Here is a 72089-nt window from a genome sequence, read left to right as displayed (position 1 = left end):
AAGAAAAGATGAGAATTTGTCTGCTGCCCCATGTTGAGCAAAACAATTTTTGTCATAAGAGGAAATGAACGTACTGTTGTATTTTACTTCCATATATGTAATAGTAGCCATTGCCTTGTAAGGACAAGAAAATATTTGTTACAGTTTAAGAGTATGAATGAAGTCACAGAAGAAAAGATTAACTTAAAGAAGTTAGACCTGGTTTATAAATGTGATGTAGTCTCTTTGGTAATGTTTACTTCTAGATTTTGAAACAGTTTATATTTGTTTTTATCTGTTTATATAAATATCTTGCAAATCAAGTATTTGATTTACAATGTTGTATTAGTTTCACATGTACAGCAAAGTATACAGCAAAGTGATTTAGTTATACACATACAAAGATCAGCTGGATGGAATTCCAACTGAGCTATTTAAAATCCTAAAAGATGATGCTGATAAAATGCTTCACTGAATATGTCAGCAAACTTGGAAAATTTAGCAATAACCACAGGACTGGAAAAGGTCAGTTTTCATTCCAGTCCTAAGAAAGACAATTACAAACAATGTTCAAACTACTGTACAGTTGTATTAATTTCACATGCTAGCAAGGTAATACTCAAAATCCTTCAAGCTACCCTTAAGCAGCATGAGAACTGAGAAATTCCAGATGTAAAAGCTGGAATTAGAAAAGGCAGAATGATTAGAGATAAAATTGCCAACATCCATTGGATCATAGAAAAAGCAAGGGAGTTCCAGAAAAACATCTATTTCTGCTTCATTGAGCATGCTAAGAATTTTGACTGGGTGGAAAAAAACAAAATGTGGAAACATTTTAAAGATATGGGAACACCAGACCACTTGACCAAACACTTGACCTGTTTGCAGGTCAAGAAACAACAGTTAGAACTAGACATGTAACAACAGACTGATTCCAAATTGGGAAAGGAGTACATCAAGGTTGTATATTGTCACCCTGATTATTTAACTTATATGCAGAGTACATCATGAGAAGCCAGCCTGGATGAATCCCAAGCTGGAATCAAGATTGCCTGGAGGAATATCAGCAAGATATGCAGATGATATCACCTCAATGACTGAAAGTAAAGAGGAACTAAAGATCATTTTGGTCATCTCTGGTGGCTCAGGCTGTAAAGAATCCGCCTGCAATGTAAGAGACCTGGGTTCGATCCCTGGGCTGGGAAGATCCCTTGCAGATCATCATAGAAACCCACTCCAGTATTCCTGAGTGGAGAATCCCCATGGACAGAGAGCCTGGTGGGCTACAGTCCATGGTGTTTCAAAGGGTCAAACATAAATGGGTGACTAAGCACAGCACACAAAGAACCTCTTGATGAAGGTGAAAGAGGAGAGAGAAAATTCTAGCATAGAACTCAACATTCAAAAAAATGAAAATCATGACATCGAATCCCATCACTTCATAGCAAATAGATGGGAAAAAAATGAAAGCAGTGGCAGATTTTATTTTCTTGGGGTCCAAAATCATTGCAGGCAGTGACTGCAGCCATGAAATTAATAGACACTTGCTCTTTGAAAGAAAAGCTATGACAAACGTAGACAGATTATTAAAAAAAGCAGAGACATTACTTTGCCCACAAAGGTCCATATAATCAAAGTTATAGTTTTTCCAGGAGTCATGTACAGATGTGAGATTTGTACCGTAAAGAAGGCTAAGTGCAAAGAATTGATGCTTTTGAATTGTGGTGCTGGAGAATATTCTTGAGAGCCCTTGGACTGCTAGGAAATCAAACCAATGCATTCTGAATGAAATCAACACTGAATATTCATTGGAACAACTGATGCTGAAGTTGAAGCTCTGATACCTTGGCCACCTGATGTTAAGAGCCACCTCATTGGAAAAGGCCCTGATAGTGGGAAAGATTGAAGGCAGCAGGAGAAGGGGATGACAGAGCATGAGATGGTTGGATGGCATCACCAACTCAATGGACATGACTTTGAGCAAACTCTAGGAGATATTGAAGGACAAGGAAGCCTGGCACACTATAGTCCATGGGGTCACAAAGAGTGAGACAAAACTTAGCAACTGAACAATAAGAATACATATATCTACTCTTTTTTAGATTCTTTCACCATAGAGGTCATTACAGTATATTGAGCAGAGTTCATTTTTACTATACAATAGGTCCCTATTAGTTATCTATTTGATATATGAGGGCTTCCCTGTTGGCTCAGCAGTAAAGTATCCACCTTCAGTGTGGGAAATGTGAGTAGGAGACAAGGGTCCAATCCCTGTGCTGGGAAGATCCTCTGGAGAAGGAAATGGCAACCCACTCCTGTATTTTTGCCTGGGAATTCTCATGAACCAAGGAGCCCTGTGGGTTACAGTTCATAGGGTCACAAAATAGTTGGACATGACTAGGTGACTAAATAGCAACAACAATTTTATATATAGTAGTGTGTATATGTCAGTAAAATGTGTGCAATATAGATTTTATAAAAGTGTAAGAATTCATTGTGCAAAAAGTTAGGATCTATAAATAATTTCAATCTGCCCAATACAAAACATTTAGATATAGCAATATTAATATTATATTTTCATGCTTACTTAAATGATATTTTAGATTTCTAGATATAAGGCATCTGTACTTTAACAAAATACACACTGTTAATTGTTTTGTTTCTGTACAGACAACAGAGTATTGGCAACCCAAATCATAAAACCAAGCCACAGAAATAATTATACATCATGATCAGGTAGAATTTATTCCAAGTATACAAGGCTGGTTCAATATTCAAAAATTAATTAACATAGTCCATCATACCAACAGACAAGAGAATCATATAGTCCTACAGAGAGATGCAGGGAATGCCCTTGACCTATTGACTTTAAGCACTCTCAGAAAAATAGGACTAGAATGGAATTTCCTGAACTGGATAAATGACATCTCAAAAATCTACAAATAACATCATACTTAGGGTGAGAATCTATGTACTTTCCCATTAAGATCAGGAAGAACACAAACAGTTCTCTCTCACCACTGCTATACAACACAGCAGGAAAGACAATTCAACAGAGAAAGGACAGTGTTTTCAACAAATAAATGGTGCTGAAACAACTGGTCATCTATATACAAAATAATTAATCTAGACATATACTTTACATGCTTCACAAATTAACTCAAATGGATAACAGATATAAAAATAAAATGTAAGCCTGAGCAATTTGTAGGTGATAATATAAATAAAATATTTCTATTTCTTCTCTAACTCGTGTCCTTTTTTTGTGTAGAAAATGTGACTATAGTTCTATTGCTGGCCCTCTATATGCAAGGCTGCATCCTCAGGACCATGTGGTGCTATGGTAAGTGTTTATCCTGCAGTTCTCCAGCTGTGTTCACCTTTATCACATAGAAGCCTGTTGATGTGGTGGTAAAACATGGAGATGAGCGTATACTACAGAGTCTTATGATTAGATCTCAGTTTGATCTGCAACTCTCATCATTGCTTCTCAGAGTGGAGTCCCAGGTCTCCTGCTCTTAAAAAGCACTTGCCAACGGCTGAACAATACAACGACAGGGCCTTAGCCATCTGCCTCTGTGGAGAATGGGCCCTGTACTGCTGCAGCCCTTGACCTTCAACATCACCTGAGGGAGTTCAGGGTGGAGTGAGGCACTCTGCTCCAGGGAATCTGGTAGTACAGGTCTTTGGATATGATTTTCAGGAACTGATTTCATGATCCCAATCCTTGCATCTCTTCATATCTAGAAAAGCACTATATTGCTTCATAATGACATCATCTCCTCATAACTAGCAGAAAACCTCTTGTAAAGTAAGCGCTTGTATGCACTGAACTCTCCCTTCATCAAAATCTTATGTATTACCTTCTCCCACCACCTCTTTGGAGCAGTCTCTCAGATATCTAAGGTATTTTCTCCCAGGCTACAGTCCTCATTTTGCCCCAGATAAAATTTAACTTGCAACTCTTATGTGGTGCATCATTTTTTTTAAAATTTATTTTAATTGGAGGTTAATTACTTTACAATATTGTATTGGTTTTGCCATTTTTTAGTCAACAAAGACTAAAAGGAACTGGAGTTGTGGATTTCCCTTACTCTGAGGTCTGTAAGGCTCTGGTAAAACTCCAGCATGTAAGGCTCTGGAAATATAATTTCCCCTGAGACCTTTATTGTTAAGAAGACAAGATGCTCTAGTGTATTTTAGAATGAAGAATGTCTTCTCCCTGACAGAAGTGGGAACATGAAACATGAAGAAAGTTTTCTGAGATCTTTACTGTGAGAACCTGGTAGGGCTTCTGGGAGTAAAAAATTCACAAATGTGTGTGTGGAGTGGGGGGAGGGAGGGGGAGCATTTTGACGGACTTCTCCTTGCAGGGTTTCACTCTCAAATCTGTCCACACTCAGGCTCACACAGTTTCATCAGATACAGTTTAAGTGTTCCCATCCTGGAGCTACTTCCTGCAGAGGATTTTCCTTCTAGGCTTCTGCTCTGATAAACTGTGACTTCCATATCCAACTGTCTATCTATCCAATTTGAGGGCAGCAGTTTTCTCTGCTGCCTAAATTTTCTGCTAAAAAAGAAAAAATATATATATTTTTACTTTGTTCTTTTGAAAATGAGAGTGATGGCTTCCAAACTTCTTACATTCTGGTTTGGAAACTTCAAATGCTTTCCCTTTACTTTTAAACCAAATCAAAACAAAACCAAACAAACAGTAAATTTCTTTGGCTCCATATTCACTCCTGATGGATCTGACAGACTTTTGTCAACAAAATTTGCATTCTTTCTTTCTTAAAAAAAAAAAAAAAGTGTGATAATATTTTCCAAGAGGTTATCTTTGAATCCCTCCTAGCTTGAAATAATCTGACAGAGAGACTAACAACAGAAACAAAGTCCCTAGTAAAATATAATATTTCATCTTGAATATATTTGTTGAAAATATAAATTATAAAATTAATCATGTAATTACCTTTGTTTATCCTTCCAGCAAGCCTGATGATTTAATCTTCCCTTGTATCATTATGTCTACCTGAATGTTTTTTTTTTTTCCCTCATCTTCATTTTAACTCAATAAGAATAAAATTTGCAGATTTATGATCGACTTTTTTTCCTTAAAGAGTTTATCAACACTACAGATCCCATGAGTCAAATCCTCCATATGATGATGCCATATTTTTTCAGGAAGCACACAAACTCTTTTAAACTTATTACAGTATTTAATATTACCTTGAAGACATTTTGAGTAGAACAGTTAGGTTTTCATGGTGAATGGGGATAGAGAACATTGAAATCTTTCCTGCAGCAAATGAAGAATCCAATTTTAGAAGTCCACTGTCAGTGGTAGGGAAAATAGATTCAGGAAGAAGTTATTGAAATCAGGATGTTAGGAAGAGACTATTGAAATCACAGCAGTTTAATTGGGAAACATTTAGAAATATTCTTAAAGGTCAAGAGGGAGGGGACATATGTACACCATGACTGATTCATGTTGATGTTTGACAGAAAACAACAAAATTCTGTAGAGAAATTATCCTACAGTTAAAAAAAATGACACGTGAAAAATTTTTTTAAAAAGAAATATTCATAAAGGATAGTAATGTGGAGACTTTACAAAGTAGAATTTGGAGGTGCAAGAAGTAAAGCAATCAAGAATAATTCATGGCCTCTTTTCTAGCTGGAAACAAAGAGTGAGTTAAAAAGACCTAAAGGAAGATTCTAGCTGTGCCAGTTTCAGTGAAGTTAAAAACAATTTAATTTTACAAATAACTTATATGGCTTAATATTAAAAAAAATTAAAAACAGAATATCTAAAAACACATTTCTCCAAAGAAGACCTACAGATGGCCAAGAGGCACATGAAAAGATGCTCAATATTACTAGTTGTTAGAAGAAAGCAAGGCAAAACTACAATGAGGTATCATCTCACAGCAATAAGGGTAGCTATCATAAAAAAGCTACAAACAGTCAATAATGAAGAAGGTGTAGAGAAAAGGAAACTGTCCTACATGGTTGGTGGAAATATAAATTGGTACTGCCACTATAGAGAACAGCATGGAGATTCCTTAAAAAACTAAACATAGAACTACCATATGATTCAGCAGCCCCCCTCCTTTGCATATATCTGGAGAAAAGCAGTTTTAAAGGATACATGTACCCCAAAAATCACTGTAGCAATATTTACAACAGCCAAGACATGGGAACAACCTAATGTCCATCAGCCGATGACTGGATAAAGAAAATATGTTATATACATACAATGGAACATTACTTAGCCATTAAAAACAATAAAATAATGCATTTTCAGCAACATGAATGTATCTGGAGATCATCATATTAAATGAAGTAAGTCAGACAGCGAAAGACAAATATCATATATCACTTACATGTAGAATCTAAAAAATGATGCAAATAAATTTGTTTACAAAACATAAACAGACTCACAGACTTAGAGAACAAACTTATCATTGCCAGGAGGGATAGATTGGGAGTTTGGATTTAACAAGTACACAGTGTGTGTTAGTCACTTAGTTGTGGCCAACTCTGCTTCCCCATGGACTGTAGCCTGCCAGGTTCCTCCGTCTATGAAATTCTCCAGGCAAGAATACTGGAATGGTTGCCACTTCCTTCTCCAGGGTATCTTCCTGACCCCGGTTTGAACCCAGGTCTCCTGCATTGCAAACAGTTTCCTTACGATCTGAACTATAGGGAAATCCCATATACACAATGCTACACTTAAAATAGATAACCAACAAGAACCTATTGTATAGCACATGGAACTCTGCTCGATAGTCTGTCATAACCTTAAAGAATTTAAAAAGGAATAGACACATATACATGTATAAATGAATCACTTTGCTATATACCTAAACCTAACACATTATTCATCAACTGCCCTTCAATATAAAATAAAAATTCTAAAAAAAACCCTTAATTTTGTGCAACTGAAAGCTGACCTAGTAGAAAATTTCTAGTAGAAGATAGTTAAAAAACCAAGCAAACAAAAAAATAAAGATGAATTCATGTGACAAAGAAAATACCTATTTTGAGGAATATAGGTAAATGTTATGAAATGGATCAGATGGCTAGAATGGCAACTTATGAAACCTAGCAACTTTGGTGGACTTATGGAATACACTCCAGTATTTATCACAAGGATGTAGGCATGTGTAGTGTGACCTGAGAGGTCTAAAAGTTGCTGTAATAGCTTGGTTTTGCCAAATATTCAGTGGCATGCTTTTAAGTTCAACAAAGCTTCATCTGGGCATTGTGAAACTGTAAATTTCATGGAGCTACCCCAAGTCAGCAAATTAACTGACTCCTAAGTGTGATTATGGTAAAATCATTTAAAAGAAAATTACCCTGAAATTTATTTTGAGTAGGCCCAACCAAGGCTTTCTCAGTAGACCAATAGAAAACTCTAATTTATTTATATATATATATATAAAATGAGAAGTTTTTATTAGATATAATTATATGCTAATTAATATAATTATTGTATTTTATACTTCATTGATAGCCTAAGAAAATTAACTATTGTGTAACCATGGTTTCAATGAATTAAACATTTTATTTCAAATGTACATTGTAAAAATATTCATTAGCATTTTCAAAAGATGTTATATTTCCAAAGCATTTGGCCGCTAACATTTGAGTACTATCAAAATGGCATCCATAAATTCTTTTATTTTTAATTAGATTTTTATATTTATTGGCCTTCCCTTGTGGCTCAGCAACTAAAGAATCTGCCTGCCATGCAGGAGACCTGGGTTCAATCCCTGGGTTGGGAAGATCACCTGGAGAAGGGAAATGCTCCCCATATCAGTATTCTGGCCTGAACTGTATAGTCCATGGGGTCACAAAGAGTTGGACACGACTGTGTGTTTTTTAATTTTAATTAGATTTTTACATTTATTACTTAAGCTTTATAATGAAATTATTTGTATCTTCTTTCTCTATGAATTAGTCTCTTTACAAAGAGATAGTTCTCTTCCATAGATTGTTTTAATAGATTTTTAAATCTGTGTCTTACCTTTAAAAAAAAAGTGGTTATTAAAGAAAGATGTGAGACAGTATGTTTAACCACACAAATATAAAGTCCAAATCACTGAACATCAGCAAGCTGTCATTCCAGAGAATAATAAAATAAACAAGTGAAACTCCTAAAGTAATAAAAATGTCACATGTCATTAAGTTTGATGGAAGTGTAGATAAGAAGTACACACAATCAATTTCTAGTCTAGTCTTAAACCTCATTATTGTTTATTAACACATCAAATTAACATGTTTGTTTGCATGCAACTTAGGAGGTACTGACAATTTGAATCTACTGCTGTGGGCAGGAATCCCTCAGAAGAAATGGAGTAGCCATCATGGTCAACAAAAGAGTCAGAAATGAGGTACTTGGATGCAATCTCAAAAATGACAGAATGATCTCTGTTCATTTTCAAGGCAAACCATTCAATATCACAGTAATCCAAGTCTATGCCCCAACCACTAACACTGAAGAAACTGAAGTTGAACGGTTTTATGAAGACCTATAAGACCTTTTAGAACTAACCCCCCAAAAAGATGTCCTTTTCATTATAGGGGACTGGAATGCAAAAGTAGGAAGTCAGGAAACACCTGGAGTAACAGGTAAATTTGGCTTTGGAATGCGGGATGAAGCAGGGCAAAGACTAATAGAGTTTTGCCAAGATAATGCACTGGTCATAACAAACACCCTCTTCCAACAACACAAGAGAAGACTCTACACATGGACATCACTAGATGGTCAACACCGAAATCACGTTGATTATATTCACTGCAGCAAAAGATGGAGAAGTTCTATACAGTCAACAAAAACAAGACCAGGAGCTGACTGTGGCTCAGATCATGGACTCCTTATTACCAAATTCAGACTCAAATTGAAGAAAGCAGGGAAAACCGCTAGACCATTCAGGTATGACCTCAATCAAATCCCTTATGATTATACAGTGGAAGTGAGAAATAGATTTAAGGGCCTAGATCTGATAAATAGAGTGCGTGATGAACTATTGTACAGGAGACAGGGATCAAGACCATTCCCATGGAAAAGAAATGCAAAAAAGCAAAATGGCTGTCTGTGAAAGCCTTGCAAATAGCTGTGAAAAGAAGAGAAGCAAAAAGCCAAAGAGAAAAGGAAAGAGATAAGTATCTGAATACAGAGTTCCAAAGAATAGCAAAAAGAGATAAGAAAGCCTTCCTCAGCGATCAATGCAAAGAAATAGAGGAAAACAACAGAATGGGAAAGACTAGAGATCTCTTTAAGAAAATTAGAGATATCAAGCGAACATTTTATGCAAAGATGGGCTCAATAAAAGACAGAAATGGTATGGACCTAACAGAAGCAGAAGATATTAAGAAGAGATGGCAAGAATACACAGAAGAACTGTACAAAAAGGATCTTCATGACCCACATAATCACAATGGTGTGATCACTCATCTAGAACCAGACATCTTGGAATGTGAAGTCAAGTGGGCCTTAGAAAACATCACTATGAACAAAGCTAGTGGAGGTGATGGAATTCCAGTTGAGCTCTTTCAAATCCTGAAAGATGATGCTGTGAAAGTGCTGCACTCAATATGCCAGCAAATTTGGAAAACTCAGCTGTGGTCACAGGACTGGAAAAAGTCAGTTTTTGTTCCAATCCCACAGAAAGGCAATGCCAAAGAATGGTCAAACTATTGCACAATTGCACTCATCACACATGCTAGTAAAGTAATGCTTAAAATTCTCCAAGCCAGGCTTCAGCAATACGAGAACCGTGAACTCCCTGATGTTCAAGCTGGTTTTAGAAAAGGCAGAGGAACCAGAGCTCAAATTGCCAACATCCGCTGGATCATGGAAAAAGCAAGAGTTCCAGAAAAACATCTATTTCTGCTTTATTGACACCGCCAAAGCCTTTGACTGTGAGGATCACAATAAACTGTGGAAAATTCTGAAAGAGATGGGAATACCAGACCACCTAACCTGCCTCTTGAGAAATCTATATACAGGTCAGGAAGCAACAGTTAGAACTGGACATGGAACAACAGACTGGTTCCAAATAGGAAAAGCAGTACATCAAGGCTGTATATTGTCACCCTGCGTATTTAACTTCTATGCAGAGTACATCATGAGAAATGCTGGACTAGAAGAAACCCAAGCTGGAATCAAGATTGCCGAGAGAAATATCAATAACCTCAGATATGCAGATGACACCACCCTTATGGCAGAAAGTGAAGAGGAACTAAAAAGCCTCTTGATGAAAGTGAAAGAGGAGAGTGAAAAAGTTGGCTTAAAGCTCAACATTCAGAAAACAAAGATCATGTCATCTGGTTCCATCACTCCATGGGAAATATATGGAGAAACAGTGGAAACAGTGTCAGACTTTTTTTTTTTTGCTCCAAAATCACTGCAGATGGTGACTGCAGCCATGAAATTAAAAGATGCTTACTCCTTGGAAGAAAAGTTATGATCAACCTAGATAACATATGCAAAAGCAGAGGCATTACTTTGCCGACTAAGGTCTGTCTAGTCAAGGCTATGGTTTTTCCAGTAATCATGTATGGACGTGAGAGTTGGACTGTGAAGAAGGCTGAGCACTGAGGAATTGATGCTTTTGAACTGTGGTGTTTGAGTAGACTCTTGAGAGTCCCTTCGACTGTAAGGAGATCCAACCAGTCCATTCTGAAGGAGATCAGCCCTGGGATTTCTTTGGAAGGAATGATGCTAAAGCTGAAACTCCAGTACTTTGGCCACCTCATGAGAAGAGTTGACTCATTGGAAAAGACTTTGATACTGGGAGTGATTGGGGGCAGGAGGAGAAGGGGACGACAGAGGATGAGATGGCTGGAGGGCATCATGGACTCGATGGACGTGAGTCTGAGTGAACTCCGGGAGTTGTTGATGGACAGGGAGGCCTGGCGTGCTGTGAATCATGGGGTCGCAAAGAGTCGGACATGACTGAGTGACTGACTGAACTGAACTGAACTGACAATTTGAAAATACCTTAAAGGACTGGGCCTGTAGGTCTGGGGCTGTTATTGAAATAATTTTCTTACTATATATTAGCATAACTGATAAAATATTCAGAGGATTTTTGATGATATGACTCTATTGATATTTCAGCCTCCTAAATTTGAAGATGTGGCTTTCATAGGACCAGGCCTGTGCTCAGTAATTTACCTGCAGCAATCCAAATAGGATTTCACAAATCACTGGAAAGCCAGAAGGTTATTCCAGCCTTATACTGTGAATGGCTTAAGAATTTCACCTTTTCAAATAAGTAAGAAAAGCAAGGCTTGCCAACCCTTGAAAATGTTTAATGATCCAGAGTGAATAATATATAAGAATGGTATTTCACACTTTTTTTTTTAGTAGACATTGAAGTTGTTGAAGGGGAAAGAAAGAGGGACACAAATTTCTAGAACATGCTGCTGCTGATGCTGCTAAGTCATTTCAGTCGTGTCGGACTCTGTATGACCCCATAGATGGCAGCCCACCAGGCTCCCCTGTCTCTGGGATTCTCCAGGCAAGAATACTGGAGTGGGTTGCTATTTCTTTCTCCAATGCATGCATGCATGCCTAAGTCACTTCAGTTGTCTCTGATACTGTGTGACCCCATAGATGGCAGCCCACCAGGCTCGCCCATTTCTGGGATTCTCCAGGCAAGAAAACTGGAGTGGGTTGCCATTTCCTTCTCTGCTAGGAGAACATAAGAGATCTCTTTTCCAAGAAAATAACATTTATCCTGGATACTAAAATACAGCTGAACAGTTTATTTTAATTATAATTCAATATTTTCTCCTAGTTGATTAATTTATGTGTTTTTCAAAGTATAAATGAGTTTATGAATTTCCATTTTTGCTTACTCAGGAGATGGTCATTCATGGATCATGAATGCAGATTCTGGGAGTGGATTAAATGTTTCTAAAACCTGGGATTCACAGTGGTGACACCCTGTCAGGTGCAAGTACTTCTGGAAAATAGTAAGAGAACAAAGGGGTTCTGCATAGGAGGAAAGACCATATGTCAAAAAGGTGACAAGAGTCACCTGTGGGTCATATTGAACAAATCCCTTCAATAAAAACTATAGCATACATCTTCAGGAAATTCATATCTAAAGTGGGGTTATATTTTCTAGCCAACCGAGGACAGTTTTATATCTGGATCTGTTGAGATGTAGACTCAAAAAGAGCCATGTGATAAGCACATTTTTTTTGCAACTTTGGAAAGAGTAAAAGCCTCTTTATACTGAGAAATCATTGGCTTGGCACAAGTTTACCTAATTTTGAGGGAGCATGAGTCTTCTAAATCACATGTTACAAATTGATTTACCTTCTTTGACATATGGGCTTCCTGGTGGCTCAGACAGTAGAAAAAAATATCTGCCTGCAATGCAAAAGACCTAGAATCAATGCCTGTGTCAGGAAGATCCCCTGGAGAAGGGAGCAGCAACCCACTCCAGTATTCTTGGTTGGAGAATTTCATGAACAGAGCAGACTGGCAGGCTATAGGCCATGAGGTTGTAAAGAGTTGGACATGACTGAGAGACTAACACCTTCTTTCCTTTTCTTATCATATAAAGTTGTTATCACCGAAGTAATATCAACAGTGAATGAACAGTGCATTTCTTGAACTTCCAAACCCCTAGACTCAATCTAACCACAGCCTAAGAACTTGGGAGCAGATGATCAGATAGAAAGTCAATTTTAAACAGTGTAATGTGTCTTAATGAGAGAGAGCAAGTCTTTATAAAGTAAATTTTCTCTTGGAATTGCATTGTAGACAAAATTACTGAATCTGGAGCTTTAAGAAATTGTAGTTCTTTCTGGAAGGGAAAAGAGGTAATAATATAATGAGTTAGTTAATTCAAAATACATTATTGAGCACTTGGTATGTGCCAGCTACTCTTCCAGGTGCTAGGAATACATTGCTGAATTAAACTGGCAAAAATCCCTATCTGTCTAATGGACCTTATATTAACATGGGAGGAAACAAATAAAAAGTGACACCCTCGAAGTTGAGTGAGCTAGGTTTCTAATAAGAGAATCTTACATCTAACATGTTTCTAAGAAGAGCATCTAACATCTACCATGTTAAATGATGATGTGGCTCAAGTAAGATTAAAAGAGTAATATCACCATTCTTAGCTTCACAGTGGTCATGGTGACCACAAAAAGACTATTTTCAGAGGAGTTTTTAAAAAATTCTCAAGACTTAAGAAAGAAGAAAAAAGTTGGGTGATGGATAGACTAGGCAACTCTTTAGAAGCATTGCTGCAAAAGAGAGCAGATAAATAAATCAAAAGCTTGAGGTCAATGGGGGTTAAAAAAAAAAGTATTGTTCTTGCAATAAGAGAGAAAATACATTATTTGTATTCTGATTCATTTGGTCAAATAGAGAAAGGAAAATGGTAAAGGAAAAGGGGAGACCTACTTTAGAAATATCCTTGACTTGGTATCACAGGATAATATTCATTTATAAGTAAAAGGGATTGTCATGCACATGAGCAGGAAGAGTTCAACTATAGTAGTAAGAGGAAAGATAGGTGGGTAGTTTGGAAAGATGGCTGAAGGAAATGCTCTTTTAGTTGTGTCTGTCATCTCCTTGAAGTAGAAATTCAGGTCATCTATTGAGAGAGATGATTGAGGAGTGATGTCACAAATTTTAGAAGAGAAGAGAACACTATGATAATCAATTAGAAGAGTGGCAGAGGCAATGGATTAGAGGAATAAACCCTGGTTGCCTTGTCATACCAGTGATCTTGTGATGTTCCCTTCAGTTCAGTTGCTCAGTCATTTCAGACTTTTTGAGAACCCATGGACTGCGCCATGCCAGGTTTCTCTGTCCATCCCCAACACCCAGAACTTACTCTGACTCATGTCCATTGAGTCAGTGATGACATCCAACCATCTCGCCCTCTGTCATCCCCTTCTCCTCCCACCTTCAATCTTACCCAGCATCAGGGTCTTTTCAAATGAGTCAGTTCTTCCCATCAGGTAGCCAAGTATTGGAGTTTCAGCATCAGGCCTTCAGATGAATATTTACAACTGATTTCCTTTTGGGTGGACTAGTTGACTCTCCTTGCAATCCATGGGACTGTCAAGAGTCTTTTACAACACTACAGTTCAAAAGCATCAATTCTTTGGGGCTCAGCTTTCTTTCTAGTCCAACTCTCACATCCATACATGACTACTGGAAAAACCATAAAGTAATGTCTCTGCTTTTTAATATGCTGTCTAGGTTGGCCATAGCTTTTCTTGCAAGGAGAAAGTGTCTTTTAATTTCATGGCTACAGTCACAATCTGCAGTGATTTTGGAGCCCTCCAAAATAAAGTCTCTCACTATTTCCATTGTTTCCCCATCTATTTGCCATGAAGAGATGGGGCCAGATGCCATGATCTTAGCTTTCTGAATGTTGAGTTCTCAGCCAACTTTTTCACTTTCCTCTTTCACTTTCATCAAGAGGCTCTTTAGTTCTTTGTTTTCTGCCATAAGGGTGGTGCTGTCTGCATATCTGAGGTTATTGATATTTGTCCAGGCAATCTTGATTCTAGCTTGTGCTGCATTCAGTGCAGCATTTTGTATGATGTACTTGGCTATAAGTTAAACAAGCAGGATGACAATATACATCCTTGATGTACTCCTTTCCCGATTTGGAACCAGTCTGTTGTTCTATGTCAAGTTCTAACTGTTGTTTCTTGACCTGGATACAGATTTCTCAGGAGGCAGATCAGGTGGTCTGTTATTCCCATCTCTTGAAGAATTTTCCACAATTTGTCGTGATCCACATAGTCAAAGGCTTTGGCAGAATCAATAAAGCAGAAGTTGATGCTTTTCAGGAACACTGTTGCTTTTTTGATGACCAAATGGATGTTTGCAATTTGATCTCTGGCTTACAAGATGGCAGAGTAGAAGGACGTGAGCTCATCTCCTCCTGTGAGAACTCCAAAATTACAACTTGGTGCTGAATAACCATCAACAGGAGAATGTTGGATCCCACCAAAAAAATATACCCTATGTCCACAGGCAAAGGGGAAGCCCCAGCAAGATGGTAGGAAGGGTGAAATTGCATTTAGAACCATAGCCCATATCTGCCAGTGGTGTTTAGAAGGCTCAAACAAACCTTGTGTCCACCAGGACCCAGAGACTCCACAGAAACTGAGCCAGAAATGTGCTTCAGTGCCCTCTGGAGGTACAAGTTGGCAGTGACCTGCTGCAGGAGCAGGGGCTCTGGGTGCAGCATACCTGGGTATGGCATAAGGCCTCTAGAGTCACCAGAACCTACACAGGACTGGGAAACAGACTCTTGGAGGGCACACACACACACACACAAAAAAAAAACAACTTTGTGTGCACTAGGATGCAGAAGAAAAGACCAGTGATCCCACAAGAGACTGACCCAAAGTTGCCTGTGAGTGTCCAGGAGTCTCCGATGAAGGTGTTGATCGGTTGTGGCCTGCTGCAGGGTCATGGGCACTGAGTACAGCACTGCATGTATGGGACCTTTTGAAGAAGGTCACCATTATCTTCATTACCTCCACCATACTTTGGCCTTAGGTCAAACAACAGGGAGGGAACACAGCTCTGCCCATCAGAACAAGATCCAGTTTCCCCCTCAGTCAGTCTCTCCCATCAGGAAGATTCCATAAGCCTCTTATCCTTATATATCAGAGGGCAGACAGAATGAAAACCACAATCACAGAAAACTAACCAAACTGATCACATGGACCACACCCTTGTCTAACGCAATGGAACTATGAGCCATGCTGTGTAGGGCCACCCAAGACAGATGGGTCATGGTGGAGAGTTCTGACAAAACGTGGTCTATTGGAGAATGGAATGGCAAACCACTTCAGTAGTCTTGCCTTGAGAACCCCATGAACAATATGTTAATGGTGACTTATTTAAATAGAAAGAACTCTGATTGTTTTTTTTTTTTTTTAATTATTCTTTAGCCACACAGCTACATGGACACAGTTGTGGGCTAGGCAGAATACTGGATTTATCCAAATTTGTTATTTGGTTAAGGGTGTGCACATTTGAATGGATTTGACTTAATATGTGGCAGTCTGTCAAGCAAGAGTTGAATTTCTGTTGAGAGCAAAGAAACCAGAGACATTTGTGGGAACTAGAGAAAGTATTTTGAGTAGTGGTTACTATACAATGCTGAAATGTTGCCAACTAACCAGGAACTGGAGGAAGAGAAGTGAATGAGCTTAATGGTATGGTAGGAATTATATATGATCTCAAATCAGTAAATTAGGGAAGAATTTGTGACAGCATCTAAGTGGGTATATGGTAATTTAGATAGAAACCAATGTATTATTAATCTTAGGATCTTTTGTTAACAGGAATATAAAAACATACTTATTCCATGGATCATAGAGGCAATATGTCAGTCATCCAAGCAATTTTCAAAACTGGCCTAGCTACAACTAGTCAATTCAGGAGTGGCTAATTAGAAATATTTCTGTAACACAAAAGACATGATTCTGCCATCTAGCCCTCATCTCTCCTTTCTCACAATGGTTGCCCTTAGTGAAGAAGAAATTTAGAGTAGAAGAAGAATTAATTTTCTCTACCCTTAGTGAGGGGAGCACATGCTTAAGGGGCTATGTATGCTGGAAAGACAAGCTTAACATGATGATTAAAGGTGATGCAGGTGCCAGTGAGTCACATGAGGAAAGAAATAGTCCAGATTCTCCTTTAAAGAAATGTCATCCAAACAAAATTTGGAATTCAGATTAAATAAGCTTTTCAATACATTGTTTTGTATAAGAATGTGAGTTACCATCAAAATAACTCAGTGTTATTACTTGTCCATGTCAAGAAGATCATATATTTACAGGGTAGATTCCAGAAAGATCAAGGGAATAATTGCAATTTACTGAGGATAGTATCTGGTTTTGCTGCAGCAAAAACAACAGTAATGCTTTTACAGGTGATGGCACTGAGATCAAGAAAGAAAACAAATTTATAGGGTCACATAGTAAGTGGATGAGTCTGAATTAAATCTCACCTTGTAAAGTTTGCCCTCTTGAGTTACTAAGGAAGGAAATATTAACCTGGTCCCTCAGAATGTACTGTCTACATAAGGAAGGATTGAAGTGCAGAATAAATCTGACTTCTCTAGTATAAAGGTGCACGAGTACTGACTTCCCTCCTTCAGAAGTCACGGGTTCTCAGGAGGGATGATAACAAGGTCAGGCTCCCACCTGAAGATGCTTCTGCGCAGCCAGATAGGAGTCTCAGACACTTTACAGGGCCATCTAGGAAGATGAAAGAATTACAGCAGACATCTTAAACTCAGAACTCATTCTGACTGCCAAGCAACCTTTAATAATGATACTGCTTTGTGTATTTGACCCTGCACATTTCATAACTACTCAAATATTTCTAAATGCTTCTTGTGATGCAGAACAAGTACTTAGTGGTTGTGCTAATATATGAGATCAAATGATAGGAATCAGTGCTCCAGAAAAAGGACTAGAGCATTTCAATTTATGAAAGATTCAAGGTCAAGACAAGACATGATTTTGAAGAAGAAAATGAAGGAAGAGAAAGTTTCTCCTAATTCTTAGGGGAAAATTATCTAATTTTTAGGAGGATAAAAGATAAGCAGGATGAATGAACTTTAACATTGAAGTGTCTAGATTGTATTAATTAAAAAAAATAGTGTAGATATTTTTCTTACTTCCTGCTCCTCGCAGTATTCAGTAGAGCGCAATTCCTACTAAAATCCTAACAGTATTCTTTGTAGATGTATCTAATTTAGTTACTTATTTAAAAGAAAAATCAAGGAAACCAAAACAATTATGAAAAAGAAAAAATTGAAAGAATTATGCTATCTGATTTTCAGACTTAACATATAGCTAAGTAAAAAAAAAAAAGAAAGAAAATGTACTATTGGCATGATTAAGGACACAGGGATTAAAGGAACAGAATCGAGAAGCCAGAAACTGACCCACCCAGAAACAGTCAGCTAATTTTAGACAAGTCTGTCAAAGCAAATAAATGGAATAGAAATGATCTTATCAACAAATGATATTGGATAATTACAAACTCAATCTAAATTCCACATTTTATTCAAAGCTTACTCAACAAAGACTGCAAGACTACAAAATGTTAGAATGATAGTCTCTTCAACAAATGGCTCTGGGAAAACTGTATAGCTATCTGTAAATGAGATTATTGTTTAACATGATACACAAAAATAAGCTCAAAATTGATTGAAGACCTAAATGTGAGACCAGACATTGTAAACCTCCTAGAAGAAAATATAGGCAGATCACTCTCTGACATAAATCATACCAAGATTTTTTTTATATCCCAGAAAAATGGAAATAAAAACAAGAATAAACAAATGGGACCTCAGTTTAGTTCAGTCCAGTCACTCAGTCGTGTCTGACTCTTTGCGACCCCAAGAATTGCAGCATGCCAGGCCTCCCTGTCAATCACCAACTCCCGGAGTTCACTCAAACTCATGTTCATCGAGTCGATGATGCCATCCAGCCATCTCATCCTCTGTCACCCCCTTCTCCTCCTGCCCCTAATCCCTCCCAGCATCAGGGTCTTTTCCAATGAGTCAACTCTTCACATGAGGTGGCCAAAGTACTAGAGTTTCAGCTTTAGCATCAGTCCTTCCAATGAATACCCAGGGCTGATCTCCTTTAGAATGGACTGGTTGGATCTCCTTGCAGTCCAAGGGACTCTCAAGAGTCTTCTCTAACACCACAGTTCAAAAGCATCAATTCTTCGGCACTCAGCTTTCTTCACAGTCCAACTCTCGCATCCATACGTGGCTACTGGATAAAACATAGCCTTGACTAGATGGACCTTTATTGGCAAAGTAATGTCTCTGCTTTTGAATATGCTATCTAGGATGGTCATAACTTTCCTTCCAAGGAGTAAGCATCTTTTAATTTCATGGCTGACAGAATGTGGTCCACTGGAGAAGGGAATGGTAAACCACTTCAGTATTCTTGCCTTAACCCCATAAACAGTATGAAAAAGGCAAAATGACAGGAGGAACTCCTCAGGTCAGTAAGTGCCCAATATGCTACTGGAGATCAGTGGAGAAATAACTCCAGAAAGAATGAAGGGATGGAACCAAAGCAAAACAACACCCAGTTGTGGATTGGACTGGTGACAGAAGCAAGGTCCGATGGTGTAAAGAGCAATATTGCATAGGAACCTGGAATGTTAGGTCCATGAATCAAGACAAATTTTAAGTAGTCAGACAGGAGATGGCAAGAGTGAATGTCGACATTCTAGGAATCAGCGAACTAAAATGGACTGGGATGGGTGAATTTAACTCAGATGGCCATTATATCTACTACTGCAGGTAGGAATCCCTTAGAATTCCCTTAGAATTTGTAGTCAACATGGTCAACGAAAGCTTCTGAAATGCAGTACTTGGATGCAATCTCAAAAACGACAGAATGATCTCTGTTCGTTTCCAAGGCAAACCATTCAATATCACAGTAATCCAAGTGTATGCCCCAACTAGTAATGCTGAAGAAGCTGAAGTTAAACGGTTCTATGAAGACTTACAAGACCTTTTTAGAGCTAACACCCAAATGGGACCTACTTAAAATCTTGTGCATAGCAAAAGAAACAATAAACAAAACAAAAGACAGCTCCATATTGGGAGAAAATATTTGCAAATGATGTGACCAACAAGGGATTAGTCTCCAAAATATACCAACAGCTCATGAAGCTCAACATCATCAAAACAAAAAGTCCTATCCAAAAATGAGCAGAAGACCTAAACAGACATTTCTCCAAAGACATACAGATGGCCAAAAGGCACATGAAAAAAAGGTGTTCAACATCACTAATCACTAATTATAAGAGAAATGCAAATCAAAACTACAGTGAGATATCACCTCATAGCTGTCAAAATGGCTATCATCAAAAAATCCACAAACAATAAATGCTAGAGAGGGTGGGAAGAGAACAGAACCTTCCTACATTGTTAATAGGAATGGGAATTGGTACAGCCACTCTGGAGAACAGTATGGAGGTTCTTTAAAAAACTAAAAATAGAACTACCATATTACCAATCAGTCCTGCTCCTGGGCATACAACCAAAAGAAAACATGGCCCAAAAGTAAGCATGCACCCCAATATTCATTGCAGCACTGTTTACAATAGCCAAGACATGGAGGAAACCTAAATTGATCAACAGAGGAATAGATTAAAAAGATGTGGTACATATATTCAATGGAACATTACACAGTCATCAAAAAAGAATGAAATAATGTAATTTGCAGCAACATAGATGGAACTAGAGACTGTCATAGTGAGTGAAGTAAGTCAGAGAAGGAGAAATATCTTATGACATCTCTTATATATAGAATCTAAAAAGACATGATACAAATGAGCTTATTTACAAAAGAGAAACAGACTCACAAACTTAGAGAAAAGACTTCTGATTGTCAGGGGGTAAAAAAAAGGGGGAAGAAGATATAGTTAGGGAGTTTGGGATGGACAGGTACACAGTGTTATGTTTAAAATGGATACCTACAAGGAACTATATATAGTGCTCATTGTCATGTGGTAGCCTGGACGGGAGGGGAGTTTGGGGGAGAATGCATACATGTATGTATATGACTGAGCTAATTTGCTTTCTACCTAAAACTATCACAACATTGCTAATCAACTATTTGTTGTTGTTGTTGTTGTTTAGTTGCTACATCATATCCAGGTTTTTGTGACAGTCTGCAGCCCACCAGGCTCCTCTGTACGTGGGGTTTCCCAGACAAGAGTGTACTGAAGTGGGTTGCCATTTCCTTCTCTAGGGAATCTTCCTGAACCAGGGATCAAACCCATGTCTCCTGCTTTGGCAGGTGATTCTTTACCACTGAGTCATCCAGAAAGCCCATGCAAAATAAAAAGTCTAATAAAAAATAAGTTAAAAGAAAAGCAAAACAACAACAACAACAACAAAAACAAAGGAAAACAAACCTTAACCAAATGCATAGCAGACTTAAATGTAAAACAAAACGAAAAATTAGAAGTGTAAGAAAAAAACATTGGTACCTAAGGTAAAGTGAAAAAACAAAAACAAACAAACAAAAAACCCTCTTACTCAAGACCCCAAAAGCATGACCAATAAAAATTTTAAAATATTTAAAATTTTAAAACTAAAAGGTTTTGTTCTTCATAAAGAAGATGTTAAGTAGATTAAAGACAATGCAAACTGTGGCAAATTATTTGCAAATCACATATGACAAATGATTTAGTTTCATAGTATGCAAGTAATTTTGTATTAATAGGAATTGCTTAAAAATATAGATCAATCGATATAGATCAAATTGAGGAGAGTTGACAGTTACTAGTTTAATCCAATTCACAAACATGTTCTATCTCTCCATTTACTTAGATTTTCCTGGATTTTTTTCATTAGATATTAATATTTTTTGACATTCAGCTACTATACATGTTTGAATATACTTATCCCTGCATACTTCATTATTTAGGGTGAGTGATAACTAAAGTTGCTGTGTTTTCAAATTTGGTTTTCCCTTGTATTTTTCAGTATATAGAAAAAAAAAAAAAAAAAAACACCTGCTTTTAGTTATTGACTATGTGTCCTGAAACCTTGCCTAACTTAATTTGTCAAGGATTCTAGAATTATTTTTGTTATATTCCTTGGTATTTTCTATGTAAATAACTATGTCTTCTGCAACTAGTGGAGTCTCTGGATAAGGGTGAAAGAGGAGAGTGAAAAAGTTTGTTTGAAACTCAGCATTCAAAACAGTAAAATGTTGACAATGGGTCATATCAATGCATGTTAAATAGAAGGGGAAAAAGTAGAACCAGTGACAGATTTTCTCTTCTTGGGCTCTAAAATCACTGCAGATGGTGACTGAAGCCATGAAATTAAAAGATGTTTGCTTCTTGGAAGGAAAGTTATGGGAAACCTAGATAGTGTATTAAAAAGCAGAGACATCACTTTACTGACAAAAGTCCATATAGTCAAAGCAATGGTTTTTCCAGTAGTTATGTACAGATGTGAGGAATGGATCATAAAAAAGGCTGAGCACTGAAGAATTTGTTTTTGAACTGTGCTGTTGGAGAAGACGATTCAGAGTCCCTTGGACTGCAAGCAGATCAAACCAGTCAGTCTTAAAGGAAATCAATATGGAATATTCTTTGGAGGGACTGATACTGAAGCTGAAACTCCAATACTTTGGCCAACTGATGCAAAGAGCTGACTCATTAGAAAAGACCCTTATGCTAGGAAAGATTGAAGGCAGGAGGAGAAGGGGATGACAGAGGATGAGATGATTATATGGCATCACTGATTCAATGGATGTGAGTTTGAACAAGCTCTGGAAGATGGTGAAAGGCAAGGAAGTCCGGAATGCTGCAGTCAATGGGGTCCCAGGGTCAAATATGACTGAGTTACTGAACAACAATGCATACTTAGGAAGAGGAATCAAACTAAAGAGACTATATTAAATATTATCTTCATGATTACTCAAAATAGTACCATAATAGCTACATTATCAAATTTTGGTTTTTAAATGAAGTTTTGCACAATCCTCCTAAAATTCTTAATTCTCATTTTAACATAGTATGTTGTCTTCCTGCTCTCTTTCAGTTCTTTTTTCTCTATATATCCAGAATGTTCAAGCTGATCCCTCAACTCCTAGCACCATCATCCACCTGATAAAACAGGCTGAAACAGCACAATTCCCTAATGATAAATAAAGACCAGGTAAGGAAGAGTCTTCAATTTGTATATAATCATTAAGATAACCATAGAGGAACTAGGCTCTAAAGAAATGCATATTTAAGTAAGAACATCAAATCATTTGGCTTTTTGTTTTTGCTGTTCATTCGTGCTGCTTGCTCAGTCGCCAAGTCATGTCTGACTCTTTGAGATCCCATGTACTGTAGCCCTCCAGACTCCTCTCTCTATGGAATTTTCCAGGTAATAACCCTGGAGTGGGTAGCCATTTCCTTCTCTACGGGTCTGCTTTATTTTTAGCCAAGAAGTAGTCTGAATTTAATTCTATCATTTTTCCAGAAAAGCAGTTTTCCTTCCAAATTCAGTTTCTATAGTGCTTTAGGCAAAGGTCAGCAATTACATCTCTTCCAATCTATTGTAATATACAGTCTACTGTAATAATGTATTTCTAATGTAAATATCATCACCATTTAAATAATTACATATTTTTAATTTTCACAAAAAATTTTGGTCATTGATATTATGTTGAATTGGCAAAACTCAGCAGTTTTATCTGGGCAATATATACTGTTTCTCAAAGATTAGGAAACATTAAGTTAGAAGAAAGTTCAACATATCACCTTAACCAGCTCTGGCATTTGAAGCAGTCAAAGAGAACACTGTAGATGATTACATAAATTTGCACGATCCTGTTGTTGTTGTCACTAAACATATCTAACTCTTTGTGACCACATGGAGTGCAGCAAGCCAGGCTTCCCTGTCCTTCATTATTTCCCAGAGTTTGCTGAAATTCACATCCATTGAGTTGGTAATGCCATCCAACCATCTCATCCTCTGTTATTCCCTTCTACTCCTGCCTTCAATCTTTGCCTTTTTCAATGTCTTTTTCAATTAGTTGGCTCTTCACATCAAGTGTCTGAAGTATCTGTTTGGTCTTTGATGCTTAGGGACATTTATCCCTTGATAGGTCTTTCTTTTTATTTTCTTGTTTTCTGTTCTATTTTGTATTTTGTGAAGAATGTGTGCCTAATATTATTTTTCAATAATATTCTTCAGTCAGCAGAGATTGGTCCATGAATAGATATAGTCCAACACAGTAAATGAGATATAAGAAACTTTCCTCCATATTAAAATAATTAATAGTGGTAGGGTCTGAATATTTATGTACCCCCAAAGTTCACAGGCTAAAATCTTACCCTTTAAGTTCATATAATTAGGATGTAAAGTCTTTGGAAAATGATTAACTCATTTGGATGATGTCGTTAACCTAATTCTAACAAATACAGAAGGCAACAAATTTAGAAAAGTTACAGCATGGAACAACTTGAGAACACATTCCAGTACATAAAAATGTGACAGATTAGAACTACCAAATTTATAGTATTGTTATTTGTGAAATGCTCTCTAGGATAAAAATAAAATAAAAAAAGGAAGCTACACATGCTGAGGAATACCTGGAAATTTGAACATGACAGGATTTGGTGAAAAGCAGAAGACAAGATTTGTATAAGAAATTAAGGACTATGAGATTTTAGGAGTGGATGAAGAACATATCAAGCATTGAAAGAACAGTAGAACAAAATGTAAAAACAGAAAATAATCATGAGGTATTTCTCCTCACACTAAGATTATAGATACTGATAGAATGTACTATATACTTTAGAGTACACTGCATATTTTACCCTAATCATAAATAATGTGGATATAATCCAAATATTACAATCATATTTTATTTGTATTCCATGTTTATATGCAATATATTAATAGAATTGTCCTCGGTTCTTACATTGTGATATATAAACTATTTCTCCATTTTGTGCTCTCTGATTCAAACAAAAAATGTTGAGGTTGTTAAAATTTAATTCTGACAGATGGAAAATCACAATCACAGAAAACTAATCAAACTGATCACAAGGCTGGATCTCAACTATGTCTAACACAATGAAACTATGAGACATGCTCTGTAGGGTGACCCAAGACAGACAGGTCATTTTAGGGAGTTCTGAAAAAAAACGTGATCCACTGGAGAAGGGAATGGCAAACCACTTCACTATTCTTTCCTTGAGAACCCCATGAAGAGTATGAAATGGCAAAAAGACAGGATACTGAAAGATGAACTCCCTAGGTCAGTAGGTACCCAATATGCTACTAGAGATCAGTGGAGAAATAACTCCAGAAAGAATGAAGAGATAGAGGCAAAGCAAAACAATACCCAATTGTGAATGTGACTGGTGATGGAAGTAAACTCCAGTGCTGTAAAAGACAATATTGCATAGAAACCTGGAGTGTTAGGTCCATGAGTCAAGGTATGTTGAAAGGGATCAAACAGGAGATGGCAAGAGTAAAACATTGAATTAACATTTAAGGAACCAGTGAACTAAAATGGACTGGGACGGGTAAATTTAACTCAGATACCATTAGATCTACTACTGTGGGCAAAAACCTCTTAGAAGAAATGGAGTAGCCCTCGTAGTCAACAAAAAAGTCTGAAATACAGTATTTGGATACACTCTCAGAAATGACAGAATGATCACTGTTTCCAAGGCAAACCATTCATATAACAGTAATCCAAGTCTATGCTCCAACCAGTAATGCTGAAAGAGCTGAAGTTGAATGGTTCTATGAAGACCTACAAGACCTTCTAGAACTAACACACACACACGCACACACATGCACACACACACGTCTTGTTCATTATAAGGGACTCGAATGCAAAAGTAGGAAGTCAAGAGATACCTGGAGTAACAGACAAATTTGGCCTTGGAGGACAAAATGAAACAGGGAAAATACTAAGAGAGTATTGCCAAGAGAATGATCTAGTCATAGTAAACATGCTCTTCCAACATCACGGGAGATGACTACACATGGACATCACCAGAGGGTCAAACTGAAATCAGATTGATTATATTCTTTGCAGCCAAAGGTGGAGAAGCTCTATACAGTCAGGAAAAAAAAAAAAAAACCAGGGGCTGACTGTGGCTCAGATCATGAACTCCTTATTGCAAAATACAGACTGAAATTGAAGAAAGTAGGGAAAACCACTAGACCATTAAGATACAACCTACATCAAATCCCTTATGATTATACAGTGGAAATGACAGATTCAAAGGATTAGATCTCATAGACAGAGTGCCTGAAGAACTATGGATGGAATTTCATGATATTGTACCAGATGCAGTGATCAAGACCATCTCCAACGGAGGGAAAAATGTAAAAAGGCAAAATGGTTGTCTGAGGAGGCCTTACAAATAGCTGAGAAAAGAAGAGAAGTGAAGGCAAAGGAGAAAAGGAAAGACATACCCATTTGAGAGCAGAGTTCCAAAAAATAGCAAGGAGAGATTAAAAAAAAAAAAAAAGCCTTCCTCAGTGATCAATGCAAATAAATAAAGAAAAAATAGAATGGGAAAGAATAAAGATCTCTTCAACAAAATCAGAGATAGCAAGGGAACATTTCATGCAAAGATGGGCACTATAAAGGACAGAAAGAGTATGGACATAACAGAAGCAGAAGATATTGAGCAATGGTGGCAAGAATAGAGAAGAACTATACAAAAAAGACCTTAATGACCCAGACAACAATGATGGAGTGATCACTCATTTACAGTCAGATATCCTGGAATGCAAAGTCAAGTGGGCCTTAGGAAGCATCAGTACAAACAATGCTAGTGGAGGTGATGGAATTCCAGTTGAGCTATTTCAAATCCTAAAAGATGATGCTGTGAAAGTGCTTTACTCAATATGTCAGCAAATTTGGAAAACTCAGCAGTGGCCATAGAGCTGGAAAAGGTCAGTTTTCATTTCAGTCCCGAAGAAAGGAAATGCCAAAGAATGCTCAAACTACAGCACGATTGCACTCATCTCACATGCTATCAAAGTAATGCTCAAAATTCTCCAAGCCAGGCTTCAACAGTATGTGAACTGTGCACTTCCAGATGTTCAGATGGATTTAGAAAAGGCAGAGGAAACAGATGTCAAATTGCCAACAGCTGCTGGATCATAGACAAAGCAAGAGAGTTCCAGAAAATAATCTATTTCTGCTTTATTGACTATACCAAAGCCTTTGACTGGGTGGATCACAACAAACTGGAAAATTCTCTAAGAAATGGGAATATCAGATCACCTTACCTGCCTCCTGAGAAATCTGTATGCAGATCAAGAAGCAACAGATAGAACTGATCATGGAACAACAGACTGGTTCCTAATCGGGAAAGGAGTATATCAAGGCTGTATACTGTCACCCTGCTTATTTAACTTATATGCAGATTACATCATGTGAAATGCTGGGCTGGAGGAAGTACAAGCTGGAATCAAGATTTTCAGGAGAAATATCAATAACCTCATATATGCAGATGCTGCTGCTGCTAAGTCGCTTCAGTTGTGTCCGTATCTGTGTGACCCCATAGATGGCAGCCAACCAGGCTCCCCTGTCCCTGGGATTCTCCAGGCAAGAACACTGGAGTGGGTTGCCATTTCTTTCTCCAATATGCAGATGACACCACCCTTATGACAGAAAGTGAAGAAGAACTAAAGAGCCTCTTGATGAAAGCAAAAGAGGAGAGTGAAAAAGTTAGCTTAAAACTCAATATTCAGAAAACTAAATCATGGCATCTAGTCCCATCACTTCATGGCAAGTAGATTGGGAAACTGCCAGAAGCCAGCATGGGGAATCCCGCCCATGGCAAAGGTCATGAGGAAAGAGGCCTGACAAAATGCAAAGGCGGGATCAGGCCTCAGGGGTCCCCCTGGATTTTCTCGAGCATCTACCCGCAAAACCAGAGTCTGCCAGCTTTACTGTGTTATGCTTTCCACCTACTCTTCTGACATTAACAGGGGGCTGTCCCCCCACCACCTTTCTCTGGAAAAAGTTAATTTAGAGCTTTTAGATAATAAGTCTCCTGGGCATAATAATAAGAGTGTGGGGCCCTAAATAGGAAACCTTAAAAAAGAAGGGCTAGCTTTGAGGTTTAGAGCTAAGATGGTGCCTGGTGGAAGAGATGAGGGTGCGGCCTAAGTTGTCTGTCAAAACTTTTGATTGGCTCTCTTGATTTCTGTGCACGTAGACAGTGCGTGATCACCATAGACTCCTGTTATAATGAAGGCACATGATGATTTGACCTTTAATGTGATTGGTGCAACTATGGAAAGTCCCTCGCAAACCCCTCCCTGCTTGCCTTTAAAAACCAAGAGCTTACAACAATAAAGCGGAACTGCTTAGACGGAACCCCTGTCGCGTCTGATTGTCTCTCGCTTGCCGAGGGGCTGGGTTGGCAGACAGCAGGCTCATCTCTCCTCGGGACCCCTCGGCTTTGCTGAGGGAAGTTCCACTGCCTCTCTCTTCCTGCGGAGCGCCCCCCGCATAAGAGTATTTCAATCCAAAAACCCCTCTGATGGCTTGCTAGCCACCCAACCTGACAGGTTTGTCCAGACTCTAACAGCTGCGCATGTGATTGTTGGAAGCTTAAAACATCCTAGGAACGTAGGGGCTTCTGAGGAGTCAAAATCATTAGAATAGGACTGATTAAGGGTTTCATTGTTGAGCCAATACTTGCTGCCAAGTTTTCATTTCTTTTATTTGTTGATATAGTTGGTATGTAGAAAAAACAGGTAGTAGCCCTGGTATTAGCAACATTAGACCTTTGAGTTAAGTACTTTCTTTGTTATAACTCACTGCACCTTTGTTCTACAGGAATGTAACTTTATTTAGTACTTTGAGGGTGATGCAGATTAAAGAAAAATCACTTCAAGGGAAAATGAGTTTTCTGGTTGATAGACATTTATCTAGGAAAAGAGCCATAAAAATGTTAACAGGCCTCCTGGCCAGAAGATGATGTAAAACCACCTGAGACCTTTTATATACGGGAAGGTATGCAAAAAGAAAGCCTGGTCTCAATAAGGGTCAGGACTGCTGCCCCTGCATAACTCTGCATATTCCATTATTTCTTTATGTACAACTTGGGGTATATAAGCTGCTTTTGAAAATAAAGTTGTGGGTCTTGCACTGATGCTTGGCTCCCCCATGTCGTTCTTTTCTCTGCTTTCAGGCTGAATTCCCATCTGAAGCACAGAGGCTCTCCATGTCTACTTATTTGCCCTGGCTTCTAAGACCCACACGAGAGGGATCCCAAGGCAGGGCACCCTCCGCTATTCAAGCGGGCGCTGGTAGCCTACGTAGACGGTGCAAGTTCCTTATCTTGAAACTTTATTGGTCTCCTGTGTAAATCAAGTTTTTCAGCATCTTTTCTCCACTAATTTTCCTACTACACCATTCTTTCCTAATCTCTCTTTGTATCTCTAACTAAATAAATCTCTCCTCGCTGACTCAGTCCCCACTTCGAATTACCCTGGATCCACCAGGGCTGGACCCCGGCAGGAAACAATTGAAACAGTGAGAGACTTTATTTATTTATTTAATTTTTGGCTCCAAAGTCACTGCAAATGGTGACTGCAGCCATCAAATTAAAGGCGCTTGCTCCTTGAAGGAAAAGTTACGACCAGCCTCAACACCTTATTAAAAAGCAGAGACATTATTTTGCCAATAAATGTCTGTCTAGTCAATGCTACGGTTTTTACCATAGTCATGTATGGATGTGAGAGTTGGACCATAAAGAAAGCCAAAAAATTGATTCTTTTGAACTGTGTTGTTGAAGACTTTTGGGAGTCCCTTGGACTGCAAGGACATCCAACCAGTCCATCCTAAAGGAAATCAGTCCTGAAGATTCACTGGAAGGACTGATGCTGAAGCTGAAGCTACAATGCTTTGGCCACTTGATGCAAATAACTGACTCTTTGGAAAAGACACTGATGCTGGGGAAGATTGAAGGCAGGAGGAGAAGCGGACAACAGAGAATGAGATGGTTGGATGGCATTACCAACTTGATGGACATGAGTCTGAGAAAGCTCCAGGTGTTGGTGATGGACAAGGAAGCCTGTGTGCTGCCATCCATTATGATGCAAATAGTCAGACATGGCTGAGTGACTGAACTGAACTAAAATTTAATTATTTCTAATGAAAAGGACTGACATGTATGTTTTTAAATAATTTCAACAGTTTTTAATGAAAGCTGTTGACAATATGACTTTATTCCTGCATCTTCTCAATTGGTTCTTCCTTATATTTGCCCTTTTATTTTCCTACTTGTCCAGATTTGGCTTTCCCTTCCAGGATCTTTATGCAGTCTTTGTCTGGTTTTAGTCTAGTGTTAACCACCTTGCTGGAGTGAATGCCCACATAGAGAGTTGTACCATTAACCTTCTCCTACTGCATTTCTTCAGTGTAGTTGACACATTTCTTCCTGTAAACCTGGACTGCTTTGCCAATTTGCTGCCTTTTGTAGTGCCCTCCTACAACTTGTACTTTCTGAACTTCATTATCCTTTTAGAAAGGCAAGGATTGAACATTTTACTTCTGTCTAAGCTCTTTAGAAAGAGGAGAAGACATAATTTTCCTGTGAATGGGGGAAGGTGCATTGAAATGTGGTTTTTTGTTCTTGCTTAGGTCAGAAGTCACAAAGAGATTTAACTCTTCTGACCATTTGAATCTATGAAATGGAGCATGAACAGACTAAACCCCCTCCAAAATGAATGAAATCAGGTCTTATATCTAGAGCCCAGAAAATGCACAGGACTTGGGTTCAAAAAATCTTCCAATGGCCAGTGAGGCCTGAAAGTTTTACCAAGAAAATACCCCAAGACCATTTTTAAAGAAACTACCCTGCCCAGATTAGACTCCATCGCCACAGACTCCCTTCCCTTCAGCTCAGCTCAGATTTCCAAGTGTCAAAACCCTCTTTCCTCTGGCTGGTGGTGCTAGGAGAAAGGCCAAGACTGTCCTGGCCCCTCCGTGGCTATCAAAACTGGGCAACACTCCCTGAATGGATGGCTGCAGATTGCATACCTTGTCTCAGCAAATACTTACCCAATGGCCAGTCATGTACTTTTTATGGTTCAAATATATATGGTTCAAAATATAGAATATCCACAAGAAATAGAATGAAAATCACCAGGAATAATTATAAGATAAAGGTATTATTCTTAATTTTATTATAAGAAATGTAGTTGATAACATGTTTTATTTTTCATTATATGTCTTTTTGTCCTCTTATACACATTCAATATTGTATTTTACTCCTGTGTTATCTTCAGTAATTAAAGGGGAAATTTAAATGAAATTATACCAAAGATCTTAAAATAAAAATCCAAAAGTAAAAATGAGTATTTTTTTTCTTAAATTGAAAGGAAGAGAGAATCACACATATGATAACACACAGTAATGAGCTCTCAAGCTCTCACTCTGTTTGTGTCATTGACCAAAGCTCCCACTCAGTTGTGCCTCCTCAGACACATAATTGCAGTCATTCTCTAGCAAATCCTCATGAGGAAGTTATCTTTATCCAGAGCTCTAGTGAGCATGTCGTGTTAAAATTAAAGTAGACAATGACCTTTATGTCTCAGTTCTCATTTCTCCAATAATTACGATTCTGTATCTGCACTACAAGTAACAGATAAACAAGGTTAATTTAGGAAGATATAAAGAATCTTTCTGAAGTATTCTTTTTCCTCTGATAATAACTACCTGGAGGACAAACACGCATGCTTAGTCACTCAATTGTGTCTGACTCTTTGCAAATGCAGGAACTGTAGTCTGCCTCCTTCCATGGGATCACCCAGGCAAGAATACCGGAGGGGGTTGCCTTTCCTCCTCCAGGGGCTCTTCCCCACCCAGGGATCAAACCTGAGTCTCCTGTGTCTCCTGCACTGGCAGGCAGATTCTTTACCACTGCACTACCTGGGAAGCTCTGCTATGTTTACAATTCTAGTTCTTTTTATAACCACTATCAATGGTCCACTTTCGATTCTCTCCCTAATAATAGTTTCTTTTTATATAAACTTAATTTTATTTGTATCTCTGTGGCTTTTCTTATGCCATTTCCTATAAGGATGTTTCAATAATCCAAGTTATCACCTTTCAAGTACTCTATTAATCAGTATTGCTTTAAATATCAGGTTATGTAAAGTGTTGATCTGTGGTTCCATAGAATCCTGTACATATATCTATCTGTATTGCTCACAACATTATATGGAAATAAATCCCTTTATGTGTTTGAGTTTGAATTTCATAATAATAGACATTGCAAATTATTACATTCTATATTTTTCATATTTTGTTCTCAACAGTCTGGCTACCTTAGGAAAACGGCAAGCAATAAATTGGTATATTTGAAAATAATCCTGGAAAGATAAACAAGAAAATAAAACTGAAAATTAGAATTTCAAATTATGGAATTCCTCAGATGTTAAATAACATCATCTTTTCTTATACCTATTTCTTTATTTTAATTATCTAGACTTTGGCATAAAATGTGAAGCAAAGTAAACTTTATGAAAATTCAGTTCTATGTTGAACAGACCTATGCACAAGTGAAAATGTGAGATTATAAATATATTGTCCCAGAAACAATTTAAATGTACCCTAATTGTTCACTGAAGCACTATTTATAATAACCAGAACATGAAAGCAGCAAAAATGGCTATTGACAGATGAATGGATAAAGATGTACATGTTATATATGATGGCATATTACTAAGCCATAAAAAAGAACAAAATAGTGTCATTTGCAGTGATATGGAGGGATCTAGAGATTGTCATACTGAGTGAAATAAGTCAGACAAAGAAAAGTAAATGTCATATGATCACATATATGTAGAATCTAAAAATATGATACAAATGAACTTATTTGTAAAACAAAAAGAGATTCACAGGTGTAGAAAGCAAATATGGTTACCAAGGGAGAAAGGAAGAAGGAGGGATAAATTGGGAGATTGGGATTGATTTGCACACACTACTATATATAAAATTGACACCAATAAGAACCTACTCTATAGTACAGGGAACTCTGTTTAATACTCTGTAATGACCTATAAGGGAAAAGTTATCTTTAAAAAGTGGATATATGTGTGTATATATATATATATATATATATGTATATAATTGATTCACTTTGCTGTACAGCAGAAACTTACACAACATTGTAAATCAATTACACTCCAATAAAAATTAATAAGGAAAGTTATACAATCTGACCTTCTATTTATTCTTTGAATGATATAGTTGCCTTCAGGAAATATGTGTAAGTAAAATAATTCTCTAGGAATACATTAGAAAATGAAGACTGAAAAAAGAAATCAGATAACACACATAGACACACACACACACACCTTATATAAATATGAGAGAATGTATGAGAATTTCATTCAAATAATATTAGATTTATTTTTAATGTAAAAATATGCTAGCAGTTTGTGTTTGATGTCAGTGAATATAGTGGAGTAGGTAGTTCCAAAGGGGTTGTTCCTCTAAAAACAGAGTCAAAGTGAATGAAAACTGTCAGACTTACTTTTTATTTTTAACTCTTAATTAAAAAAAAAAAAAGTCAAAGGCTTATTTTTGTTGTTTAGTCACTAATTCATGTCTGACTCTTTTGCAACCCTGTGGACTATATCCCACCAGGCTCCTCTGTCCATGAGATTTCCCAGGCAAGAATATTGGAGTGGGTTGCCATTTCCTTCTCACGGGGATCTTTCCAACTGAAGGATCAAATCTGCCTCTCCAATTGCAGGCAGATTCTTTACCACTGAGCCACCAGGGAAGCCACAAAGGCTTATAGCAGCCAAGTAAATACCTAATCGACTTAAAAATAGTTGGGGAGTTTTGAAGTACTTGCCTTTGTCCCTTCTCCCTCCTGTCTCCAAGATAGTCTTGAAATGGCAACCAATATTCCAGTTTGGCATTCTGGTCCCTTGTTCTGGAGGAAGGAAAGCTGATCTTGTTCTCAAATAGTTATTTTTATCTGTTTATTCTAACGCTCACTTGTAGGACTGATGAAAGCATGTGCCTCTGCTTCACTTGATCGAGAACTTTCTCAGGGCAGAAAAGTGGCTACCCAGAGGGCATTTCTTGGAAGGCAAGTAAAGAACCCACTGCTGCCTAGAGCACATGATTGCAATTTGAAGGACAATAAAAAACTGCCAAAAGCCTGAGAGGAAAATTTGTGGAGAAAGGGTCTTTGAAGAATTATGGAATTGAAAATCTCACATGAGTATTGGGGAATATAGGAAGCCATGTGCATGCCCAGGGGAAGGTTTTTGTTAAAAAAAAAAAAAAGAAAGAACCTGGAACAGCCCTAAACTTTTACCTCAGGCTCATCTTTAGGCTCTGCGCAAAAAGAAAGTGAAGACTAAGCAAGTTCTGTAACTAGCCATCTAAGTGTTAAAGGAGTGTTGCAACACAGGGCCAATGTGCAGACTAAGAGAATTTGGGGTTTTATTTTTGTCTCTAAACATTCAAAGGCATCTGTCAAATCAGAAGATAAAAGAAGAGAGACTGCAGTCCACACATATCAATGAATACATTCTTTACAATCATAGACTAGAAAACTCACTGAAAATCCAACCAATTACAAAGCAGAAAAAGCAAGAACAAAAAAAAATTTTAAGGTGGCAAAAGAATCTAATCACCAGAATTAACAAGTCATACTATTTAAAATGTTCAGGTTTCAACAAAAAATAATGAAGCATGTAACAACAACAACAAAAAAGTATGCCCCACACATAGGAAATTTAACCAAAATTGTCTCTGTGGAAGCATAGACATTGGACTTACTAGAAACAGACTCTAAGACTCTACTGTGTTACAGTCAGAGACGTAAATGGAACTATGCACATAGATAAAGGATATCATGCAATTAATGCCTCAGGAATCATATGATATCAATAAAGACATAGAAACTATAAAAAACAAACTGAACCAAAATTCTGGAGCTGTAAAAAATAAAATGTACAAAATGGTGGCATAGGTTTTTCTCTCTACAAATTAATAGTACACAAAAAGTATCAGAATTTTTTGTTTAACTCTTGAAAAAGTAAAAGGCTTATAGTAATCAAATAAATATAAAATCAAGAAGGAAACTTAAAAATAGTTGGAGCACTTTGAAATATTGTTTAGTAAAATAAATAAAAATCACCAGAGAATTTCAACAAGAGATTTAAGGAACACAAAAATGTATACATAAGAGAGATCAATTGAAGCTATCCAGTTATAGGAGCAGAAAGAAAAACTAACAGAGATTTAAAAAAAAAAAAAAAAGAAGAAGAAAGAAAAAGTTGAGATATATGGGGAAAACACACACACACAGAGCAATAAAAGACCTGTAAGACATCATCAAATTTACTGATATATGCAGAGTAGGAGTCTCAGTGGGAGAGGAGAAACTGACAGAGTATGTGAAGATACAATAGCTGAAAACTTCCCAAATGTGATGGAAGACATGATTTTACACAAAAAGGATACATGATGAATTCCAAGAAAAATGAATAAAACAGTATCCACAATGAGATACACAATTTGAACTGTCTAAAGAAAAAGAGAGCACCCTGAAATCAAAAGAAGAGAAGCTACTTATTATTAAAAATTTTGTTGCCAATATTAAGTGTAAATTTCTTAGCAAAAATGATGGAGCCAAGAACGTTGTAGGGTGGCATTCCTAAACTGTGGAAAAAAAAAAAAAAACAATAACAACAAAATAACTGACTGAATTCCACATCTGATGAACAAAATTTAAAAATCAACAAGAAATTAAAACAGTTTATGGCATATGGAACTATACTCAATATCTTGCAATAACTTGTAATGAAAAATAATCTGAAAAAGAATATATATACATATGGGTTTCCTTCGTAGCTCAGACAGTAAAGCGTCTGCCTACAATGCAGGAGACCCTGGTTCAATCCCTGGGTCAGGAAGATCCTCTGGAGAAGGAAACAGCAGTCCATTCCAGTATTCATGCCTGGAAAATCCCATGGACTGAGGAGCCTGGTGGGTTACAATCCATGGGGTCTCGAATGAGTTGGGCACGACTGAGCAACTTCACTTCACTTTATATATATATATACATATACATATATACATGCTGCTTCTGCTGCTAAGTTGCTTCAGTCGTGTCCAACTCTGTGCGACCCCACAGATGGCAGCCCAACAGGCTCCTCTGTCCCTGGGATTCTCCAGGCAAGAACATTGGAGTGGCTTGCCATTTCCTTCTCCAATGCATGAAAGTGAAAAGTGAAAGTGAAGTCACTCAGTCGTGTCCGACTCTTAGCGATCCCATGGACTGCAGCCCACCAAGCTCCTCCGCCCATGAGATTTTCCAGGCAAGTGTTATATATATAGGTGTATGTACGTATGTATATATATATATCAGTTTGATTCAGTCACTCAGTTATGTCTGACTTTGTGTGACTCCATGGACTGCAGCAGGCCAGGATTCCCTGTGCAATACCAACTCCCGGAGCTTGCTCAAACTCATGCCCATATAGTTGGTGATGCTGTCCAGTCATCTCATCCTCTGTCACTCCCTTCTCCTCCTGCCTTCAGTCTTTCCCAGCATCAGGGTCTTTTCCAGAGTCAGCTCTTCTCATCAGGTAGACAAAGCATTGTAGATTCACCTTCAGCATCAATCCTTCCAAAGAATATTCAGGACTGATTTCCTTTAGAATTAAGTAGTTTGATCTTCTTGCAGTCCAAGAGATTCTCAAGAGTCTTCTCCAACATCACAGTTCAAAGCATCAGTTCTTCGGTATTCAGCTTTTGTTATGGTCCAACTGGCACATCCAAACATGATTACTGGAAAAACCATAGATCTGACTAGATGGACCTTTGTTGGCAAAGTAATGTCTCTATTTTTTAATAGGGTGTCTAGTTTGGTCATAGCTTTTCTTCCAAGGAGCAAGAAGGAATCTTTTAATTTCATGGCTTTAGTCACCATCTGCAGTGATTTTGGAGCCCAAGAAAACAAAGTCTGTCACTGTTTCCCCATCTATTTGCCATAAAGTGATGGGACCGGATGCCATGATTTTTGTTTTTTGACTGTCAAGTTTTAAGCCAGCTTTTCCACTCTCCTCTTTCACTTTCATCAAGAGGCTCTTTAGTTCTTCTTCACTTTCTGTCATAAGGGTGGTGTCATATCTGCATATCTGAGGTTATTGATATTTCTCCCAGCAATCTTGATTCCAGCTTGTGCTACATCCAGCCCAGCATTTTGCATGATGTACTCTGTGTAGTTAAATAAGCAGGGTGACATACTTCTTTCCCAATTTTGAACTAGTCTGTTGTTCCATGCCCGGTTCTAACTGTTGCTTCTTGACCTGCATACAGATTTCTCAGGAGGCAGGCAAGGTGGTCTGGTATTCCTATCTCTTGAAGAATTTTCCACAGTTTGTTGTGATCCATGCAGTCAAAGGCTTTGGCATAGTCAATGAAGCAGAAATAGATGTTTTTCTGGAACTCTCTTGCTTTGTCTATGATCTAACAGATGTTGGCGATTTGATTTCTGGTTCCTCTGCCTTTTCTAAATCGAGCTTCAACATCTGGAATTTCTAAGTTCATGAACCGTTGAAGCCTTGCTTGGAGAATTTTGAGACTAGTTTCCTAGCTTGTAAGATGAATGCAATTGTGTGGTAGTTTGAACATTCTTTGGCATTGCCTGTCTTTGGAGTTGGAATGAAAACTGACCTTTTCTAGTCCTGTGGCCACTGCTGATTTTTCCAAATTTGCTGGCATATTGAGTGCAGTCCTTTCACAGCATCATCTTTTAGGACTTGAAATAGCTCAGCTCAAATTCCATCACCTCCACTAGCTTACTTCCTAAGACCCAGATGACTTCTGACTCCAGGATTTCTGGCTGTAGGTGAGTGATCACACCATCATGGCTATCTGGGTCATTAAGATCTTTTTGTATAGTTCTTCTATGTTCTTGCCACCTCTTCTTAATATTTTCTGCTTCTGTTAGGTCTATACCATTTCTGTCCTTTATTGTGCCCATCTTTGCATGCAATGTTCCCTTGGTATCTCTAACTTTCTTGAGAGATCTCTACTCTTTCCCATTCTATTGTTTCCCTCTATTTCTTTACATTGATCACTGAGCAACTGATCTTTCTTCTCTCTCCTTGCTGTTCTTTGAAACTCTATATTCGGATGGGTATATCTTTCCTTTTATCCTTTACCTTTACCCTCTCTTCTTTTCTCCACTTTTAGTAAGCCCTCTTCAGACATCACTGCAATTAAAAAAAAAATTCCAGATAACAAAAGTTCAAAGAATTAGTTGTTTGTAGAACTATCATATAAAAATGCAAAAGGGAGCCTTTAGGGTTTAAAAACAAGTACACTTTACAGTAACTTGAAGCCATACAAAGAAATAAAGAATACTGGCAGAAAAAATTACATAACTAAGTCCAAAATCAATCATTATAATATTTCTTGTTTAAAATCTCTCCACTGGTACTTATATGATTTAAAGGACCAATGGATAAAATAGATATAAACTTATTTTAATGGGTATATAATGTATAATTATGTAATTCATGATGAAAAAAATGTCAAGAATCATGCATCTATATAAGAGTTCAGTTTTCATATACCACTGAAGCTAGGGTGCTATTAAACCAAATAATTTATTATAAATGTAAGAAGCTAATTGTAATCTCTAACAGCTGCTAGAAAATAATTTTAATATAGATATGAAAGGAATTGAAAAACAAAATTGTACACTAAAAAAATAAACACAAAAGGAGAAAATAATTAAGGAATTGGAAAGCAACAAATTATATGATATATATAGAAAACCAATAACAAAATGGCAGAAGTATTTCCATATCAGTGATTAAATGTAAAGGATAAAAATCTCCAATATAAGGCAGAGATTATTGAAATGGATTAAAAAACAAAATAAGCATGCCTGACTATTTGCTGTGTTCAAAGGACCCATATTTTATTTAAAGACACAAAATAAATGGAAAGAGAAAGGTTGAAAAACAATATTACATACAAATAGTAACTAAATGAGAGCCAGACAGGCTATACTAGTATCATAAGAAATAGAATTTAAGTCAAATAATAGTACAAGGGACAAAGAAGGACATCATACATTGATAAAAGTGTCAATTTATCAAAAAGATATGACAAGTATATATGTATCTAAAAATAAAGAGATACTCAAGAATTGCAACTTTTGAGTTTTGAATTTTGATATTCCCTTCAGTCAATACTTTATATTTTATCTATATCAATTGTTTGAAAATATAAATATTTTTGAGTGATAAAAATAATCATTTTTTCTGTTACATTTCTTAGTATTTTAAATATGAGCAAACCAAATCAAGTAAAAGTGCTGTGGCTGAACATTTTGTAGAGAGTGTACCCAAAACGAAAATTTATATGCTGAAACCCTGCCCTCCATTATGATTGTATTTGGACATAATGCCTTGAAGGTAGTAATTAAAGTGAAAAGAGGTCAAAGGGTGGTGCCCCTAATCTAATAGCATTGGTGTCATATAAGAAGAGGGAGAGAGACACCACAAGCATGCACAGAGCAAAGGCTATATGTCAATACAGTAAAAGTGTCTTTAAGCCAAGGAGTGAGGTTGTATCAGAAATCAATATTGCCAGCACCTCGATCTTAGATTTCCAGCTTCCAGAATTATGAGAAAATACATTTCTCTTGTGTAAGTCAGTCTGTGGTATTTGTGTGCATTGTTTCCTTAGTCCTGGTATGGATAATATGTATATCTTTATGGTTAATATGTATGCCATACATAAATTCCTTATTAATATAATTAAAAAAATTTAAGAGGTTGGTTGATTTAATCAAGTGAAATTTTGTGTAAATTTTTTTCATGAAAGTTTCAATCCAAGTGTATAGCTTTAATTTATTGAAATTATGAACAGTATTAACATCAAATTTATTCCATTTTAAAGAAAACATGAATATAGGTCATATATCTCTTATGGCCATCTGAAATTTGCTTGCTAATATTTTGTAAGACAATATCTATATTCATAAATATGACTTAGCTTAAATATTTTAGAGTTATTCAGCTTAGAATTAAGATTGCTTAAAATTAATGCTGCAAAGAACAATATGGCATAGGAACCTGAAATGTTAGGTCCCTGAATCAAGATATATTGGAAGTGGTCAAACAGGAGATGGTGAGAGTGAACATCAACATTTTAGGAATCAGTGATGCAAAATTGACTGGAATGGACAAATTTAGTTGAGATAACCATTATATCTATTACAGTGGGCAAGAATCCCTTATAAGAAATGGACTAGCCTTCATAGTCAACAAAAGATTTCAAAGTGTAGAACTTGGGTGCAAACCCAAAAATTACAGAATGATCTCTGTTCAGTTCCAAACGAAACCATTCAATATCACAGTAAGCCATGGCAAAACCATGAATGCCAAAGAAGCTGAAGTTGAATGGTTCTATGATGACCTACAAGATCTATAACTAAAACCAAAAATAAGATGTCCTTTTCATCATTGGGGCCTGGAATGCAAAAGTAGAAATTCAAGGCATATCTGGTGTAACAGGCATGTTTGGCCTTGGAGTACAAAATTAAGCAGGTCAAAGGCTAACAGAATTTTGCCAAGGGAATGCACTGGTCACAGTAAGCACCCTCTTCCCACAACATAAGAGACAACTCTACACATGGACATCACCAGATGGTCAATAACAAAATCAGATTTATTATATTCTTTGCAGTCAAAGATGGAAAAGCTCTATACTGTCAGCACATACAAGACCAGGGGCTGACTCTGACTCAAATCATGAACTCCTAACTGCAAATTTCAGACTTAAATTGAAGAAAGTAGGGAAAAACACTAGATTATTCATGTATGACATAAATCAAATCCCTTGGCGATCACACACTCGAAGTGTCAAACAGATTCAAGGGATTAGATCTGATAGACAGAATGCCTGAAGACCTATGGATGGAGGTTCAGGACATTGTATAGGAGGCAGTGATCAAGACAATCCACAAGAAAAAGAAATGCAAAAAGGCAAAATCGTTGTCTGAGGAGGCCTTAAAAAATAGCTGAGAAAAGAGAATCTAAAGGCAAAGGAGAAAAGGAAAGGTATACCGATCTGAATGAAGAGTTCCAAAGAATAATGAGGAGAGATAGGAAAGACTTCCTCAGTGATCAATGAAAGAAATAGAGGGAAACAATAGAATGGGAAAGACTAGAGATCTCTTCAAGAAAATTAGAGTTATGAAGGGAACATTTCATGCAAAGATGGGTACAATAAAGGATAGAAACAGTATGGACCTAACAGGAGCAGAAGATATTAAGAAGAGGTGGCAAGAATGCATAGAAATACTATACAAAAAATATCTTCATGACCCAGATAACCATGATGATGTGATCACTCACCTAGGGCCAGACATACTGGAATGCAAGTCAAGTGGGCCTTAGGAAACATCACTATGAACAAAGCTAGTGGGGGTTATGGAATGCAAGCTAAGCTGTTTCAAATCCTGAAAGATGATGCTGTGAAAGTGCTGCCCTCAATATGCCAGAAAATTTGAAAAACTCAGCAGTGACAAGACTGGAAAAGGTGAGGTTTCATTCCAGTCCCAAAAACAGGCAATGGCAAAGAATGTTCAAACTACTGCACAATTTCACTAATTTCACATGCTAGCAAAGTAATGTCAAATTCTCCAGGCTAGGCTTTAATATGGAGAAGGCAGTGGCAACCCACTCCAGTACTCTTGCCTGGAAAATCCCATGGACAGAGGAGCCTGGTGGGCTGCAGTCCACGGGGTCACGACTGAGCGACTTCACTTTCACTTCCCACTTTGATGCATTGGAGAAGGAAATGGCAACCCACCGCAGTGTTCTTGCCTGGAGAATCCCCGGGACGGCGGAGCCTGGTGGGCTGCCATCTACGGGGTCGCACAGAGTCGGACACTACTGAAGCGACTTAGCAGCAGCAGCAGTACGCTTTAATATTTCATGAACTGAGATTTTCCAAATGTTCCAGCTGGACTTAGAAAAGGCAGAAGAACCGAGGTCAAATTGCTAACATCCACTGGACCATAGAGAAAGCAACAGAGTTCCAGAAAATCATCTACTTCTGCTTTATTTGCTATGCCAAAGCCTTTAACTGCGTGGATCACAACAAACTGTGGAAAATTCTTCAAGGGATGGGAATATCAGACCACTTTACCTGCCTCCTGAGAAATCTGTATGCACATCAAGAAGCAATAGGTAGAACCAGACATGGAAAAACAGACTGGTTCCAAATTGGGAAAGGAGTATGTCAAAGATGTATATTGTCACCCTGCTCATTTAACTTATATGCAGAATACATCATGTGAAATGCATAGGTGGATGAAGCACAAGCTAGAATCAAGATTGTCTGGAGAAATATAAATAACCTCAAATATGCAGATGACATCATCCTTATGGCAGAAAGCAAAGAACTAAAGAACCTCTTGATGAAAGTGAAAAATGAATGAAAAAAGCTGGTTTAAAACTCAACATTCATAAAAAGAAGATCATGTCATCTGGTCCTATCACATCATGAAAAATAGATGGGGAAACACTGGAAACTGTGACAGACTTTATTTTCTTGGGCTCTGAAGTCACTGCAGATGATGACTAAAGCCATGAAATTAAAAGATGCTTGCTCCTTGGAAGAAAAACTGTGACCAACCTAGACAGCATATTAAAAAGCAGAGACATTACTTTGCCAACAAAGGTCCATCTAGACATTACTTTGCCAACAAACGTCCATCTAGTAGTCAGGTATGGATGTGAGAGTTGGACCATTAAAAAGCTGAGCATCAAAGAATTGATGCTTTTGAATTGTCATGTTGGAGAAGACTCTTGGGAGTCCCTTGGATTGCAAGGAGATCAAACGAATCAACCCTAAAGAAAATTAGTCCAGAATATTCACTGGAAGGACTGATGCTGAAGCTGAAACTCCAGTACTTTGGCCACCTGATGCAAAGTACTGACTGTATGGAAAAGACCCTGAAGTTGGGAAAGATTGAAGGCAGGAGGAGTAGGGGATGACAAAGGATGAGATGGTTGGTTGACATGACTCTATGGACATGAGGTTGAGCAAGCTCCAAGTGTTGGTGATGGACAGGAAAGACTGGCGTGCTGCAGTCCATTGGGTTCCAAAGGGTTGGACACAGCTGAGTGGTTGCACTGAACTGAAACTTAATGCAGCCTATATTTTCCATGATGTGTCTGCTTTATAAAATGAAAATTGTTATTTATCATAGAAATAAGGAAGAGTCCATAAATTTAATTTGAATTTTACTAACTTTTAGAAACCATTAGTTGGTGCTTTTGTTTTCTAAATTTTTGATTTGATGACTATTTACTCTGAATATTGAGTCATTAAGTTATCTGTACTTCATTGGATTAATTTTATGAAATTCTGGCTCTGCTTGAGTATAATTTCTTATAAGGCTTTCAAATTCATTGACTCACCATCACACATTTAGTCATACACATATAAACACATGCATACCCACAGTTGCAAACATATATTTTAGCTATTCCATTTTAGTTACTCTTTGTTTTTCTCTTTTCATTGTTGTATAGATTTATCAGTAATCATTTCATCTTTTTTAAAGCTATCAGTTCCTGAATTATTTAATCCATTTTACAGATTTTATTTACTTTGTTTTTGTGTATTAATTTCCATCTATAATTTAACTACATTTCTTTTATTTATTTGGAGCAAATTATTAGTTAACTTAAAAAAAATTGCTGACTGTTTAACAAACTTGGTTTCTTCATCTCTAACTGAGCATAGCTTTAGGTTTCAATTTTGATTTAAACATTATTTGTTATATATTTTGTAGATTTCTTTTATTACCTTATTATTATCTCTTATATTTTATACTTCTAGTATTAAATTGTTAGGTTTTTATTTATGTGTGCATGTTTGTGTATTTGCTATGCATTAATGTAACTGACAAGTGATATTACTTGAACAATATATTTTATAGGAGCTTTCTTCAAGTTTTCTCACTAACCTAAAATATAAAATTATTTAAACACACTCATAGATACTGACATCACCCACATGTATTTTATGTCTAGTATTGTTTGCTATTTTGGTAGCTAAATGTTGGAAATAGATGCCAGGGGCCCATTTATTTTCTGGAGACCATGTTTCAAGGCATCACAGTAACAGAGGTTGAAACAATCTTAGGGTGTTTAGGGTTTCTGGTACCTAGAGCTCTTAGTTTGTAGATATTATTTCCAAAAGTTAATGTGAATTAAAGAAAAGACCCTTTTTCTACATTAATGTTATGACTCTTGGTACCAACTACAGGCACAAAAAAAAAAAAAAATAGAATGCCTTTATTTTCTGTCTCCTGGACTTCCTCCAAGTACATTTACACTTTCGCAAAATTTCTAGAATACATTAAATATCAATCAATATAACAAATGAAAAAAAAAATGTGCCTCTAGAAACAATCTAGTATACAAACAGGTTTTTTTACCTTAAAAGTCAACTCGCCTCCCCTAAATCAGCTCAAAATCATATGATAAGTTATAAGAATTTAGGTTATATGAGACTTTAATCATCTCCTAGTTTTTAGATTTTCCTATAGAGTTGAGTCTAATATCAGTCAATCAGTTTGAACTATGCAGAATCAGTCATTTTATTAAATCAGAAGAGTCCAGACTTGCAAGCTTAGTTTTGTATACCACTGACAAAATGAGAGACCATAAAGTAACTTAGGGCCATACCATTTAAGATATTTACTACTGTACCACAGTACATATTTTCATGTTATTTAAGATACTTATTACTATACCACAGTTACATATTTTCATGTTAAAGAATGAAAAGTGTTAAGTAAGTCCCAGGAATGCTCTATAATGGGTAGTAAACTAAAATTAAGACCACCTTGAAAAGAGTCCAAGTCTTTAAACCATCATTTTTTAAAATTTATCAACACCAAGGAGAAGACCAGATTGTGCCAATTTTACTACAAGTAGAGTACATTCCAATATGTCTCACAGCAAATTTTGAGAAGGGCTGCACAGAGTTCAAGTTGTAAACCAAAATCTTACATCTGTATTTTTTAATAATCATGGATTAACTGTAACGAGGAAAGATTGCCTATTAAACCACTAGATAGGTTTTCTTACTCTTTGAATGTTAATCACATTTCAACCTTTTCTTTCACCCAGACTACATCCAAGATAACTTCGGCTATTTTTTTTTTTCTTTACTGTGTTACAGTATTTTATAATAAATGGTCAAGGAAAACTTAAATGAACACCTGAAATTAGCAGCAGGACCTAGAGAAGGGATAGAATGCTTCCAAAGTCTACCATGTATCATCTTACATGACACCACTTGGTTAGGAACTTACACAATAGCAAAATTTTCAATACTGTTAAAACATTGATGTATTTTACAAAAGGAGTTATTACAAAAAGTCAGTAATTGAGAAGGCATAACACTATTTTCAGAATGAGGGAATAAAACCGTGGTCAAAGATACTTAAATATGTCAACACATTAACCATTTAATATTTTACATAATTTCATTCTTCTACATATTATCTCATTTTCCTTGTTTCATTGTCAACAAGTCAAACTCATGTAGAGTTATGTAAAACATCCACCTGCATTTCTTTCCTTTACATAAAATTTTAATGTGATGTTGCCTTGTTCTATTTGGTACCTGGTGAGTCTAAATTACTTTTCTTTTTAATTACAGTTTTGGACTTCGGAATCTTCTCTAAAATTTTGATCTAAATAAGTTTTAAATAACTCTTTTCATTTCTTTTTTGACTTTTGTCACCTTGACAAAATTTGAATCAAAAAAAATCACAAAGTATGCAAAATAAAGAAATATCAGAAATTAAATTAAGAATTATAGCAGATAATATTAAAAAACTTTTAAAATGATCTAATAAAAATAATGAACTACTTTATCTCAAAATGATAATACATTTACAGTGAAACTCTTTCAAGTACAATACTAACAGAAGAAAAATAAGATTACTCTGTTACTTTTTATTCTCAAGTACCATGATTACAAGTTATGAGGGGAAAAAAGCTAATAGTTTAAACAGTCAACATCCATTACACAAATGTGAAGTCAGAACTGAGTCTCAAATGTGATGAGAATTCATAAAAGCAAAATATAACACAACAAACTTCCAAACCAGAAGTTACATTTAGCACTGCAAACCTATATGTGTGTGCACTTGTTTGCAATAATATATATATTTTTCCTTAGCATGTTTCTGCATATTTTCCTACTAGTAATAGAAAACTTTCTTAATATTATACAGAAGATGTTTGTCAAAGTAAACATATAGAATTTTTTCAATGAATTTTTTAAAAATATAGCTGAGTATATTTCAGCCTATTTCAGTCCCATGAAAAGACTTAAATTATATTAATTTCAAGACAATGCATTCTATTAATAAATTGGCTTTATAATAGAAAATCTAAGGCATCTTCTAGATTATTGATTATAGTATAATGTCCATACCATACTAAATCCCACACACAAATATAAACACATAGTAATACAAGGTTCCAAGACTTGAAAGTCATTCCCCTACAAATATTGAATTTAATATCTTTATGTATCAGTATTGGGAAGGTCTTTTTAATTCTTATTATCCTTATCATGATAAAGTAAAACAGTATTTTACTATCCATGTATAGATAAAAACAAAGGGATGCATGAATCATTTTGGTAAACACTGACAATGTTATAGACTATAGGTCCAAAAATATAGAATAATAAAAATAATAGAATTATTAATAATTCTATTAATAAAAGTAATATAAATAATGAAAATAGAATTAATGAAAATTATAGAATTGCCAAATTATCCACTTACCAATTTGATTGCACAGGATATTAGAGAACAACAGTATTTTTTCCATGAATTAGTCTGAAAAAAATGAGAGGAATATGTAAAAACCAAAAAGAAAGATACTGGCCCACTGGGATTCTAAAAATAACATAGCAGGCATTTCCTGCTGAACACCAGCAAACTGTTCCTGAAAATTCAGACTTATATACAAAAATACTGATTAGAATACTTTCTGTAAGTTAGGTAATTTTAACACTGACACCAAATATCCAATCTGTTTCCCAAAATACAACTAAAATAGCAAAGAGACATACAGACACATGTATATCCAAAAAGAAATCTACTGTGCTTTCTCTAGTACCAATATGCTCTTAACAACTGCTTTGTGTATTTTTTACATTTCTCTCTTAATTTTTCTCTTCTCCACAAGTTTATTCAGCACATTTGAGTCTTGTGATACTATACACACTGACAAAAGCATGGATTAAATATAGGAGGCAAAGTGGAGATACATTCTGATACACACAGTTGCAAAAATCATGACATAGAGTATGATACTGTGATGCTTTTATTAAAGTCAACAACATCCAAGACAGACACACCTTTGAGGATGCACAATGAGTTTTTCAAATAGCTCCATACAATTATCACTTGTTATCAATGGAATTTAGAATACAATTCTAGAGTTTTTGTCCATATATAGTTAATATTAATATTTTATTAATACAATGAGACAAAATATAAATGCTTTCATGTAAGCATTAGTCAGAAACCCTGAACTGAGAGACATGTATGGTTTATGATATACTGTTGGGGCTTCCTGGGTGGCTTAGCTGGTAAAGAATCCACCTGCAATGCAGGAGACCCCAGTTTGAATCCTGGGTTGAGAAGTTCCCATGGTGAAGGGATCTACTACCCACTTCAGTATTCTTGGGCTTCCCTGGTGGCTCAGACAGTAAAGAATCTGCCTGCAATGTAGGAGATCTGGGTTTGATCCCTGGGTTGGGAAGACCCCTTGGAGGAGAACATGGCCACCCACTCCAATGTTTTTGCCTGGAGAATCCCCATGGGCAGTGGAGCCTGGTGGGCTATAGTCCATGGGTTGCAAAGAGTTGGACATGCTCGCACGTGATATACTGTTACAAAAATTCAAACATTGGTCTACTGGATTAAATATTAAAACAGAAGGAAATTTTGGTCTACTCATATCTGCTCAAGGATTTGGAACTAATAGTGCTTACATATACCACATCAAGAAAACAAAATAATAGAATAGAATGTTAAAGCCTTGCTATAAGACAAAAAAGTCAACAAATATTAAGAAATGCTTGGATGTCAAGCATGTATTTGTCAAAGATGTCAAAGACATATTTCATTTTGCATACAGTGATAGAAATACTGCTAGCTACCTGCCTCTATTCAGGATTAACATCTTCTGAAATAATACTTACAAATATTCATTTTTCAAAGTAATTATTAGGAGCATGTCTCATAAATATGTTTATATTTTGTAAAGTTTCCTTCTTCAAATCAGACCATCTGGGATAAAATGCTGTATCACATTATATCAATAAACTGAATTTATCATGCCTTTCTTAAATAGCCTATAATTCAAACAAAAACACTCAAGTACTCTCAAGGTGTTTTGAATACTAAATTAGCTAAAGAGGGTCTGGTTTATAATCCAACAGGATAATAAACTTCAAAAAATATTATTCCCAATGAATTTCCCTACTCCATTTTGGCTATGCTTGATTTATAAGTTTACAAAAATTTTCATAAGTTGTTCTACTGAAAGTGAATTCTCATTTATTATTATTCTTGTAAACTTGTTTGAAACACCATATCTATTTTTATGTCAATGTATATACATCTTTTAGTTTCCAATGTAAGAAATAAAAGCTTTTTTGTTTTTTGTTACAGACAATTTTCTATGATAAATTAAGAAAAAAACATATTGCTCCCCAAACTCATTTGAAGTATACTGTTAATGGAATTAACTTTTCAGTTGTTGCACAGATTTTTTTTTTTTTTTCAAGAACATCAGATTGACTTTCAGTTTCCATTTCTGCCTATAAAGAGCTTGGAAATTATCACACTACCCTAACAGGTAAAATACTGAACAGACTGGAAATCAACAACTCTTCCTGGATAAAAAGACAAACACAGGAAAAACTACTACCTTCAGGACAGGAGAGACAGACAGGCAAATGCACAGAGGCAGGCACGTCTTACCAGAGCAGAATCTAGGGAGATGAACCACTGCAGGAACCAGAGCCAACATAGAAAAATCTGTACTGTAATTGGTGAATTGCTGGAGGCTCACTGCAGACAAGTCTCAGAGCTACAAACTGCACAAGATGGTGAAATTTACCTCTAGGAGCTTAGCCAAGTTTTCACTGTAAATATCAGAGAAAAATCCTTTCCAGTTTCTGTCATGAGGCTGAGGAAAGGAACCATTTTGAGAGATGCCAAAACATTCTGTCTGGTTAATAAGGCCTTTTTGCAGGAGAAACTTGTTAACCAGAGCCTAATCCTCTGGGGATTTGATCAGAACTAAACTGATTTGGAGGGTCTTTCCTGGTGGTTCAGCAGTAAAGAATCTGTCTGCCAATATGAGAGACACAGGTTCAATCCCTGGGTGGGGAAGACCCCCCAGAGAAGGAAATGGCAACCCAGTCCAGTATTCTTGCCTGGGAAATCCCATGGATCAAGCAGCCTTGCAGGCTATAGTCCATGGGGTCACAAAGAATCAGACACAACTTACTAACTAAACAACAAAGACAATCATAGGACTACAGGATGCTTTTTCTCCTCTCATAACTCATCACCACTTCACTAAAGGTCTATTTACAGAAGTTTCTTTTCACCAGTGCATCACATCTGGATATCATGAAAAAAATACAATGCATACTAAAAGGCAAAAAAAAATTAAAGAGACAGAGCAAGCATCAGAACCAGGCATGGCAGGGGTACTGATATGATTAGACTGTGAATTGGAAAGGAATATGATTAATATGCTAAAGATTCTAATGGATAGAGTAGATGCTTCAAAAACAGATAAAAATACTTTCAGTTTTTCACCATTGAGGATAATGTTTGCTGTGGGTTTAATACAGTATTGTAAAGTAAAAATAAAATAATTTAAAAAGATATTTTCTCTCTCTCTTAAAAAAAAAGATAAAAATATAAGCAGGGAAATGGAAATTATAACAGACCTAAAATAAATGACAGAGATAGAAAACAAGAGGGGAACAGGGAACAGAAATAAAGACTGTCTATGATGGGCTTGTTAGGTGACTGTGCACGGGTGAAGATAGATTTTCTGAGCTTGAGAATGTATCACTAGAATCCTCAGAAACAGAACAGCAAAGAGAACAATGACTGACAAAACTGACGAGAGACTCAAAGGATTGTGGGACAACTACAACAGATATGCATGTAAACTCCAGAAAGAGAAGAAAAAGGGAAAACGAAAAGAAAAACTGAAGAAATATTTGAAACAAAAATTGATAATTTCTCCAAATTAATATCTGACACAAGACCAAAGATCCAAGAAGCTCACAGTGTTGCCAGAACTTCAAGTATTTGTTTAAAACCGTCTAACTCCCACCCTTCCCCAGCATTTAACATAAATCTTTAAGTAAGGGGTTCACAGACAAGAAAGGAATCTATAAAAAATCCACACCATATGGGACCAGCAGGGACCAAGATGGCAACAAATCAGACCTGCAACGGACCCTGAGTCTCTTTATACACGGTGCTACTATATTTGCATATTAAATGACACACATACCAGTAGTTAGGACCAGACACTAAGTATCACAAAAAGGCAAAAATTGAGGGGCACCTAGTCCCTAGAAAAAACCCTGCCCCTTCCCCACCAACTAATTATCATGTCTCCCCATCATTAGCTTCACTCTTACTCTTCTACCCTTTGTCTCTACTCTTTATAATTAAATTTCTCTCTCCAGGTGGGAGAAGTTTATCTGTGAACTTAGTTTCTACTTCTCCATTCTTTGACCACTGAATAAAGTCTGTGCTGTATTGATCTCAGTTTTTGTTTTGTTATTTACCTCCTCAAACTAGAAAGAGAAAAGAACCTTCCCACTCAGAGGCTGGACTAGACCTGAGAGTAAGATAATTAGAGTCAATTCAGTAACAAGAGAATATGAAGAAGGATAAATTAAAAAAAAAAAAAAAAGAAATTACATCTCAGCACAGCACATATTTTTCAAATTATACAAAATCAAAAATAAACAAAAATCTTCTAAAACAAGGTAGAGGAAAAATGCATTTTCCCTAGAGAAGAACAAAGAATAACATACAACTTCTCTTTGGAAAACATGAAAACAAGAAGAGAATAAACAAAAATATGTACAGTGTTGGTAGACAACAACCACCAAATTAGATTCTGTACACTAGGCAATTATCTTTCAAAGGTGAAGGAGAAATAGACTTTTTCTGACTAACAAAAATTGAAAGAATTTGTTCCTAGTGGACTTGCCTTGAGAGAAAAGTTAAAATAAGTTCAAAAGAAAGAAGGAAAATAAGTTATAACCCCAGATCTACATACAGGAAGAGCATGAAAGAGGAATATATGAAGACAAAATAAAAAAAATAAAAGACTTTCATTTTTCTTATTTTTAATTGATTTTATAGATAACAGTTGGTTGAAAATAAAAACAGCAATATGATATTCAACTATGTATGCTTATGTATATGTCATATATATGGTAATTTATCCTTATTATAAGTGAAATGATGACAACAATGGTATAAGGAATGAAAGGAAATTAGGGTTAGTTTCAAAAGATGTGCACATTACCTGGGAAGTTGTACAGTCCTAGTTGAAAGTAGATTGGCACGTCATAAATGTATGCTGAAAACTCTAAAACAACTGCTAAAAAAGTGAAAAAAAGAAATATAACTGAAATACTAAAAAGAGAAAATAGAATCATATTACATGCTCAAAAATGCAGGTGACTAAGGAGAGAAAATGATGGTTTAATTACAGGCAAGTTCTTTACCAACTGAGCTATCAGGGAAGCCCTAGGAGAGAAATGGAATCATATAAAATCACAAAAGGCCCAAAAGAAGTGACAGACAAAAGCAGTTACAAAGAACAAGGGAACAAAGAGGAAACAGGAACTAATACAGTAGGTACTAGTCCAGCTCTATTAATAATCACTTTGAATGTCAATGGCCTAACTGTACCAGTTAAGACAGATATTGCCACAAAGGATCAAAACCATACTCAACCATATGTCATCTATAGGAAACTCACTTTAAATGCAGATATACATAGAGTAAGAGCAAATGGATGGAGAAAAATTTACCATGCTAACACAAATGAAAGGAGATCAAACCAGTCAATCCTAAAGGAAATCAATTCTGAATATTCATTGGAAGGACTGATGCTGAAGCCCAATACTCTGAGCATCTGATATGAAGAGCTGACTCATTAGAAAAGATCCTGATGCTGGGAAAGATTGAAAGCAGAAGGAGAAGAGATGACAAAGGATGAGATGGTTGCATGGCAACGCTGACTCAATGGACATGAGTCTGAGCAAACTCCGGGAGACGGTGAAGGGCAGAGAAGCCTACGCAGTCCATGCGGTCACAGAGTTCGACACAACTGAGCAACTGAACAAGAACAACACAAATGAAAAGAAAGCAAGAGTAGTTATACTAATTTCAGACAGAGCTGACACCAAGGAAAGTCAGAGACACAGGACTTACATAATGATAAAGGGATTAATTTTTAAGACATGACAATTCTTAACATGCATATGCCTAACAACAGAGTATCAAACAATGTGAGTGAAAACCTGGTAGGACTTAAAGAGAAACAGATGAACCCAACATCATAGTTAGAAACTTTAACACCCCTCTGCCAGATGCACAGATCTAGCAGCCAGAAAATCAGTAAGATACAGCTGAAAGCACAAAACACTATTTATACACTATTGATACTAAGTATACAATATATAACTAATGAGAACCTATTGTATAGCATAAGGAATTATATTCAATGCCCTGTGGTGACCTGAATAGGATGGAAATCCAAAAAAAAAAAGATTGGATATATGTATACATATAGCTGACACATTTTTTTGTACAGCAAAAACTAACACAACATTGTAAAGCAACTATAGGGCAATTGCAAATTAAAAAAAAAAAACCTCCAACACTCTCAATTAAATGACATCTAGAAAGCACTTCATCCAACTATAGCAGAATGCACATTTTTCTCAAGCACACATGAGACATTCACAAAGATAGACCACACTGTGAGCCATGAAAGTGTGTAGTTGCCCAGTCATGTCCGACTCTTTGCGACCCCACAGACTGTAGTCTGTCAGGCTTCTCTGTCCCTGGGATTTTCCAGGCAATAGTACTGGAGTGGATTGCCATTTCCTTCTCCAGGGGATCTTCCCAACCTAGAGCTCGAACCTGAGTCTCCCGCATTGTAGACAGACGCTTTACCGTCTGAGCCACCAGGGAAGTCACTGCGGCTGTGGTTCACACTGTGAGCCATAGAACACAGCAAATTTAAAACAATAGAAATAATACAATGTCTGCTCTCAAACTACAAGAAATTAAACCAAAAATAAATAGCTATATGAAGATAACTGGAAAAGTCCAAAACACAAGGAGATTAAATAACACACTTCCAAATGACACATGGGTCAAATAAAATTTCAAGAAAAATTAAAAAATATATACTTTTGAATGAAAAAGTGAAAGCAATTTATCAGAATTTGAGGAATACAGCAAAAGAAGTGCTACAGGAACTTTTTATAGCATTAAATGTACATAGTATAAAAGATGAAAGATCTAAACTCCAACAATAGAAGAACTTTCCACCATCAAAAAATGGCAAAATAAGAGCAAATTAAATTCAAAATAAGCATAAGTTGAAAACAAAAAATCAGTACAGAAAATCATCAGAACAAAAAGGTGATACTTTGAAAAAAACTGATAAAATTAATAATCTTTTAACCTGGAGAAGGAAATGGCAACCCACTTCAGTATTTTTGCTTAGAAAATCCCATGGACAGAGGGGCCTGGCAGGCTACTGTCCATAGGGTCGCAAAGAGTCAGACACAACTGAAGCAACTTAGCATTTAACTAGGATAACAAAGAAAAAAGAGAGCAGACACAAATTGCTATTGATAATATCAAAAGTGAAAGAAGGAAATTTACTGAAGATACCATGGAAATGAAAAGGATAATCATGAAATATATATGCCCACATCGTTGATAATATGGATGAAATGGACTAATTCCCAGAAAGACAATCTGCCATAACACACCCAAGAATATGTAGATGTGTTGAATTAGGCCTAAATCATTTAAAGTGAATCAGTAATTAACAACCTTACAAAACAGAGAGCACAAGAAACAACTGGATTCATTGATGAATTCTATTAAACATTTAAGGAAGAAATTATAGCAATTCTACCTCACTTTTTTCAGAGGATAGAAACATAAAAACTACTTTTAGCACATTCTATGAGGTCAGCATTACACTAAAATTACAAATTTTACCGGAGAAATACAAACCAATGTTTTTTTCATGAACATAGATATAAAATTCTAAACACAACTGTCAGCAAATAGAATTTGTTGTTACTGTTGTTCCATTCCTAAGTTGTGTCCAACTGTTTGCAACCCCATGGACTGGAGCACACCAGACTTCCCTATCCTTCACCATCTTCTGGAGCTTGCTCAAACTCACGTCCATTGAGTTGGTGATGCCTTTCAACCATCTCATCCTTTGTCCTCCCCTTCTCCTCCTCCCTTCAGTCGTTTCCAGCATCAGGGTCTTTCAGAACAAATCTGCTCTTCATATCAGGTGGCCAAAGTATTGGAGCTTCAGCTTCAGCATCAGTCCTTCCAATGAATGTTCAGGATTGATTTCCTTTTGGATTGACTATTTTAATTTCCTTGCAGTCCAAGGGACTCTCAGGAGTCTTCTCCAACATCACGGTTCAAAAGTGTCAATTCTTGGTGCTCAGCTTTCTTTATAGTCCAACTCTCACATCTATACATGACTACTAGAAAAACCATAGCTTTGCTATATGGACCTTTAATGGCAAGGTAAAGTCTCTGCTTTTTAATATGCTGTTTAGGTTTGTCATGCCTTTTCTTCCAAGGAGCAAGTGTGTTTTAATTTCATGGCTGCAGTCACCATCTGCAGTGATTTTGGGGCCCCCAAAAATAAAGTCTGTCACAGTTTCCATTGTTTCCCCATTGATTTGAGTGATGGGATTGGATGCCATGATCATAGTTTTTTGAATGTTGAGTTTTAAGCCAGCTTCTTCACTCTTCTCTTTCACTTTCATCAACAGGCTCTTTAGTTCCTCTTCACTTTCTGCCATAAGGGAGGTTTCATGTCAATGCTCTGTGTCAAATGTCCTATGTGAAATAGAGTCTACTGATGTATAAAAATAATTATACACCATGACCAAGTGGGATTCATCTCAGGTATGAAACATTAATTTCATTTTTAAATATTAATTAATGTAACCTCATATCAATAAGCTGAGAAAGAAAAATAAATTATTATATAATAGATGAAGAAAAGAATTTGAAAAAAAAATCCAACACCACTTATGATAAAAACATTCAGCAAGCTAGGAATGCAGGAATACTTTGTCAACTTGATAAAGACTATTTGCAAAAATATCTATAGCTAATATCATGCTTAATCATGAGATCCTCAAAGTTCTCTAATATGACCAAGTATAAAGATAAGGATTTACCTTCTCGCCACTCCTTTTTAACATTATATTGGAAGTCCTAGATAATATAATAAGACAAGAAGAAAAAATATTTTTGTGATTGTGAAGGAGAAAGTAAAACTGTCTTTGTTCACAGATGACTTTGTTCATAATTGCCAATTTAGAATATCTGAAAGGATGACAGAAAATTTCATAAACTAATAAGCAGTTATAGCAATATGGAAGAATAAAGATTAACACAAAAGTCAATGGTTTTCTATGTTTCATCAAGTGGAATTTTAAGTAAAAGTCCAAAACCACTTATAGCACATATATGCTCATGCTCAGTCATGTCTGACTCTTTGAGACCTCATGGACTGTAGCCTGCCAGTCTCCTCTGTCTATGGAATTTTCTGGGCAAGAATACTGGAGTGGGTTGCCATTTCCTATTCCAGGGAATCTTTCTGGCCCAGGGATAGAACTGTCTCTTGTGTCTCCTAGATTGGCAGGTGGGTTCTTTACCACTATGCCACCAATATGTGTATGGAGAGGCAAAAGACCAAGATTAGCCAACACAATATTAAAGAGGAATAAAGTTGGAAGTGTGACACTAACCAATTTCAGGATTAATATAAAGCTACAGTGATCAAGACAGTATGGTACTGGCAATAGAAAGGGCTAACAGATCAATGATACAGAATAGTAAGTACAGAAATAAACCCTGATAAATATAGACTACTGATCTTTTACTGGTAGCTCAGATGGTAAAGAATCTGCCTGTAATATAGGAGACTGGGGTTCAATCCCTGTGTCAGGAAACTCCTGTGGAGAAGGGAATGGCTACCCACTCCAATATTCTTGCCTAGAGAATTCCATGGACAAAGGAGTCTGGTGAGCTACAGTCCACAGGGTCTCTAAGAGTCAGTACTGAGCGAGTAAAACTTTCACTTTCATTTCAAAGGCAATAAAATGGAGCAAAGAAAGTTTCTTTAAATTGGGACAACTTGATATCCACATGAAAAACAATGAATTTAGAAACAGACCTTATACCTTTCACAAAAAATTAACTCAAAATGGGGGCTTCTCTGGTGTTCCAGTGGTTAAGACTTCCCTTTCTAATGCAAGTAGTGTAAATTCCATCATCCTGGTCAGGTAGCTAAGTCCCCACATGTTGTTGCTGTTGTTCAGTTGTGTCCCACACTTTGTGACCCCAAGAGCCGCAGAAAATCAGGCTTCCCTGTCCTTCACTAACTATCTCCAAGAATTTGCTCAAACTTCTGTGCATTAAATTGTTGATGCCATCCAACCATTTTATACTTTGTTGCCCCCTTCTTCTCCTGCCCTCTATCTTTCCCAGCATCAGGGTATTTTCCAATGAGTCAGGTAGCCAAAGTATTGGAGCTTCAGTTTCAGCATTAGTCCTTTCAATGAACACTCAGGACTGATTTCCTTTAGCATTGACTGGTTTGATCTTCATGCTGTTCAAGGGACTCTCAAGAGTCTTTACCGGTACCAGTTCCAAAGCATACATTCTTCGGTACTCAGGCTTTTTTATGGTCCAACATCCATAATGACTACTGGAAAAACCATAGCTTTGACTACATGGATCTTTGTTGGCAAAGTGATCTCTCTGCTTTGCAATGCCCTGTCTAGGTTTGTCATAACTTTTTTTCCCAAGGAGCAAGTGTCTTATTTTCATGGCTGCAGTCACCGTCTATAGTGATTTTGGAGCCCAAGAAAATAAAGTCTGTCACAGTTTCCATTGTTTCCTCATCTAATTGCAATGAAATAATGGGATTAGATGTCATGATCTTATGAATGTGGAGCTTTAAGCCATATTTTTCACTCTCCTTTTTCACCTTCATCAAAAGGGTTCTTTACTGCCTCTTAGCTTTCTGTCATAAGGGTGGTGTCCTCTGCATATCTGAGCCTACTGATATATCTCCTGGCAATCTTGATTCCAGCTTGTGCTTCATCCAGCCCTGCATTTGGCATGATGTACTCTACGTGGAGAACGCAATGGCACCCCACTCTAGTACTCTTGCCTGGAAAATCCCATGGATGGAGGAGCCTGGTAGGCTACACTCCATGGGGTTGCAAAGAGTCGGACATGACTGAGTGACTTCTTTCACTTTTCACTTTCATGCATTGGAGAAGGAAATGGCAACCCACTCCAGTGTTCTTGCCTGGAGAATCCCAGGGACGGGGTGGGCTGCCGTCTATGGGGTCACACAGGGTCGGACACGACTGAAGCGACTTAGCAGTAGCAGCAACTCTACATAGAAGTTAAGTAAGCAGGATGACAATATACAGCTTTGACATACTCCTTTCCCAAATTTGGACCAATCTGTTGTTCCTTGTCTGGTACTAACTATTGCTTCTTGACCAGCATACAGTTTTCTCAGGAGGCAGGAAAGGTGATCTGTTATTCCAATTTCTTGAAGAATTTTCCACAGTTTGTTGTGATCCATACAGTCAAAGGCTTTAATGTAGTCAGTGAAGCAGAGTAGATGCTTTTTTCTGGAATTCTCTTGCTTTTTCTGTTATCTGACAAATGTTTGGAATTTGATCTCTGTTTCCCCTGCCTTTTCTAAATCCAACTTGTACATCTGGAAGTTCTCAGTTCACGTACATTGTAGGCTCCTCAGTCCATGGGATTTCCTAGGGAAGAATACTAGAGTGTGTTGCCAATTACTACTATTTGAGATCTTCCCAACCCAGAGATCGAACCCAACTCTCCTGAACTGGGAAGAGGTTTGTATACCACTGAGCCAACAGGAAAAGTATTTATTAAATTGAGTTAGTTATTTTATCTTAAAAATCATTTTTAAAGCTTCTGTCACTTATGTTGTATTTATAATATAGACTTTATTATAGTAAACAATTTTGAGTTTTAATTGAAATGTAACTAAACTTATAATGTAACTTTCATGAACAAAATAATCTTTTGCCAATTTAAAAAAATGCTTCTTAACAATCCAACGTTTGATGATTGTTTTAAAAGTAATTTTTAAAAATGTAAATATAAAATTTTAGAATACTCTCTATAATAATTAAATGAAATTACAACAAACGAAAGAGTAGTTATGGTGCCCTTTAAAGATGATTTTCCTCATTTAATACAATATTTTGGCATGTTAAGTGGTGGAACTCAATGCTTTTAATATAAAACTAATTTTGTTTGATATAAAACTAAATTCTTATGTTCAATAATATTCTCATCTCAGAGGGTAATGAAGAAAAATCCCACTAATTTGCAAACTAATGACACAGTGACAAAATAACATAGGATGATATGAACTGCAAAATGTTAAGACTTTAAAATCAATAAGCAAGATAACACATTATTTAAAACCAAAATTTTCTAAGTATGACATTACATGATACTCTAACTTCATGGAATGTGTCAAGTAAAATGTGTCAATCATAGAAACTTCAGAGTGCAATATTTTAAACTTTGAGAGAAAATAGGTCTCAGTAGTGTTTCAGATTTATTTGGGGCTAAAATGAAATATGAGCAAATCAGGGCTAAACTAGAACTTCCTAAGCTTTTTTAGTGTAATGTCCATGATGGTCTAGAGATTTGCATTGAAAGATCAGCATGATGAGGTGATTATGCACAGATGCAAAATTTCAATTACACCATTCATAGGTGGTCTCAATAATGAGATCCTGATTGCCTAAAGGAATGAAAATCTGAAGGCTGATTTCTTGCAAAATTAGAGGACATACTACATCTAGGATAGTTTCTCCAGTCAGAAATTAGTTTTTTAAATAATTTCTCTCAAATAATTGGCTCTTTTTAAACATGAAAATAAATACTTTGAAGATAAAACTAGGGGATTATTTTCAATGCCACTTACACATTACACGATTGAATATAATTATGTATCTGAAATTTTACAAATTATAGAGAATTTTCACCTTTCAAGTATAATTTTGATTTACACAAATCTTTACTAATAAACATGTTTTAAAAGTGGTATAGAGGAGATGGCACTCAGAGTGTCCACTCATCTTCCCTTTCTCCTATGTTACTCAGCCAGCAGAATGACCATGATTGACAGATCATTAGATTCTGCAGGGGAATCATCTTTTTAGGCTTGAAGTCCTTAGGAAGATGTTTTGTTAAGGATTATAATTTGAAGAAGGGAATGGCAACCCACTCCAATACTCTTGCCTGGAGAATCCCAGAGATAGAGGACCCTGTCAGGCTACAGTCCATGTGAGTCGGATGCGGTTAAGTGACTAACAAATAATTTGTGAGAACACAGTGAAGACTAAAAACTACAGCATCTTGCTAATAAATTGCCATCCTTGTGTTCATGCCCAATGATCAAACAATAAAGTTGATATTCTTCCTGGATAAATGATAGGAGAGAGAACCAACAGAAACTACTCAAATAATTCAGAGTTTGCATGATAAAAACAAAATCATTAAAAATTATAGCATTTGTCACAGGTCAATAATATCCCCAAACACTTATCAAAATAAAATTCAAAAGTAATTTGGAGGAACCTTTCCAAAGCTTAGGTAGTAAAAAAACAAACAGACAAACAAACAAAAAAAATCCTGTTAATTCTAAGTAGGTATTCCAATGAATATAATATTATTCTAAATCATATATAGAAACAATTGATGATTATAGCACATGGAAAGTATTAATAAAATGAATGACAGCAATGACTCAAAGAATGGGAGGGAAAGATTGGGAACATTCTGTTGTAAAGTATCTCAATTACACAGGAAATAATCTATTACATTAGTTAAAAAATGAAAATGAATACTGTTAACTCTAGGCAACTGATATGTTAGAAAGGAGATAAAATGGAATCCTATAAAATGCTCAATTAAAACTAAATAAAAGAGCAAAAAATGACTCTGTCAATAAATAGAAAACAATTACAAACATGGTTGATGTTTATCCAACTTTAAATATGAATGGCCTAAAGATAATAATTAAAAGAAAGAGATTGTTGGAATTTTTTAAATATAAATTTATTTATTTTAATTGGAGGTTAATTACTTGGGAGAATGGCATTGAAACATGTATAATATCATATATGAGATGACAATGTTGGAATTTATATAAACAACTGTGTGTAAGGTCTATAGAAAAACTATTTAAAATATAAAGACCAAGATAGATTAAAAGTAAAGAGATGAACTTCTACTTCTGAAAAGACGAAATGTCATACCTTTCTTCATAAGTACAATGAAAAGTCCTGAACAGTTATATAGAAATCAAGCATAACACAACTCTAAAAGGTGCACGAACTTGAGGATCTACAGAATAACATGATGATGAGTTCTCTGAGTTTTCTTTTTACTTCATATATTCCAAATGAAAAAGAGAAAAAAGGCAATAATAAAGGGTTGCAAACAATAATGGAAGAAAACTTTCCAATTTGGGGAAAAAAAAATCTTATAAACCTACAAGTTTAAGTTGAGTGAATTATGTTATTCCAAACAAAATAAACCTAAAACATACTTAACAAGATCCTTTATAATTAAGCTCCCAACAACTAAAGAGAAAAAAAGTCTTGAATGTAGTCAAAGAAAAATGACACTTTACCTAACTGAGAATTAAATTAGAAGACAGTAGATTTCTCATCTCCAAACACTGAGGCCAGAAGAAAAGTATTTAAGTGTTGAAATAATAGAACTGTCAACAATCTCATGCATAGTGAAATATCCTTTGGGGCTAAAGGGGAAATCAAGATATTCTCAGATAAAGAAAATTAACAGACTTACCCTAAAAGAAAGGCTGGAAGTTTTCTAACAGGAAAAGAATGATAAAAAAAAAGAAACTGAGATATCAGGAAAGGAGAAAGACAGTTAACAAAAGAGTAATGAATACAATAGAAAACTTTCTCATGAGTCTTCTAAATTACTTTTGGTGGCTGAAGTAAAAATTATAATACTGACTGGTGTGATTCTATGTATATATACAGGATACATTTAAGAAAATTATTTTTTAAAAAGGAGCGTAAATGCCCATAAATGGCAGAAAGCCTTCAACTTTTCAAACAAGCTGATGAAATGACAGCAATAGACTGTGAAAATTGAAGTATATAAATAGTGTAATACATACAAATTCATCAATAAAGCTGTACAAAGAAAAACACTCAGGAGCACTATAGATAAATCAAAATAGAATTCTAAAAATTGGTTCAAGCAAGTAGTTCAAAGTGAGGAAAAAGAAAGCCTAGAGAGGAATAACAGAAGGAATTTTATATATATATATATATATATATATATATATATATGTATGTATATATGTATATATTTTATATTTATATATATGTATATATTTTATATTTATTTATATATATATACACATATATATGTAAAAAATGCAGAATTAAGTTCTAATTAATCAGTAATCACATCAAATGGAAAATGATCTGAATGTATCAGATAGAAGACAGCTATTGATAAGGTGGATCAAAAAATATGACCCAATAATATGCCAGTGGCAAGTAATTCTCTTCAAATATAATTATATAGGCAGTTGAAGTAAGATAATGAAACAATCTTATGCAAATATTAATCAAAAGAAAGCCAAAGTGACTATATTAATATCAAATAAATTTAACTTCAGAGCAAAGAAAGTCACTTGGTAGAAAGACAGATTGCATCATAAAACTGTCAATCTATCTTAAAAACAGAATACACATATGTGGGCATGCACTTAGCCATAGAGATGAAAAATATGCAAGGTAAAATCCAATCAAACTGAAGGAGAAATGCAGATATCCATATTGGTTAAAGATTTTGATTAACTTTAGATTAGAGATACCAAAGATGGGCTCAATAAAGGATAGAAATGGTATGGACCTAACAGAAGCAGAAGATATTAAGAAGAGGTGGCAAGAATACACAGAAGAATGGTACAAAAATAAATAAATAAATAACGACCCAGATAATCACGAAGGTGTGATCACTCACACTCACCTAGAGCAGGACATCCTGGAATGTGAAGTCAGGTGGGCCTTAGGAAGCATCACTACAAACAAAGCTAGTGGAGGCGATGGAATTCCAGTTGAGCTCTTTCAAATTCTAAAAGACGATGCTCTGAAACTGCTGCACTCAATATGTCAGCAAATTTGGAAAACTCCAGAGTGGCCACAGGACTGGAAAAGGTCAGTTTTCATTCCAATCCCAAAGAAAGGTAATGCCAAAGAATGCTCAGACTACCACACAATTGCACTTATCTCACACGCTAGTAAAGTAATGCTCAAAATTCTCCAAGCCAGGCTTCAGCAGTATGTGAACCATGAAATTCTAGATGTTCAAGCTGGTTTTAGAAAAGGCAGAGGAACCAGAGATCAAATTGCCAACATCTGCTGGATCACTGAAAAGAGAGTTCCAGAAAAACACCTATTTGTGCTTTATTGACTATGCCAAAGCGTTTGACTGTGTGGATCACAATAAACTGTGGAAAATTCTTCCAGAGATGGGAATACCAGACCACCTGACCTGCCTTTTGAGAAACCTATATACAGGTCAGGAAGCAACAGTTAGAACTGGACATGGAACAACAGACTGGTTCGAAATAGGAAAAGGAGTACGTCAAGGCTGTATATTGTCACCCTGCTTATTTAACTTCTATGCAGAGTGCATCACGACAAACGCTGGGCTGGAAGAAGCCCAAGCTGGAATCAAGATTGCCAGGAGAAATATCAATAACCTCAGAAATGCAGATGACACCACCCTTATGGTAGAAAGTGAAGAAGTGCTAAATATCCTCTTAATGAAAGTGAAAGAGGAGAATGAAAAAGTTGGCTTAAAACTCAACATCAAAAAACTAAGATCATGGCATCCAGTCCCATCATTTCATAGCAAATAATGGAGAAACAGTGGAAACAGTGGCTGACTTTATTTTTCTGGGCTCCAAAATCACCGCGGATGGTGATTGCAGCCATGAAATTAAAAGATGCTTGCTCCTGGAAGGAAAGTTATGACCAACCTAGACTGCATATTAGAAAGCAGAGACATTACTTTGCCAACAAATCCATCTAGTCAAGGCTATGGATTTTCCAATAGTCATGTATGGATGTGAGAATTATATAGAAATCTGAGCATGAAAGAATTGATGCTTTTGAACTGTGGTGCTGGAGAAGACTCTTGAGAGTCCCTTGGACTGCAAGGCGATCCAACCAGTCCATCCTAAAGGAGATTAGTTTTGGGTGTTCTTTGGAGGGACTGATGTTAAAGCTGAAACTCCAATACTCTGGCCACCTGATGCAGAGAGTTGACTCATTTGAAAATACTCTGGTGCTGGGAAAGATTGAGAGCAGGAGGAGAAGCGGACAACAGAGGATGAGATGGTTGGATGGCATTACCAACACAATGGACATGGGTTTGGGTAGACTCCAGGAGTTGGTGATGGACAGGGTTGCCTGGCGTGCTGCGATTCATGGGGTTGCAAAGAGTAGGACACAACTGAGTGACTGAACTGAACTGAGCTGAAAGATTTTGATACTCATTTCAAAAAATTAGTACGACATCTCAAGAGAGATTCAGTAAGTACAGAAGAACTCAAGGACAACATTTATCTCCAGGATTCAGTCAAAATTCATACAACCCTCCATGAAAAGGAGCAGTAGATGTAGTCAAGTGCTGACAAACTCAAAACACGATATACACTGTATCCTGGGATATAACCGCAAAACATGTACAAAAATTGAAATCGTACAAAATGTGTGCTCTACCTACAGTCGGATTAGTTACTAATCAATAAAAAAAGATAATAAGAAAATATCAAACACTAAACAACAGGCTTAATCCATTCATGTATCAAAGAGAAAATATTTAGGGAAGTATGTTAGGGGCTTCCCTGGTGGCTTGGATGGTAAAGAATCCACCTGCAATTCAGGAGACTAGGGTTTGATCCCTGGGTCAGGAAGATCCCCTGAGGAGGGAATGGCTACCCAGTCCAGTATTCTTGCCTGAAGAATCCTATGGACAGAGGAGCCTGGGAGGCTACAGTCCATGGGTTTGCAAAGATTCGGTCATGACTGACCAACTAATTAATTACACATGAAATGCTTTGAAATAAAAGGTAATGAAAACACGTCAAAGAGACAAGGGTAAAGCAGCCTTGAGAGAAATATTATAACACAAAGTGCATACGCTAAAAAGAATAGCCCACCATGTACACAGAGCCTTTTTAATATTGAAAAATGAAAATCTTCCAAGTCCCTGCCTCCAGCCTCTGCACTGGATGAGCAACCTGTGTCCCTATCATGAGGGAGAAGATTCTGGCAGCAAAGTGCAGAAATTCATGATCTCAGGGCTCCAGATCCCCTTTGGCTGCAGCAGTGAGACTGCTCCATTCTTGACAAGAGGAACGATGAAGTGTAAGAACAAGCTCCAGAAACTGAGAGCAGCTTGAGACAGTTTTCTGAGCATCTTTGGTGTAGAAGAGATAGCCAACTGGAAGAAGTACAGTGAGGGAAGGATCCAGAAACCAGATGACCAGGCAGGCAGTACAGCCTGGACCCAGCTACCTACCCAGGCCAGTATCAGCCCCTGGAGCTCCACAGGCCTGTGGCTGGCAGACAGTGCCAGAGGAAAGATTGGCCCCAGCAAGCCTCTTGAAATCCCAACAGCCACCACCTTCATCTTCAGCTATCAACATTCCCAACTCCACCACACCCATCATCTCAGTGCCTCAGCCATTTGCAGGGTTGGTGAATATTTTGAATACTACCTCTTTTCCAAATGGGCATCTTTCAAAAATTTTTACCTAGGTTGCATCTTTGCTTTCTGTTAATGTGTTCTCTGCTCAGTCACTCAACCATGTCCAACTCTTTGTGAGCCCATAGGCTCCTCTGTCTATGGCCTTTCCAAGAAAGCCAGAACACTGGAGTGGTTTACCATTTTCTCTTCCAGGAGATCTTCCCAACCTAGGGATCGAACCCATGTCACCTGCATCTTTCTCTTAATAGAGTCTTTCAAAATTTCAACATCATTTTCCCCCCCCTATGGATTATGCCACACTTAAAATCTCATTGAAAGTGAAAATGTTAGTTGTTCAGTTGTGTCTGACTCTTTGCAAACCCATGGACTGTAGCCCATTAGGCCCCTCTGTCCATGGAATTCTCCAGGCAAGAATACTGGAGTGGGTTGCCATAGCCTTCTACAGGGGATCTTCCTGACCCAGGTATCAACCCAGATCTCCTGCATTGCAGGCAGATTCTTTACCACCTGGGAAGCCCTAAAGTACAAAATCAAATGTGTTATTTTGTTGAAGCTTCCACTATTTTTCTCCAACTACAAATATTCAGTGGTGTCTTATTTTGGAATGCCTGTTTTTCTTCCGTCAAGTTAAATAGAAAAAAAAAAAAAAGTCATATTCATTATTCAGTAAGAAACCAAGAAAACAATTTTTGTTGTTGTTGTTGTTGAAGTAACATCCCATACTTGAAGGTAAAAAATGTTCTGTGTTCTCACAGGTCTGGTTTTGCTCAACTGGCAAGGAGTGCAAAATATCCTTATAAGGAGGCAATCTCAACATTAACTTTTTCCAAAGGCTCAGAGGAAGTTTGATCAATTTATAATGGTGTAAGGGGCCCTCTAGTGAAGACTGGGGCTTCCCTGGTGTCTCAGCAGTGAATAATCTTTCTGTAATGCAGGATACCCAGGTTTGATCCCTGGGTGGGAAGATCCCCTAGAGGAGGGAATGGCAACCCTCTCTAGAACTCATGCCTAGAGAATCCCATAGATAGAGGAACAGAACTAAAACTCAGAATTGGGATTTATTACCATCAACTAGAAAATTAATACGTGTAGATAGCAGATGAAATAATACTAGGAGCAATCTTTCTAGTTAGTTTTCTATTTTCCTATGTTTTAGATTGGGATTACTTAGACATATGTATATATTAATATTTAGCCTCATGCTCCTACCAAAAAAAAAAAAAAAAACTGGATCTTAATTATTTGCAGATTACATATTTGCAAATCCATCAATTTGTTAAAATTTATTTGTAAAACAAAATCAACACTTGGAGTGTCTCCACAGTTATTCTTGGACATGCACAAATGGGCAAAATCTCTGAGCTGCCCTAAGTACACCTTCCCAGCCAAGGCTGAAAATGATCCCTTTCTCTTTTATCCCTTATACTATAAGCAAACTTTCTTTCAAGCTTCTTAGTGCCAGTGTTTCACCTTTTTTCTATGTTTTTTTTTTTTTCTGTTGGTAATTTCAACAAAATTTGGTAATTCCTCTCATGTCTTCAGCACAAGAAGCCTGTTATTGTGTCAGTGGATATATTTTTGATATTCACTGATAAAATCCACATCAATGACAGTGTGGATAAAGTGTGGAAACCCCGTAGAGTTTAAATAACTTGTTCAGGTTCAACAGCAGGAGTTGAGATATAAATTATCTTGAACTTTCAGCCATTGTGTTATAAAAAGTATTAATAAACCTCTCTAGGAGAGAGACCGCCATTATGGTGGCACCATGTGACGCTACCCTTATGGAAGAAAGCAAAGAAGAACTAAAAAGTCTCTTGATAGAAGTGAAAGAGGATAGTGAAAAAGTTGGCTTAAAACTCAACATTCAGAAAACTAAGATCATGGCATCCGGCCCCATCACTTCACGGCAAATAGAAGGGGAAACAATGGAAACTATTACAGACTTTATTTTGGGGGGGCTCCAAAATCAATGTAGATGGTTACTGCAGCCATGAAATTAAAAGATGGAAGAAAAGCTTCTTTCTTTGGAAAAAAAGCTATGGTAAACCTAGACAGCATGTTAAAAAACAGAGACATTACTTTGCCAATCAAGGTCTGTCTACTCAAAGCTGTGGTTTTTCCAGTAGTCATGAATGGATGTGAGAGTTGGACCTCAATTGAGCACCAAAGAACTGATGCTTTTGAACTGTGGTGTTGGAGAAAACTCTAGAGAGTCCCTTGGATTGCAAGGAGATCAAACCAGTTAGTTCTAAAGAAAATCAGTCCTGATTATTCATTGGAAGGACGGATGGTGAAGCTGAAACTTCAATATTTTGGCCATGTGATGCGAAAAACTGACACTTTGGAAAAGACCCCGATGCTGGGAAGTTTGAAGGCAAGAGGAAAAGGGGATGAAAGAGGATGAGATGGTTGGATGACATCACCAACTCGATGGACCTGAGTTTGATTGAGCAAGCTCCAGAAGTGGTGATGGACAGGGAAGCCTGGCGTGTTGCAGTCCTTGGGATCACAAAGAGTCGGACATGATTGAGTGAATGAACTGAGGTGAAAGACACCACCCTCTCAAGTGATGAGTTATTTTGGTCATTCTAAATAAAATGAATGGAAGCAGAAATTAGAAAAGAAAAACACTTTGTCTTTTTGCAATTCTTCATGTATCTATTGTCACAATATGAATTCCTTTTAGGTGTGATGCATTGTTTTTAGGAAAATAAGTAACTTCAGGCATTTTTATATTTACAGGATTATTGGAATAATTTTTATTTATGTATTATTTTAAGTGGATTTTAGTTTAAATCAGCAATTATATAAATGGCTTTACTATTTTGTATTATTATATTTACATTGGATGTTTAACATACAAATCAATTAAAGACATTTGAATTGAGGAAATTATTAAGGTATATTATTGTGTTTAACCACTAATTTGACTATTTCACCTTAAACATATTAAATGTAAATCTAACATACTACATTCATTACTGTAAGTCAAATACTTGCTAAGATATAAAATGATTAAAAAAAAAACAAAGTTATTCTGAGCATAAATAAATTTGGTTCCATATATCTACTCAGTCTTAATAAAGCCTTACCAAGCATACTAACAATTAGTAGTTTACCAACAGAATACAGTGGTTATACAATTACCTCATTTATTTAGAAATTACTTTGTTTAATGAAAGTACTTACATGAATATATACCTGTGAACCAGTATATTATATTATTTTCACAGTAGAATCACAAAGAGGAAACAAGATACATGAAATCAATTCTGCTTTTCAATTGTGCAATAAAAAAAGAAATCTTCCTTTCAGGAAATCACAATCTTTAATTTCTATTATTAACATTATATATTAGGGATGAGTCAATTCTCTTTAGAAATTATATTTGACCTCTAAACATCTTCCTCTATAGGTTAAGTAAAATATTAATGGTGTATGATCTAAATTGTATTTTATGATCTTCTAGTTTATGAAAATAAGGTTTATTTCAAACATGCTAAGTTACTAAGAACCCTTAAATTATGAATATGAATCTCCAGTGGTGTAAAAATTTACTGTATGTGTAATTGTAAATGTATTCTAAATTTTAGAGCAAAACCACATCATAGTGCTCTGATTTTCTTTTAAAAAGATGAAGACATTGCACAGAACTGTTAATGTTCTACCAAGTAGTTGGAGAAATTTTGATAGAATCCTAAATTCTTCTTTTGTCAAATTTTTAGTTATATATACGTATATCAGTTCAGTTCAGTTCAGTTCATTTCAGTCGTTCAGTCATGTCCGATTCTTTGTGACCCCATGAATTGCAGCAGGTCAGGCCTCCCAGTCCATCACCAACTCCCGGAGTTCACTCAGACTCACATCCATCAAGTCGGTGATGCCATCCAGCCATCTCATCCTCTGTCGTCCCCTTCTCCTCCTGCCCCCAATCCCTCCCAGCCTCAGAGTCTTTTCCAATGAGTCAACTCTTCGCATAAGGTGGCCAAAGTACTGGAGTTTCAGCTTTAGCATCATTCCTTCCAAAGAAATCCCAGGGCTGATCTCCTTCAGAATACATAGTAGTAAATTCAATCTACCCCAACACCCTACAATACTACTGGTTTCTGACAAGAGCCAAGTTTATCTACACAGTCTCAGAAAATTAGAGGCACTTTATGGTTACTTCTGGGGTGAAGGATCTTGGTGTGTGTGTGGAGGGAGCATGCAGGGAAGGTAAATAAAGCTTACACATTATTTACAAAAATAAAGTTCTCCTGAAAGTAACCTATATTTGACTTCACCTAAAATGTTGAAATAACCCCAAATTTCAAATTTAGAGTAAATTGAACACATGCAGAAGGAAAGATTACACATGAAAACCTATATTCAGTGGGATCTCTAGAAACCACTGATTATCTGGGGTATCTAATATCGCCAGAAGCAGTTCCTTTTTTTGATCGTGAAACCTGGAAATGAACTGACAGACCTGAGGCTCTGATTAGGAATATTTTCTAGTAAAATGTGTTTACAGAACATAAGCAACCATCATGATTAGAAGAGAAGGAGTAGATTATAGCACAATGGACCTCAGCATAAAACTGCCTTATAACACACACTTCAGAAATTTGTATAGATATTTTTGGGGGGACATTGCTTGGTTTAGTCATCTGTGTACAGGGACTCTAGGAAATTTCCAAAGCTATGGATACTCTCTTCAAATCAAATATTTGTTGTAGTTCCCACATAATATTTAAATAACTGGCAACTACTCAGGGAACCTTCCAGGCCAGTATAATAAAATGCTATTTTATGTGTAAGTACAAGACATTTTCTCACAGTTTTAGTAGCCATTGAATTTGCAGGGATGCAAATGCAAATTACAAATTGCATTATGTAAATTGACAGGTTTTTTTTTTTTTTTTGCTTACAGAGTACATAGCAGCAATTCATTAAATATTTAAGCAATTGTTTGAATAAGATATAGAGAAAATAAACTAGAACACAGTTTTTTGTTAATAATAGGCTAAATAACATTAAATATAACTCTACCTCATTGCAGTTTTGATTTTCATTTTTCTGGTAATTAGCAATGTTGAGCATCTTTTCATGTGCCAGTTGGCCATCTGTATGTCTTCTTTGGAGAAATGTCTATTTAGATCTGCCCATTTTTGTTTGGGCTGTCTGTTTTTATATTTAGTTGAATGAGTCATTATATATTTTGAAAATTAATCCTATATTTCTGAAACTATTCCAAAAATTGCTGAGTAAGAAACACTCCCTAGCCTATTCTATGAAGCCACCATCACACTGTTAACAATACCAGGCAAAGGTAGCACAAATATGCAAAGTACAGGAAAATATCATTGATGAGTATGAATGCAAACGTTCTCAACAAAATTATAGCAAACAGAATCCAACAATACATTATAGGGTCATATAACATGATCAAGTGGGATCTATCTTAGTGAGGCAAAGATTTTTCAAAACATTCAAATCAATCAATGTGATACACTATACCAACAAATCAAGGAATAAGTCATATAATAATATCAGTAGATGCAGAAAAACTTGACAAAATTTGACAAATATTTTAAGTAAATAAATAATAATACGCTTTTCTCAGAATCCACAATTAAAAATAAAGTTGTAAAATAAAGATTTTTTTTGCCCTGTACCTTTTCATTCATGGAAAAATTACATAAGGATAGAGATAAATATCTGAAGGATGCTTTCTTGATGATTTACTATAATTTCTACTCTGGAAAAGAAGAGTATGTGTGGGCTCAGTCGTGTCTGACTCTTTGCAATCTCATGAACTGTACCCTACTAGGATTCTATGTCCCAGGAAAGAATACTGGACTGCCTATCCATTTCCTTCTCCAAGGGATCTTCCTGACCTGGGGATTGAACCTGCATCCTTTGTGTCTTCTGCATTATCAGGCAGATTCTTTATCACTGTGCCACCTGGGAAGCCCCATGGCAAAGTACAGGGAAGTATCATATATTTCTTGTGGATCCCAAAAGTGGTTCTTGAAGTATAACCAGTGAGTCTGTAAATACTGTGACATGACTATGTAGGCAAACAAGCTGGTAGAAGTTTCATTGGGCAATGGAACTCAGCTGTCTCCCCACTTCAAAATTCTGGTCCACTTCTTCCACTCTAACAGCAACAACAAACTATATTCCTAGAGAACTGTGCTTTGTTCTTTTCTTTATTATTTTCATATTAAATACTTTGATATAATATCTTGTATCATGTAACAAATTATAATGACCCAATAAAACTGAATCAGTTGTTTCTATTTTCAAGCCACAGGGATGTCATTACTTTCAAGTGTATATGTAGATTTGATGATATATATCCCATCAATCCAAACACAAATTTTTTAAAAATCATCTCAGAAAATGTAAGCAAAGAATTCACTAAAGCTGTTGTGCCAACACTTCAACCTGGTCAGACACCAGATTGTTGAGCCTTAGGAACAAGGACCCCTGTGACATCTGTTTCAAATATTTGAAATAAAAAATCACTAGGGCAAAGACTAGAATGTCCATTGGAAGAAAGAACTATGTGTTTTTGAGACTTTCTTTCAAGCTCAAGTTGACTCAATGTGAGCAGTAACTACTAACAAGTGAGTAACTGATGGAAACAGGATAACAGATACACCACCTTTTTATTACCATCTTCCACTGGAATATTTTCAAACCCAATGACTTGGAGACCGAGTATGGGCAATAATGGAATCTATCAGCTACAAGTTGCATAGTCCTAGAGAAATCTTCATGGCTTCCTGTAGAACTTTATTTTGATTTACTTCTTTTTGACAGAGGTCCATATCTCTATGTCTCCCTCATCTCTACATCTATCTCTACCTCCCTATACCAGTTCTTGCTTTCATTTGGTATGTGTGGTTTCAGTAAAGTTGCTTCTCTGCATGGTGGACTTTTTTAAAAATATAAATTTATTTATTTTAATTGGAGGCTAATTACTTTACAATATTGTAGTGGTTTTTGCCATACATTGACATGACTCCACCATGGGTGTCTATGTGCTCCCCATCCGGAACCCCTCTCCCACCTCCCTCCCCATCCCATCCCTCTGGGTCATCCCACCAGCTCCAAGCACCCTGTATCATGCATTGAAACTGGACCAGCAATTCATTTCACATATGATAATATACATGTTTTAATGCCATTCTCCCAAATCATCCCACCCTCACCCTCTCCCACAGAGTCCAAAAGAATGTTCTATACATCTGTGTCTCTTTGG

At 36.5% G+C, this 72089-nt stretch overlaps 1 pseudogene; it reads right to left on the bottom strand.

Moving 5' to 3' along the window:
- Positions 1-29722: 29722 nt before the first annotated feature.
- Positions 29723-64793, bottom strand: LOC120879867 (annotated as a pseudogene).
- Positions 64794-72089: the final 7296 nt, after the last annotated feature.

Source organism: Oryx dammah, unplaced genomic scaffold (assembly GCF_014754425.2).
Source record: "Oryx dammah isolate SB20612 unplaced genomic scaffold, SCBI_Odam_1.1 HiC_scaffold_21, whole genome shotgun sequence".
Classification (NCBI taxonomy): domain Eukaryota; kingdom Metazoa; phylum Chordata; class Mammalia; order Artiodactyla; family Bovidae; genus Oryx; species Oryx dammah.
This window is presented reverse-complemented; position numbering and strand designations above follow the sequence as displayed.